Raw genomic sequence first — 72,089 nt, forward strand, 5'->3', positions numbered from 1 at the left:
AAAAGAGGGACCCTTGGAGCTTAAGAGAGAGAAGGGTAAAGGTAATGTGCCTGGAGGGGGGGGGAGAAGGGGGAGGGTAAGGTGTAGGAGCGCTCCCAGGAGGGGGAGTGTCCTGGGTCTTCCATCCTAAGAGCTTTCAAGGGTGGAGATTTTAGGGGAGGTCCCAAGGGAGAACCTCAATAGAATATTCATCAGCTTTTCAGATGTATCCTTTCAGGGTCATGGTCTCTACGGCTTGGTCCACTCCAGGACAGGGGATCACGAGTCAATGCAGCTGGTCCTGATTTCAGCAATGACATCACTTGTCTGGTTTTGCTACTTTCCAGGGCCTGGAGCGAAAACACAAGAGAAGCCTAGATGTATTTGGCCCAGATCAGAACCTCATTGTCCCAGTGGTTTAATGCTTAAGTGCTATTCTTCAGTCCCCTTTTTCATTCCCCTTTAAGTGGACCTAACCCGCATGACTAGCAACATGTCAGGGGAGCAAAGTTTACCCTGAGGGAAGGTCCTTCTTTTCTCCGTTTTTTCCCATTGCTAGGCACCTGAGGCTTTCTGTCCTGATGACATTCTGTACCTTGCCCACCATCCTTGCCCTGAGCTTGTTTGTCTAACTGCCTACCATGGTAACAGTAAATTCTCCCTGAAAGAGCAGATAGACATAGACTGTCTCTGGGGACTACTTAGGGAACCTCAGAGTCAGAGGGGAGGTGAAAACAAGGGACTAGAGAATCTGAGCCCTCAGGCACATTTAGCTGTAGCTGTCCTTAACCAGATGACCATAAATCTTCCAACTAAAAGCCTATTGACTTCAGTACCTGTTGCCCACTAAGTGTTCTACTTTCAACAAAAAATTACAAAGCATACTAAAAGACAAAAAAAAAAAATACAGTGTGAAGAAATGAAGCCAGCATCAGTTTCAGACAGATGTGACGCAGATGTTGGAATGATCAGCTAGGGAATTTAAAATAACAATGATTACTGTGTTAAGGGCTCTAACAGGAAAAGGGGAGAGCATACAAGAACACACAGGTAATGTAAGCTTAGAAGCTCTAAGAATCATGAAGAAACTAGAAATCAAAATCTCAGTAACAGACATACAGAATGCTTTCAAAAGGGTCATCAATGGACAGGACACAGCTGACGAAAGAACCAGAAGGCTGGAATACACAAACAAGAACTTCCCAAACTGAAATGCGCAGAGAGAAAAAAAATAACAACAGAACACTGAAGAACAGTGGAATAATTCTAAAACATGTAACATATGAGTAATTGGAATATCAAGAGAATAAATTTAAATTCAACCTCTAGTATGTCTGATCCGAGTCTTTCCCATATGGTTTTATATGAGTCATCTGTAAAATAAGAAGCTAACAGATCCCTGTTCTTTGTTTTAAGTTTTCCTTAACTGGCAATCTGATCAGGAATGTTTCAGGATTTTGTGCCTCTACTCTCCTTCTATAAGTAAGAATAACAACAGAATTAATATATAACAAACATTTTTGTTCTAACAAATGTGTAAAAGGGAGATTTGCTAAGGAGCATGCAAACAATAAATTAATTTGTAGTTTGACTGTAAGAGTGCTGCTTTTTAAACCATCGTTTGAGTCTAGGACCTGGGAGAAAGGTCAGTACACCAATAACAATGTTCCCTCTTTAGGGAAAAAAATTACTGAGATAATATCTAAGAATTTAGTTTTCTAAATGTCTTGGCATTTGGGTTCAAGTTTTAACCTTGCATGAACCGTTAGTATTACAATTGAATACACATTTGTTCCATTGAGCATCGTATTTGATGCTAAAAGAAAAATGATTAGCAAATAAATTGTAATATTACAAATCCTTACATTATATCTTGGATAATATAAAATGTTATCTCTTCTTCCATCCAACAAAGCAAAATAAAAAAAGAATTACCCTCAATCATTTTTAAATTATGCTTTTCTTCTTAATTTATATCTTAACATTATAGTTTTCTCTTTTTGTTTATATCAACAGTCATAGTTTTCCTTTAGGATGCCTTTCTGAGCCATGGGAAAATGATATGTTATAAGATTACTCTAATGTTGAGAATTCAAAGGAAAACAGTAGCAGACAAATGACATAATTTAGCTAGCTAATTCTTCATATTTTGAGAAATTACAAGTATCATAATTACCTGCCTAGGTACATCTTATTTTCTAAAATTTGAATTATACCTTCAAACAAAATTAAAATATTCTATTTACATGTGTATTCTACACCTCAGTTGTCAAAGGCAGTCTACAGATCAGCATCACATGAGGCTTGTGAATGTGGAGTCTTAATCTTCACCTGAGGTTTACTGAATCAGAATCTACATTTAATAAGATTCCCAGGTGATATGCATGCACATTAGAGTTCTATATAACTACCAATGCTAAAAACAATATTTTCACCAGAACGTGCTATGTAAAATTCAAGTTAAAGTTTATTTTTAATTTGTTGCTTTTGCTGTTCATTTATCTCATGTCTTCCATTCAACATAAGGATGTAATAAGTGCTTACCAGCTAAAGGCAACTGAGTCCTCCAAGGTGAGAGTTTATTCTTGCTTTTCACCTCCAAATACAGTTGCTTCAAATGAAGTAACACCCCCTCCATGACATCCTAATGGTAGGATCTACTTCCCCTTCTAGCATTTCAAAGGTCAGGGCCTACTAACTGAGGTGTCAAGAGGAGGTTTGGTCTTTCCCTAAAGAGGGAACATTGTTATTGGTGTACTGACCTTTCTCCCAGGTCCTAGACTCAAAGGATGGTTTAAAAAGCAGCACTCTTACAGTCAAACTACAAATTAATTTGTTTGCATGCTCCTTAGCAAATCTCCCTTTTACACATTTGTTACACTGCACCTAAGTGATTCTATACTCCACATGATGCAGGTTGATTCTTCTGGATGAAGTTACTCTTTTGCTGTGGTAACAAATAACCCTCAATCTGAAAGGCTTAAAATACCAAGATTATCCCTCACATCCTCTGTGTGTGTGTGTGTGTGTGTGTGTGTGTGTGTGTGTGTGTGTGTGTATGAGAGAGAGAGAGAGAGAGAGAGAGAGAGAGAGGGAGAGGATGGGAGGGAAAGAAAGAGAGACAGGAGAGGAGGGAAAGAGAGAGGGAGAAAGAGAGAACAATTTTTTCTTTAATGGATCATGCTTTTTGGTGCTATCTGCAAAAATTTATCACCAAATAAAAAATCAAGTAGGTTTTCTCCAAATTTATTACCTTAAAGTTGTGGAAGTCAAAAGTAAAAAAGAGGTCCCCCTGAGCTAAAATCAGGTTCGCTGAGTTCCTGCTGGGAGATTTAGGAAGAATCTATGTCCCTCTGCCTTTTCCAACTTCTAGAAACCACCTGTATTCCTTGGTTTATAGACCCTTCCCCCACCTTCAAAGCCAGCAGCCAAGCATTTTCAAATTTGTTTCTGACCTTGCCCCTTTCTTTGTCTCTCTTCTAATTTAAAGGACCCTTGTAATTATGTTGACCTCACTTGATAAGCTAGGAGAATCTCCTTCTTTTAAGATAAACTGATTAGCAGTCTTACTTTCATAGGCAAACTTAATTACCCCTCGCCATGTGACATAACATATTAGCAGGGTCTGTGGATTTAAATGTGGATATCTGGTGAACAGTGGTGCATTATTCTGCCTACTACATCCACATTACGTAAAAAAAAAAAAAAAAAAAAAAAGCATTGTGCTAACAATGGAGAGTCAACTGAAACCGCATCAGTATATTACAAAAGAAAGTCCTCAATAATCTCAGGAATAAATTTTTCTATCATGATTTCCAACATATATGAAAAATATGTTTGCTTCAAGCTGTTTTGGGACATAGAAATCAACTAGTATATAAATATTTAGACCAAAATTTCTTTAACTCAGTCATTAAAAATATCTGAGGTGCTTGTGAAAAATAGATTCTGAGGTGCCTGTGAAAAAGAGATTCTGAGGTGCCACATGTTAGACCTTCAGGTGAGATATTTAGGAACCCCTACATTTAACCAGGGACCCAGGAAATTCTGCTGATAAGGCAAGTTGGAAAGACAGGACTCTGTGAGAGACAGGAAAGTCATCAAGATACAACAATGACAATTTAAAAGGAAGTATTGTACATATAGGTCAAATTCTGCATCCTGATAGCAAGTAAAACATCAGTTAGTTAAACATGGCTGTTTTTAGGGACTACAAATACTTATCTACCATTCAAAAGCTGATTTTAGCAAATATAACAATTGGCTTTAAAACACTTTGGTGTAGTCCCAGAGCAGTATAATTTCATGACCAAAAGGAGCTTTAAAATAACAGTAAACACTCCTTGAGCACCTAGTTTAGTCACTCTTCTGATGACTTATGTATATTAACCCCGCTACTCTCCATGAGAACTAAATAAGGCAAGCACTATTATTATCTTAAATTTACATATGATAATACTGAGGGTTGTAGAATTTAAGTTACTTCCCCAAAGTCACACAGCCTCTAAGGCACAGAGACAGGATTCCAGCCTAGGAAACTAACTAGAGCCCCTAACCACAAACCCATCCGTGTGTACTGCCTCAGCAAAGACCAGAGAATGTTCCACTATTTCAAACTAAACCAAACATTTGATATAAAACTTTAGTCAAAAGTTTATTTATTTTAAATCATTATGTAGAACCAGACTTATTTAGGATGACCCAAATATCATCTAGACTAATATCAGGAAATAGTTAAAATATCAAAAACTTAAAAATTCAATCATCATAAAACTGAATTGAATCTTCAAGTAAGCCTAGTCATCAAATATCAATTGCAGTTCTGTAGGGAAGTGTTATGAAAAATATAAGGCATTAAGCTTATGTAAATCAAGATATGAGCTTGCAAATACTATATTTGTTATTAAAAAAACAACAATTTTGAAATTATTGCCCATTTCTCATATTAAGCATATGTTCAAATGAAATTTTGTGGGTTTTTTTTTAATTTATAAATATACTAGAAGACTGAAATGAAGAAAATTGGTCTAAGAACAGTTTAGAATCTGTTTTTAGTTGACCAGGATGTGCAGACAGTATTATGGCTATGAGAATCATTAGAACAGTGCCAGGCTATCCTGCCCACGTAGGCTCATAGTTTGGATGGGTGTGCCAGGAAACTAGGAAGGCTGAATTGCATTGCACATAATGTTTTTGCTAGCACTTAACGCTCCCTTGCAGACCCTAGAAGACAAGATGGAAGTCAGGAAAGTAAGGAAGATGTTGCATTGGGGAAAGAAATGCTTCGTGTAAATTTCAGTTAAAATATGCCCTTTTGAACTGGGCATAAACCACCCAGATCCCAGTTTCCTTGGTTCTTTGTTTTTCTTTTTTTATTGACTTTATTGGGGTGACACTGGTTAACAAAATTATACAGGCTTCAGGTGCACAATTCTACAACACAATCTGTACACTGCATTGTGTGTTCACCAATCCAAGTCAAGTCTCTGTCCACCTTCCTCCATCTCCCCACACCCACCTCCCCAGCAATCCCCATACTGCTGTCTGTGTCCATGACTTTTTTTTATCTTTTTTCTTTTTTGCTCAATCCCTCCACACCATCCCCAGCTCCTCACTCCTGACCACTGTCAGCCTGCTCTCTATCTATGCATCTGTCTCCATTTTGCTTGTTTGTTCATTAGATTCCACATATGAGTGAAATTATATGGTGTTTGTCTTTCTCTGACTGGCTTATTTCACTTAGCATAATGTTCTCCAGGTCCATTTATGCTGTCACAAAGGGTAAGCTTTTCTTCTTTTTTAGTTTTAGGATCAAGTAGTATTCCATTGTATAAATGTACCACAGCTTTTTTATCCACTTATCCACTGATGGACACTTACTTGGGCTACTTCCAAATCTTAACTATTAAAATAACACTGCAATGAACATAGTCATGCATATGTTGTTTTCAAATTAGTGTTTTGAAATTCTTTGGATAAATTCTCAGAAGTGGAATCACTGAGTCATATGGAAGTTCTATTTTTAAATTTTTGAGGAATCTCCATACTGTTTTCCACAGTGGCTGCACCAATCTGCATTCCCACCAACAGTGCAGGAGCGTTCCCTTTTCTCCACATCTTCGCCAGCACTTATTGTTTGTTGATTTATTGATGACAGCCATTCTGACAGGTATGAAGTAATATCTCATTGTGGCTTTAATTTCTCTAATGATTAGTAACATTGCAAAGTGTTTTTCAACCAGCAGTTTGCAGACTGGTGGTTGTTCACCAGAAATTTTGTGCAGGTCTACAAAAGAGTCAACCACCCTGATGTTGTATGCAGAGTATAGAGTTTATGATCATTGGGTCTATGATTTTGACACATCAGGGTGGTTAACTCTTTCATGGATGGGCACAAATTTCTGGTGGAATGCCATCAGTCCACAGACCAGCAGCTGAAAAACACTGATTTGAGCATCTCTTCATATGTTTATGGGCCATCTGTATGTCTTCCTTGGAGAACTGGCTATTCAGGTCTTTTGCCCATTTTTTTGATTGGGTTTTTTATGTCGAGCTTTATAAGTTCTTTATAAATTTGTGATATTAACCCCTTATTGCATCTTTCATTGGCCATTGTTGAACATGTTCTCCCATTCAGTGGGTTGTCTTAATTTTGTTGATAGTTACCTTTGCCGTGTCAAAATTTTCAGGCATCTGATCACTTATAAAATATTCCAAAACTATGTGATTTTGACTAGGCCTTTGCCTTTTATTTTTTACTTAATCACCCCCAAATTACCACAGATATTATATAAGCTAGATATCAGTCATTTTTTTCCCTTCTTCCTTTCTTTTTTTTTTTTTCATTCTTTTTTCCCTTTCCATTTTAGTTCGGAAGTTTCAGCTGACATATCTTCAAGCTTAGTGATTCTTTTCCCTGTCAATAAAATAGAGTTTCCATCTCACCACTTACATTACTTGTCTCTTCTTGCATGTAGTTTACTTTTCTATTAGAGCCCCTAATATGTTAATCATAGTTATTGTAAATAATTCAAAACTCCCAGTCATATCTAATTATGTTTCTGATGCTTGTTTTGTTTTTCCAGACTGTACATCTTTTTGCCTTTTAGCATGTCTTGTGGTTTCTTATTAAAAGCCAGATATGACATGTTGGGAAATCAGAACTAAAGTAAATAGACTTTTCATGTGAGGGTTAGGTTATGTTTAATGTTTGTTGTATCTGTACATGCCAAGGGCTTCAAATTTCTCTGGTTCCAATGTTATTGTCTCCCTTGATTTCTTTGGGGATTCCCTAAGAATTCCTCCTTAGATGGAGTCTGCATGTCACAGCTCTCTCAGTTACAATCTACTGTTATTATACTGGGGCCCCGCTGGTGTGGTGGTGGGCGTGGGAAGTGCTCTATTATCTTATGATTAACTTTCAGTGTCTTAGCAGGCCTGTGTCCCTGCGCTGGGACCCTCACATATGCTACTTAGCTCAGGAATTTTAGGAGGGGCTAGCATCAGGTTTTTCCTTGGCTGTGATGAAGACCTGACAAAATCTTCTCCACACAGAGTAGGATTTTGTTGTGAAGAAGATTTGGTTGTGTTTCCTTCTCCCCTGCCAGAGTCACAGGTGGATCCTCCTTGGCTTTCCACAAAGTTCCCGGATATAAAACCTCTGTTCTGTGGTCCCCAACTTCTCCCTCTCATGCAGACCCATACTCTGCCTCCAGCAGCTCATTGGAATTACCATTTAAGTGTTTCTACCAGTTTACTGCCCCAGTGACTTCTATTCCAGGTTAGCAGATCTTGGCTGTGACTCCTAAGGTTCTCCTTTCAGTTTGTCCAGTTTTTGTCTTGTGAGGACAGTAATGACAACTTTCAAGCTCTTCCTATGTCAGAGTTGAAGCTGTAAATCTCTACCCATTTTCTGGCATGTCTTTCTACCATCTTCCTATTTTGAGATGTCTTTCCTCCTCTCCAACACCAGTAGGACTCTGTCTATGTAATTAGCCTCTGACTTCTCTAAGTTACACCACCACCACAAGAAGCCACTGTTCTTGAGGAAAGGTAGAAGGTGGAGATTTATACCACTGATATTGTTATTATGTAAGCAAACACTCAAAAAAATTATTTTTATGTAATTTTTTAAAAAAATTATCCAACAGTAATAGTAAAATGTCCAAAACAAATAGAATTGAAAACATTTTAAGATTTCAAAAACAGTTATTTTATAGGTAAGGAAAAGGTATTCAAGTGTATAGAGAATTTGAAATGAAATGATCCAGATGTTCTTAAAGATTAAAAGTTTCTGAAATACAAAGCAAAATAATTCGTATTTTGACATTGAACTACAATAAAGAAGATTATGTATATATATTCATGTGTGTTTTAGAAAGCCTTATTAAGATTTTAATTTGCTGTCAAGGGCAACTTGTCAAATGAAGAGGAAACTATTTTATGATTTGTTTGCAAAGTGTGACTGTGACAGCTGAGATTAATTTAATCTGGGACTTTATGCATTAGAATTAAAAAAGAAGCTAATGCAGAGAAAAGAACTTGGTTTAGTTTTATTTTTATAATGAAGGAAATGTTTTCTTTGTTCTCTGTTTTGATGATTATAATAAGCTAGTGGGTTAAATGGTTTTATAGTTAAACACAAATATGGATTAGGAATAAAAGCAATTTCCAAGATGTATTTCTGCCCTTAAACAAGTGCTTGAATAACACATGGTTGTAAAAAGCAGAGGCTGTAACATTTACCCTAGGAAATAAATGTTTACCTCAAGCGGCAATTGACATTTCTAGCTGATTGCATGAATGTCAAGCACTATTTCAAATTACTTTCCAATATTAGTCCTGGTATGTTGGCCTTGGGCCTCAGGCCAATATCAGATCAGTAAACCTTGATTGGTGGTTTACTTATACTTCCTAGAAATTCATATTCATGTTAATAGCAAGATCACCAGATTCATAATGAGCCAGACATTTTCAAAACTTAACACTAGCCTGCAGGAACCATGGAACCACAGGGAGAGCTGCAGGGGCAGCGGGCACTGTTCTGTGAGCTTTATCCCATCCCATTGAAATCATGAGGCCTGCAGAGCCACAGCCAGGTGAAGTCACCACCTTCAACACTAACCTCTGACCCCTGAGTGAGTCTGTTATCACCACTGTGCACCAGGATTACTGTTGCTGCTCTCCTTCAAGGTTTGTCCCTCCACTTCAGCTCTGGGTGTGATAGAAGATGCCCCCACTCTGCCCGCACGTTCACAAAGCTCCTTTAGCTGACTTAGCTCAGCTCCCTGCACTGGGCTTTCATGGTTCATGGAAAACATAATGAAAAATGCTCTGTGCTGGGAGAAGTAATTTCTATGCCAAAGAAAACTGATTTTTAATTCTGTGTCATCATCTAAGTCTATTAAGTTAGACAATTTAAATGGCTTTTGATGTTCTCATTTTCTCATTTATGAAATGAGGGGTTGAACTATATGGTTTTAGAGGGCCCTAATAGTGTTTAGTTCTCAGATAAAATTGCCAAGGCTTTCTTGCATATAGTTAGAAATATATGATGCTACTGCATGGTTTGAATATCTTGTGCAAACTGTAAATACAATCTCATGAATCAATTATATTAGCAAATATTTCAATGTAACAAAAATGTAACCTGTGGCCTTGGCCAGTTGGCTCAGTGATAGAGCATTGGCCAGGCGTGTGGATGTTCTGGATTTGATTTCCAGTAAGGGCACACAAGAGAAGTGACCATTCACCACGCCCCCCCAGCCCCTCCTTTCCCTCGTTCTCTTTCCCTCTTGCAGCCATGGCTCGATTGGTTCAAGCACATTGGTCTTGGACACTGATGATGGCTCCATGGAGCATCCGCCTTAGGCACTAAAAATAGCTCAGTTGCAGCATAGCCCCCGATGAGCAGAGCACTGGCCCCAGATGAGAGTGGCCAGGTGGATCCCAGTCAGGCAATAGTCTGTCTTCTATCTCTCCACCTTTCACTTGGAAATGAAGAAAAAAAAAGTGTAACCTGTAAGCTGCAAACTGAATTGGCTAAAGCTGTAATGGAAATGGAAAGTAATAGAAACATAACTGAAAGGTCTGAGGAGATTCAGGCTTGGCTTCCAAACAGTTTCATGAGAGCCCTGTTATTTTCCCCTTGTTTTGTTGGATCTGACATTGTTTGCATCTGGGCTTCAAACTCAGACTGACTTTCAGTCTGCTTGCTGGCACTCCGAGCCTGCTGCCAAGTTTCCTCTTTATTTTTTATTTTTTTTTATTTTATTTTTTAAGTTTTTAAAATTTTTTTATTAATTTTTAATTTATTGTGTTTACATGGATTCAAGTGTCCCACTGAATATAACTCCCTCATCCCCACCCCTGCGTCCCTTTTTATACCCCCTTTATCCTCCTCCCCTTAACTCCCTCCCCAATTCCCTCTAGGATTTGCTGTCCTGTTATCTGTATCTCTGTGTAATGTATATATAGTCTCACTAATTCCTTTACCTTCTCTGATCCCATCCTCTCATCCGCCTTCCCTCTGACTGCTGTCCCTCTGGTCCCTGTGAACCTGCCTCTGCCTCTATTCTGTTCCTCGGTTCACTTTGTTCATTACATTCCACATACATGTGAGATCATATGATATTTTTCTTTGTCTGCCTGGCTTATTTCACTTAGCATAATAATCTCTAGGTCCATTTATGCTGCACAAAAGGTAAGATTTCCTTCTTTTTCACAGCCATGTAGTATTCCATTGTGTATATGTACCAAGTTTCTTCCTTTTGAATATTGTCTTTAAATAAAGTCCTGAGTATCATTCTGATGGGGCCAAATAAGAGTAATTTCCAAGATTCCTAAAATAATTTGTTTGGGGGAGTTGGAATCAGGGTGGGAATGCACTGAGGAGCTCAGACCTGAGCCCAGGGTTATAGGATAGTCTAGAGACTCCTGGACCAAACTGATTTTGGGGGTTGAAGAAATTCTGGAACAAAAATCTAGGTGCATTTGTAAAGAAAGGGTGAAGTAGGGAATAAGTAGATCCAAACAACACAACTGTCTCAGTAGGTAAGCCTCGGAAGCCTATTCCTTTAAAAGTAGAGGAATAATAATTGTGCACTAAGGGCACTCAAAACTACACCTTAATTTATAACATCTATTTCAAATGCACACACAGATCTAAAACTGGGTAGTTTTTCATGTGGCTGTCCCATCATTTCTTCAACTCAACTGATGTTCAGGAGAACACACAAACCTTCTCCTATACACACTAGCCTACAGAACACTATTTCTTTGTTTGGATTGGAAGAGGGTTGGGGTGAGCAAGAATGGCCTCTAAAATAAGAACTTACATAACGACTCAGTAAACTAAAGCTCAAGGTAAACAGAAAAGAAGATAAAGTGAGTGATGTAGACATGATAACAATTAAAGATTTTCTAGTTGAGCAAATGCATTTAGGTCAGATTTTGAAAAAACTGAAGTCAACCCAAATGTATTCTCTTTATACAATATGATAAATGATATGGGTGAAAAAAAGATACACAAATGCATAGTTGACTAATACACAGAAGAAGAATGAGCAAATACATATAGATGTATTCAAGGTACAAATTCTGGAGCTATACATTTGTCACCAAAGTATATAGTGAGAGAGTGCCTGGTGTATCAAGTGTCCTATAGCCAGAAGCTCTGAGCCTCTGAATTTACTAAGTCTCACATGATCTCAGAGACAGTACAGTGTGTTATTGTTTTTTAATACTTAATAAAATGTTTACACCAGGCAAAAATACATGAAATATGTTCACATGTTATCAGTGGGCCGTCAAACAACTACAAGAGTGTCTGTAAGGTTGGTTTAATATTTATTTCCATTTATAGATAATGAAATGAGGTTCAAACAAAGACATATGATGTGGCCATAATCAATAGAGTTAAGATATTTTGTAGCCTTATTTCCAGCAGTTTTTGACACTAAATGTTGTGAGTTTGTCATAGTATAAGTAAAAACATGTCGCCACACAATTAAGCCATGTTTTCTGATAAATTCTGCAGTAATGAATATTTTAATGTTCATTTGCCTGATTTGTCTTTCATTTAATCCCAAATGCAGAAGAGGAATGGAAGAAACATGTAGAATACTTACACACAGAACAAGCAGGAGGTTGGCTATTTGAACACAGGAATTCTAAGAGAAGAGTTAATATCTTAGGTATTACATAAATATTGATCACCAAGTTGTTCAGAAACCCTTTAGACTCATTATTTTTTAAATTTATATCAATATTTATTTCTAATGGTATTTTAGATGTGGCACAATTTGAGGAGATACTTTTATAGCTTCTACATATTTTATCGCTTTATTAAAATTTTATAACATCCTTTCAATGTTGGTAAGGCAGGTGAGGGAGTGAAGTTGTTCTTGTGAAGCTAAATGATGTGACATAACCGACACGATTGCTTCTATTGAATTGCTATTTGAAGAATCTGTAGGAAAAAGTTCATGTCTGCTTGGTCTGTTCAAATCTCAAATATTTTGCTCCTACTGCAGAAGTGTGAATGGGCATGCACACTCAACAATGAGTAGAGAACTCATAGACATGACTTTTTCACTTTTATTTCCCTTCCCTTCTTGCTCTTACTCTCTGAGTCAGGGTCTCAGCTCTCTCTGTTTAGAGTGCTTAGAATTTTCCCTGCATGTCTCTCTTGCATGACACTCTCCAAATAAACATTCCATTGCTAGGATCAAAGAATAGGTGATCTATTGCCTTTCGATGAGTGCAATGGCTGAGAACACAAAGCCTTCTCCTTTGTGGATTTAATTCATCTTCTCCATTCTTACATTCCATTTCTGTGCAAAATACAAGTTTCATTTTTATGGCATTGGGTCTCATTTGTATCTTCCATAAATCTTCCTTGACTGGTCAGACATGAGTTACCTCTTCTTCCTCTTCATGCCAACAACAATTGTTTCTCATAAATCCTGTCTTTGTGGTGCCAGTTACTTTGATATCATCTTGGCTTATTATACATAGTTTTGGTTTTATTAAAAAATTCATATTTCTATCTTGATTTCATATATATACATAGATAATCTCTGAGTGCAAGAACCCTATGTCACACTGCTTTGCTGTCCCAAAATACCCAGCATCAGGTATTGGCAACTAGATGACAATCAATGCAGCTTTCATTTGATTCCACAAGGTCAATGTAATAAAATGGCAAAATAAAGTAACAGGCATTAAGTTCTTTTAAGATATCAGAAGATTTGATTTTTGGTGACTGCCATAATAAAGGAAAATTTAATAGAGAAAATGTAGAATTCTCATCATTTCTGAAAAAATGTAATAAGGTAATTAGGCCAAGAGGGAATAATGAACCCAACATAAAAGAAAAATTTGAAGCAAAGCTCAACTCCCAATGTCCACAAATACCATGTAAGAGAGTGAGAAAAACAGGCTGGCTGGATTGGAGTGGAGTGGTTAGGTTTTGGAGATGATCATATTGAAAACAAAGGCTCTGTAACTTGTTTTTTTTTTTTTTTTTTCATTACATAATAGGAAACTAACAGTTCTTACAAGAGTCTGGCGGTGAGTCAACATGTGAAATAACATGTAGAATTAATAGGGGAAATATCGTGGTGTCTTCTACAGACTACCTCACAGATTCTGGAGTCAGACTATCTAAGGTCCAATCCCATCTCTACCATTCACAGGTTCTGTGAATGTGAGTAATTAGCCTAGCCTCTCTATGCCTCAAGTTTGTGAGCCCGCAAAAGGTTATAATCCTATCTCAAATAATTTTTCTATAAATTATGGTTATTTTATGGGTATTTGAAGAGAAGGGGAGACTACGGAGGGAGGACCAGATAGGTTTAGGAGAAGGAGCACCAGAAAAGGAAGAAGGAAGTAATGGTGGTAGTAGCTATGAGAGTTAGTCACCACCTAATGCTGTGGGGAAGTGTTTGTAGCTCAGGGAATTTCCTTTATGTCCATCTTATAGCATCTTTTAATTACAGAGTGGTTGTATATTAGCTGAATTTTAACAGCCATAATAAAACTAAGCCTCTTTGGTTCATCCACCAGAATGGGGGCATTGCTCTTCTAAGGGCTCATTTTTAATTCATATTCATTGAAATGGTGCTTGTAATTTAAAGAGTGATATTTAAAATTTTAGTGCTGCTTCTAAAATATCATCTAGGACAACTTGGAAAGTAATTAATAAGGTGACCAATTGTCCTCCTTTAGGGAGGACAGTCCTTCTTTTGTAAGTTCTATCCTCCCTCAAAAAGTATCCTCCTACATGTCCTCTTTTTTGATATTGGAAGACTAATCTGTAAATATCCATATTCGATTGATGCAGAGTTGATCCACTGCATGTGATGTGATGTATTTGTATTTGACATGATGATTCGTCAAGGATCAGTACAGTGCGCAGCCAGATGCAATTAGGAGATGCATGCGCTCCACACGGGAGACCTTGAGAGAGTGCATGATACACCGAGTACACAAATGGCTTTGTGTACTTCTTACTGAAACAAAACACGGCAAATACGACATTGTAGACTCACAATTATTTCTTTCTCAGTGAATATTCAATCATAGACAGGTAAGCACAATTCACATTTTATTAATTCATTATCTATTTAATAATTTCCAAATACATATAATTTTATTTACAATTATTTTCCAGAAATTCAAGTTTTAAAATGGAAATCTAACCTCAAATCATGTCTATTAATAATGCATTTTTATTAAATAGTTGCATAAAACAGACGTTTTTAATTAGAAAATGATAAATACACCCAAATATCACTCCAAGTTAGTGGTTTTGTTTGATATTTACTTTTACTAAATGAGTTTTTTCTTACAATTATTATTAAAAATTAATAGGCATGTAAGCATAATTATAATATAAAATATTACAAATGTTTTTATTATGCATTTATCATACTATAGTGTGTTATTGTTGCAATGAATAAAATGCTTCTTTTATTTATGATACTGTTTCCTTCCATTTATTTTTGTCCTCCTTTTCATTGTAAAAAAGTTGGTCACCTTATAATTAAGAAAGAAAAAACCCAGCATTACCAGTAAATATAACAAAAAAGTCACAGCTCTCTGTTGCTCGAGACTCTGTGCTGGATTTAGAAATGTGTCTTCACTTAGTGTGACACTATTCAGGCTCACCCATGTCGTCACATACGTGAGGTTTTCTAGCTAACAATTTTTTTTATTATTTTTCTTACATTGTTGTTTTTAATGAGATATAGAAAGAAATACAAACGTAAGAGAATCAGTTGACATTTGACTTCAAAAGAATATAGACATAATTACCTATGTCAGTGTGTCTCTAAGGAACCCTTAGAGATGCTGCTCATTTCATGCTTTGGAAAGACACAGTCATCTTCAGGTGGAGTTCTCACCACTCAGGAAAGGACAAGCTTACTTTAAAAATTATGATGTCCTAAGAAAATAATTTAATATAGTATTTGCTTTTCACAGTTGTTTGCCTAAGTTCTGACATGACCATGAGTTGCCTGCCCACATTTCTGAATCATTCTGACTGAAGATAAAAAAGTCTTTATAGAGGGATAATCCAGGAAAATGAGATTGAAAATTTGATATGTTGCATAGTCAGAAAGACTTGTTCTGCTTAGGCAGTGTTTTCTGTGACAGACACAGATGTGCTTTTCAAAGCCTTGGAATTTCCTCTTTTGAAAATATGTTGAGCCAACTGAATTTTTAAAGGAAATAATTTAGTATATCCCAAATTTAACTCTGCTGAAAAGCATGCAAGAATTGCAATCATGCTCTTTATAAATGATTTTTAAATTTTCCTGGAGTTTATCATATGAGGATGGACTGAAGTGACTATGTCCTAGAATTAATGTAGACTTTGATTTTTAAAAGAATGAGAAAGTGCATCAAGGTAAAAAGAAAAATTGTGCCAACATGTACATTATCATTAATCCTTAGAGTTTGAAAAGCTCGATTTGTAATATATAAAATCATTATTGGTCCTTATCTGCAACGTGTTTACCATTAAAAGATTTCTTGCAAAATAAAGATTGAGAATGGGTAAACGTGTTACAAAAGTAACAATGTCCCTTTATGTGTTGATAGTTTGGGGGGTGGGGTACACAAAGATAGCCACTATTTTTTTTCCAAAGTAGCTACACTATTTGCATTTCTACCACCAATGGGTAAGAGTTCTATGTGCTCATCATTTTTGCCAACACTTTATGTAGCTTTTTTGTTGTTGTTCATCCTAATACATAGGTAGGGGTATCTCATTGTGGCTTATTTTTAATTTCTCTAATGATTTAAGTTGTTGAGCATCTTTTTACGGACTTATTTGCTTTTTATACATCCTATTTGGTGAAGTGTGTGTTCAAATCTCTTGGCCAGTGTTTCTGTTGCTTCTGCTTTTTCACCATTGGAGTTTGAGTTTCTTTTATTTTTTGAATGCTAATTATTTATTCACTATAAGTTTTGCTGATGTTTTCTTTTAGCTTATGGCTTGTTTTTTCATTTTAATAGTGTCTTTCAAAACTCAGAAGTTCTTAATTTCAATTAATTTTCTTTTATTTAAGAGTAGTGCTTTTGGCGTTATGCTTATGACATCTTTTCTAATTCTAGGTCATAACGTTTTTCTATTATGTTCACTTCTAGAAATTTGCTGCATTTTAACATTTAGGTCCATAATCCATTTTGAGTTCACTTAAAAAAAAAGACTTTATTCATTTTAGTGAGAGAGTAGAGAGAAAGAGAGAGAGAGAAGGTGGGAGGAGCAGGAAGCGTCAACTCCCATATGTGCCTCAACCAGGCAAGCCCGGGGTTTTAAACCGGCAACCTCAGCGTTCCAGGTTGACAACACTTTATCAACCACAGGTCAGGCTTGAGTTCACTTTTGTCCACATTGCAATGTATGGGCCAAAGTTCAACATTTTATAATATGCATGCCCCCTGCATTATTTGTTGAAAAGACTATTCTTCCTGAACTGAGTTACCTTTGCAACTTTGTAGAAAATCAATCAACAATATTTAGCATGTTTATCTCTGGAATTTCCTCTCTCAGTTCCTTTTGCTAATATTACACTGACATGTCTACCTGGGCGTTATCATAAGCTTTGAAGGCAGGTAGTGGAGCCAAACAATTTTGTTCTCCCTTTTTCAAAATGGTTGGGCTATTCTGTTCCTTTGAATTGCCATTAAAAATAGTTCATCTATTCTTATTTAAAATCCAGTGTGATTTTGACTCAAATTATATTTAAAAATCTATACATGCATTTTTGGACAATTGACATTATCACTTTATTGAGCTTTCAGTTCACGAACAGAGCACACTACTATGTTTATTAATGGCTGTTTAATCAGTGCTTCTCTCCTAAGTGTTTTTGCAGTTTCAGCATACAGATCATGCACATACTCTGTTGATACATAATTATTTTAAGTGTTTTGATGCTACTGAAAATGGTCTGTTTTAAAATTTCAATTTCCAATTGTTTACTGCTAGCATACAGACATGCACTTGATTTTAAAATATTGATTTGCTAATCTCACTTATCTGTTTTAGTAGTTTTTTTATATATGTCTTTAGATTTTTCTACTTAGACAATTAAATTGCGTGTTACTAGAGCCAGTTTAATTTTATATTTTCAAGCTGTATGCCTTCTTAAATTTTTTCCCCCATTATTGCACTACTTAGGATGATTAATAGAAGTATAAGGGGCATCACTGTCATGTTCCTGATTTTAGCAAGAATGCACTCCCTCTTTCACCAATAAATACATTAAGTATTTTGTATATTTATTTTATCAGGTTGAGGAAGACATCTTTTATCACATGAATTAGTATTGAATCATGTAAAAAATTTGTTTTCTACATCTAGTGAAATGATCATATACTTTCCCTAGATAGAGTTTATTATATTGCTGACTGATGAACCAGTTTTCTTTTTCCAGAATAAACCTACTTTTCCATTTTTACATATTGCTGTGAATATTACATATTTTGTAAATATATTTTTAAGATATTTGTGTTTATATTCATGAAGGATATTAGTTCATAGTTTTATTTTCCTATGATGTATTTGATTTGAGCTGGGAAGTGTCCCCAAAACTTCTTCCTCATAGAAGAAATTCTGTAAAATATTTATTATATCTTTCTTAAATATTTGTTAAAATTCACCAGTGAAACTTTCCAGGTTTCGACTTTTCTTTGTTTGAAGAATTTTAACTATAAATGTCATTACTTGAAGTATGTATTTCTTCTTAAGTGAACTGGTGATTTACCATTTTTTCTTTTTCAAGTTTTTCTCAAACCCTATCAGTTAAATTCATGTGTTTCTTCCACCAGTGGTAACAAAGACCAAGAATTTAACACCTGTGCACAAGGGGCTATAATAGCCACAGGAGGTCATGTCTCCCTTGCTACTAAAAAGTGGCAGGAGAAACTAGCCTATGAATGGCTGGAGCAGACTGGCCCTAGGCCAGTGGCACTCTCTCCCTCTCATACAGAGTCAGGGATTTTGCTTTTGCCCTCACCATCTTTGGCCACCCCTACACCCAACACTGTTCTTCCCACAGGACAAAGCAGGGTGGTGATTTGGGCATCAGTACCCAACAGAACAATAAAGTTTGAGTTCCTCCTAGAGTGAGCTGCTTATACCTATATTCCAAGACTTACCTGAGTTTTCCACCTGAAGTCCAGGATCCAAGGAACCACCTCAATCCCAGAAAATTGGTCACCTTCATCTCTATCCCACTGAACTGGCCCAATGAGCTTTCTTCTAAAGCAGCTGAGGCAGGAGTTAAGGGGAAGGAGCATTAGGGGCCTGCAGAGAAGAGCGAGGCTTCATAACATGAAGCAAGTCTGCCAGTTCCTCTCAATAAACTTTTCCTCCAAAGCCCCCTTGTGCATAGCAACAAATTCAGTACTGGAGATTCTGTGACTCAGCAGTCACAGCCATATTACTTTTCACCTAGGGTCCAAGTGAACCAGGAACAGAAGGTAGTTTTTGCATGGATGAAGACACTTGAGTGAAGGTTAAGAATAGATCCAGAGGGTTCCTCTTTCAACTTTTAGTTGAAATAGTTAAGATACTGTAAATGAACTTAGAGTTGCTTAATTTGACTGTCTCCCTCTCTGGTTGTCAGTCATACATGCTCCAGAATATTGTCATGCAAAGTTTAGAGGTCCTCCACAGGTATCCATCACTAATTGGTGTTGATTAGGGTGAAGAATTAATAGGGGCAAAGCCCTAATTCTCTGAGGATTCTCTGTTGAGAAGTATTTAAGAGTTGTTACATGACAATGCTATGAATAAAGATGATACAAATGTGTAGATTGATGAGTAGGCTGTCCTTCCACCTCTCCTTTTGGAGACAATCCTTCCTAATTTCCTGTTCCACTGATTACATCCCTGTCCAGTATTCTCTTAGTGAATCTTTTCCCTTAGCATATATACATACTCAAAAATCTTAACATGCAACAAAATCAATCAAAATAACAAAAAATAATCTGAACTCCAAAACAAAATATCTCAATTATAACCTTCCTATAGCTTTCACCCAGTATCTTCTAATTTGCAAACAAAATTCTGTAAGGAATAACATGAAATCTCAACATCCACATCCTAGCTTCTCACTTTCCATTCTAAATCTACTGCACTTGATTTTGCATTAATAGAATTACACTGAAACAGCTCATGCAAAAGTCATTAAGTTTTCACGAGCTATTTTATCCTCCTCTAATTAATTTTTCAGTTGGGTGTCCATATCATTCTGTAAAATTTGGGATACCTCTGGCTTTCAATTTCAGAAACCTCATGTAAATATGGAGTAATCTGTGAGGCAATTGTATCTCTCATAACAGCCACACCTCTTAATGAGAAGCCCCAATACATGGCATCTTCATGGCTACTGATCATAAATGAAGGGCATTGTTGCTTTCTATTCTCAATTTTACCGTGGTCAGGCTTGTTGCACATCGTTTGTGAGTGTATAACTGTGTGTGTGTATTTGGGAAGAGCAAAATCACACATGCCAATATCCATTCCAAGTAGAGAGACTGTTCCTCCCCCATAAATCTTTAAGAGCTTAAGAATGTTTTCCAGAAATCTTTTAGTGGCCCCTAATAACACAGATCACATATTCACCTATAAATGAGTCAAATCCAAGGGAGAAAAGACACCCATCTTCTTAAAGGTTTCTAAATAGAGAGGGTTTAATAGGCAGTAAGCCCCATGCCTTATAAGTGAATCAATCTCACTGGGAAATAAACCATCATGTGGACCAGGCTAATCAGCATTTACCTGGCTCATGTAGAAAAGGGATGGCCAGAATTCTGCCAGCAAGGAGGAAGGGGGCAGTGTTTACTAAGTGGACAACCAATACTACCACCTATCCTTTTTACTGGATTTTCTGCCTCTAGTAAAATTGTTTAAGCCTCCCATCTTCTGCTTATCCCTTAAATGTTCATATTAATAGAGTTGTTTAGGGACCCTCTCCAGTCATTTTCTTCCTCTCAATTCTTCACTGACACTTTGGGTGTCTATCAATTTTGTGCTCTTGACACAGAAATCTCTTTTTCTGCAAAAAATAGTTTACGTTTGTTTGAACTGTTATCTGTTTAAATAGATGAGAGTAAATTTAATTATCCTTCTACAAACACACACACACATTCTCTCTCACACATGCAGACACACAGTCACAGGCATACACACTGACACAAAAATGCACACAATGACAAGAGATAAACAGATATATGGGCTCATTCCAACTCTTTACTTTTTTTGTAGCATCTATCGAATTTATTCAGCATAACCATAAAGGTTGTCTTCATGCTGTCACACACAGACACAAATACAGACATAGCACAACGTCCACATAGAGCCCAAGCATTTTCCTTCTGAGGTTCATTTATACGTCTTCATATGCCACAGCCCATCATTCAAATAATGGATATTTTCAATGCCAATCCCTTTGTTGACTTTCTCAATATCTTCTGCAGACATCTTCATAACGCCAACACACAGAGCATGCTGTTTTCCTTCTGCCATGATTGCAACAATCGTATCCGCTGCAGCAGGGTAAAGCTTGGCTCCGGGAGAGGTTAAGCCTGGACACATGATATTTGCTCCACTGAGTACAAATTTGATGGCTCCTTTATCAACCTGCTGACGCGGCAGGATAAAAGGGTATTTGTGTAGTAATCTTAGAGTTGGATAAAAAGGCCCTTCTCGTTGTCTAAAAAACAGTAACTCTCCGTTTACTGTAAGGATCTCTATATGTTCGTGGCATCGCACTATTTTGACCGGATCTTTCTTAGGCATTATTTGATTTAGCCATGGTTCAATGCCTGGAAACTGCTCAATCAACTGGTTCTTAATACCCTTAATAACTGACGTTTTCAACTGGATGCAGTTGGACACATTTTCTTTCTCATCAAATTTCTTGAACATGATGCAAGGTGACCGGGGCGACAGCAGGGAAGGGCCCAAAATAAGGTAAGAATTGAATAAGCGAGAGCGGCACACGCGCTTACCCGAGGAAGGCCGGCAGAGACGGTCGGAGCTGCTGTCGTGAACCGGAAAAGGACGTGCTTTACGGCTCTCCGTAAAACTACTTTCGTTACTCGGCGGCACTTTCGCCGATTATTTTCGTCTGCGAATTTCCCTCTACCTCGGGTAGGTAATAGGGTGGGGGTTGAGAAAGAAGAAGTATTAGAGCAATCCTTATTGTTTCAAAAAAATAAAAGTGGAGGGTACCTGTATTTTATTTTTATTATTGAAAACACGAATCATCATCCAGGTACCCAAACCAGAAACCAAGAGACGGCCGTAGCTGATACGCCTCTCCGCTCCTCACGTCACTGCCAGGGTTCGTCCTGTTCATTGGCCCTCTTCCCCGTCTCTCACAATCTTCCCCTCCCCTCACGCAGTCTGACATTGTTGCGCTGAGGGCCGTAAGACTGAAAGCCGCCGCTGCCTGTCACCGCAGAGTGCGAGCCTGTCCTTCTGAGCTCGCACCACCTGCACCCAGAGAGGAGGGGTTTGCGGCCAGAAGGGAAGCAAATGTTGTTGGATTTCAATCGTTTTAAACGTATGCAAATTCATTGTACGGCCCAGAATTCAGTCCGTTTTGGTGAGTGTTCCAGGTGCTCCAGAAAAAGAATGTGCATTCTGCTTTGTTTAGGTTCAGTGCTCGGCACATCCTGTGATGCCCTTTGGTGGGAGAAGTTGTTCCCCTTCTTTGCTAATTTCCTGTCTGCTTGTTAATATGAATTACTGATCAGCATATTGAAATCTCAGCATATTGAAATTCTGTGGATCTCTTTCTCTTTTCAGTCCTGTCAGCTTTGGATTCATATATTACTAGGCTCCATTTATTGGATCCATACCCACTTAAGACTACTATGGAAGCCATCCTGTTAATTAGGATTTTATTCATACAGATTTTACTTGCCATCCTAAGAAGTGTGTGGTCTGTGAGAGCAGGAATTGTGTATTTACCTCTGTCTTCGCCTAGCACAGGATATGTTTCATTATTCATACACACCAAGTGCCTGATAAATAAAAGACTGCTTCCTCATTCCCTGAATCTGGTCCTTTCTTTTCCTACCAGTTTCATGGGAAAAGAATAAGAGCAAGTTCTTGATATCAGTACATTTCTCCTCACCAGTAAACACGTGCTTAATTTGGGAAGTGTGCACTGCAGCAGAAATCAGAACAGGTGCTAGCTGTACAGTGGGAAAATAACGTACATTTCCCATTGTTGAGAACTTACCTCACATGAGCGTGTCATGTGTAATCTCCCTATTCTCAAGAAAAAAATCTGTATTAGTAGTAGGAGAACCCAGACTATCTATGTGTGTGTGTGTCTGTGCGTGTACTTTAATTATAAGAAATTGGCTCACATGATTATGGAGGCTGATAAGTCCCAACATCCACAGTCAAACTTGGAGACTCAGGAGAGCCAATGGTGTCATTCAGTCTGAGTCCAAAGTGCTGAGAACCAGGAGAGCTAATGGTGTAAATTCTAGTTTGAGTCAGAAGACCAATGTTGGCCTTGGCTGGTGGCTCGCTGGATAGAGCATGGGCCCAGCTATGCACGTTCCCCGTCTGGCACACATGAGAAGCTACCATCTGCTTCTCCCTCTCCTCCCCTTTGTCTCCCTCTTTCCATCCCATAGTCAGTGGCTTGATTGGTTCAAGGGTGGCCCCAGAGCAGGTGGCCCGTCAGGGCGCATGTGGGAGTCCACCTCACTATCTCCCCTCCTCTCATCTAAAGAAGAAAAAGAAGACCAATGACCCACCTCAGAAGCCATCAAGCGGGAAGAATTCCTTCTTAATCAGTGGAGAGTCAGCATTTTTATTTTATTCAGGCCTCCAACAGTTTATTGTCTACCATGAAAGGGACACTGAGCTCTAGTTTCTGCACCTAAAATTCTTCAAAAAATGGAAAAAAGAAAGTGTTACACTTTCTAAAACCTCACCTCTAAAATGGAGCCTGGTTCTTAAACTTTATAGAAGAAACTTAAGTCTTTGAGGCTGGCATATGTTAACATGAAAAAATGTGATATATAAATGTTGCTTAAACTATATGGGTTTTTTTGTTTTGTTTTGTTTTGTTTTTTGGTCTTTTTCTGAAGCTGGAAACGGGGAGAGATAGTCAGATAGACTCCCGCATGCGCCCGACCAGGATCCACCCAGCACGCCCACCAGGGGCGACGCTTTGCCCACCAGGGGGCGATGCTCTGCCCCTCCGGGGTGTCACTCTGTCGCGACCAGAGCCACTCCAGCGCCTGGGGCAGAGGCCAAGGAGCCTTCCCCAGCTCCCGGGCCATCTTTGCTCCAATGGAGCCTCGCTGCGGGAGGGGAAGAGAGAGACAGAAAGGAAGGAGGAGGGGAGGGGTGGAGAAGCAGATGGGTGCTTCTCCTGTGTGCCCTGGCCGGGAATCGAACCCGGGACTTCTGCACGCCAGGCCGACGCTCTACCACTGAGCCAACCGGCCAGGGCCTTAAACTATATGTTAAAACATTAAAATACAATACCAAATTGTCCTGGTTAAGTAAATTAAAGTCAATTTCAACTTAATTATATAGATTTTTTTAAAGAAAAAGGAAAGTTAAGGCACACAAACTCAGTGTTTTAAGCCTGGGGTGTACCACTGCCTAAGTTTTATTAGCCTCCCTTAGTATTACTTTATTTCATGAAATCTGAGTACAGTATATGCTTCACAATGTGTATGGGGTTGTTATAAGAAATAAAATATAGTATATAAAGGACTTAGTAGTAGGAAACAGTACATTTTTAAGTGTTTTATTCACTTATTTATTTTCAAACACCCTTTGTGCAGTAGTTATAAGGTGTAATTTTATACTATCTGTAAAAACTTTACAGAAAATTACTGTAGATTTTACTGAGTCCAACAGTCAAGAAATGTGAGAATTCAATTTTTGTCTAATCTCAAGAGAATATGTAATTGAGATACAGTGATTATGTTGCAAAATTAAAATGAAGAAACTGAGTGATAAAATGTCTCAGGTTTCTCAGATCTCCAAAATTGGAAGTGTAATTCACAAACCAGTTTTAATAGTTTCAGACATTTCACCTCAATACAGCTTTGTCTGCATTTTGAGAAATGACCATTAGAGGGCAGGAAAATCAAATGGAAGTCCCCGTGGGGTTCCCAAGTTGGCAGTAATGCACTGTATATTAGAATGAATATTCTCAACTAATAGGTAACTGTTGTTTATCATACAATTATTTTTCCTTAGTTGTATATCCTAAATAAATAAATCCATCTCTACAGAGGCACACAGTATTTCCCAAGCTTAGGTGAAGCACATTCTAAACAGTAAAGTATTAATTTACTTTGCCCATTTTCTCTGTCTGTACATAATCAACAATAAAATAATTATTTTTAAAATGATGTATACAAAAACACATATTATCCCTACTTTTTTGGCCTGCTTAAAGAAATATAAGAATATTTTTCTCACAATGCTTCAATTTATGAACTATTTTTGAAAATTCAAATAATTATTTATATATTGTAAAAATAACCTCACAACACCCAACATATTTTTATGACTTCTACCTGCTGCTCCACTGCACAGGTAACACTGCCAAGTTTCTCCTCTACTGCAAAAATGTCTCTGCAGACTGAACATATACATGGTGGGAAGGGAGGGGTGTATGTGTGCCAGTGGCCCATGCACCTTTGTGTGGAGGTGCCCAGAAGAAACAACCCCACATGGGAAGAGTGGGAAGGGGACCCCAGGATTTTAGAGGCTCTCGTTCCCAAAGCAAACCCCCAGGAGGCTTTAGTCCTGGACCAGGAAGCGAGAATCCTGCCCATCGGGACAGCCACCTCCCGCCCTAGGCCAGTCCCTACCTCTCCTGGCTGCAGTTTTCTAATTGTTTCATGAGAGTTGGACATGGAATCGTATGAGCCCAGCTCAGTGTGGACTCGGCTCGGAAGTGGGGGTGGCCGGGCACACTGAGAGGTGCATAGCCTCTCTCCACATGGGGACTCCCAAGCAGAGCAGCTGGCCCCGTGTCCATGGCAGGGCACAGACAGGGCCACAGACAGTGTATGTGAGATGCCATTTCATGACATGCACACTGTACCAACAGGTCCCAGCCTGGCCAGCACGGCTCGACCCCAGCAGCCTGGCTCTGAGACCCATGACCCCTGGAACCACTGCACCACCTCACTCTTGCTAGGTGGGCCAGAGACCTGGGGACGTGAGTCATGGACGACACCTCCACATCACTGCGCTTATGCCCAGACTGTACCCTCGATGCCAGCTCCGTGCGTGGCTCGGTCTGTGGGTTCTGGGGGTGGCAGTGGACACTGAGTTCAGGCAGGAAGAAACTCAGGCCGCCCCTTCTCCCTCCTCTCTGCCTCCCTCCCTGATTTCTCTGGCAGGACTCCAGGACATGAGTTCCAGCCTGTCCCTGGCTGGTGTAATGGGACAGGAGGGATCCCTGGAGGGAGGTGGCCCTACAGGACAGCAGAGTGAGTGTTGGGGTACTTACTGTTATTAGGGAGTCCCCCATCTCACTGAGTTCACCCCATTTTATAGATGTGAAGTACCACCGAAGCTCAAGGTCCCTTAGCTGCAAATGACCAAGGCCAGCTGGACTAGGGTTCTGCAGAGTCAGGATATGAACTTGTCTGTCACGGGCTGTGACACAGCCACAGGTCAATCTGACCCCAAAGGCTGTACTGTTAACAGAAGCCCAAGGAAATGGCCCCTGAACCCAGCCTTGGAGGAAAGTCCATCCTGCATGAGGGCAGTGGGAGAGGCCCTGCAGGCAGGGAGCTGAAGCCGACCAGGGCTTGTAGGTCTGCAGGTGAGGAAGGCTCTCAGGAGGTTGGACTGGGGGTGAGGGGTGCACACTGGGGGTGTGTGAAAGGATCAGGCCACATGGCTCGGAATGCGAGACAAGGACTCAAGCATGTGGGGGGTGGGCAGGAACCACAATCCAGGTAGTCTTTTCAGCATCCTAGAGCTGAAGAGAGCTGAGTGGAGCACATTATCCACCCCCACCAATGCATGGATCTCCTAAGTGCTCCCCAGGGAGGAGGACAGGAGAGCTCCCCCAGTGTTCTCATGTGTGCAGTGGTGGGCTGTGGTAGTTGTCTGCCTCCTGGGACTAGATATGCTGCCTGCAAGGGTCTGAACTGGCTGCTCGTTCAGGAGCGCTCTATTCCCAGAGGGGTCCAAGCAGAGGACCTCCTGGCTCATGGAGATCACCCGGATGCTCTTGTCTGTGTTGCTGTTGTCCTCCGGGCTGACAGGGATGAAGCAGCACCATCCACCTGCTGGATATGAAACAACAGTGAGGAGCTCTGGTTGCAGACCTTGGGGGCATCATGCTGGGTCTGTGTGTGTCAGTCAAGGGCATAGTGGAAGCTGACCAGGAGATGATGTTAGAAGTTGAACTGTAATCGTGGTTCTGAGGAAACTAGGAGGAAATTGACTCCCAGAACAATGGAGGATGGTAATGTCTGCAGCAGTCCTGGACTGTGGAGGGCACCTCATGCCAGGGTGCAACTTCTGGGCCTTCTAGCAACTGGGGTTTCTTGGCTCCTTTTGTGGGTGCAGATTGGAGAACACAAACTGAGAAGGGAGGTGCTGTGGCAGTGCTGACAGGGAGAAGGGGAAGGCACTCACCTTTTCTTGGCCTTCAGGAAACTCCAGGAAAAAGCTCATGTTGACCATCACTTCAGAGCTGGAGGAGCCAGCTGAGTGCTCACTGAACACACCAGCAGGTCCTCTCTGTGAGGGAGGACTGTGCTTGTAATGGACTTGGAGCTGCTGCTGGTCCTGGGCTCTCCTCTAGGTTCTTGTGGCTGAATGGAAGGGCTGGCTGTGCAGTGTTCACACCCACTGGGTGAGTGGTTACCTCAGGGTGCCTTGGACACAGGTGGCAGTTACCCACCTTCAGTAAGACACTGGGGAAGTACTCAGTGCCAATGATATGTGGTGGGCCGGGCTCCATGCCCATGCAGCATTCCTTGGCACAAGTAGGATAGTCTTTTGGATCCCAGAGGGCAGAAGGCACCCAAGGCTCTGAGTGGTCTCTGGAAGGTCAGTTCAGCTGTTGACAAGTTGGTTTCTTGTTTATGACACCATGTATATTTTCAACAGCAAGAGAATTTCAGGACAAAGATGGATTCTAAGGTTGGCCTGGGCAGGCAGCCGAGGCAGAATATGCTCTGGTAACCCGGTCTACTCCAGTCTGCAAGGTCTTATTGTATGACAGCCAAGATTCTGGAGGGTATACCTCTGTGCCAGGGCTTGTTAGAAGATGCACCTGGTGAACTAGGAAAAAAAAAAAAAGGAAAGAGGAAAGTAAACCTGAACTTAGCAGAAGGAAGGAGAGAATCCTAATTAGAGCATTCAAGAAAAGCAATGCAAACAGAAGTTCCTTCTTAGAAAGATGTACAAAATTGACAAATATTTATTTAGATTAAGACAAAACCAAGAAGATGCAAATTATTAAACTCAGAAATGACAGACATTAATGACTCTACATAAAGAAAATGATTATTAAGAGAATACTAAACCCTGGCCAGGTAGCTCATTTGGTTAAAGCATCACCCCAATATGTCAAGGTTGTGGGTTCGATCCATGGTCAGGGCACATAAAAGAATCAACCAATGAATGCATTAATAAGTGAAACAACAAATTGATCTCTCTCTTTCTCTCTCTCACACCCACACACACACAAATCAATCAATTCATGATTATTTTAAAAGAGTACTAAAAACCATTGTATGCCCCCAAATCGGTTAAGATAGATGAAGTGGAAAAATTCCTAGAAACTCACAAACTACCAAAACTGACTCAAGAATAAGTGGAAAATCTCAATAGGACTATAATAGTAAAAATATTGAATAAGTTATCAGAAACTTTCCAACAAAGAAAAGCAGAGAATCAGAAAACTTCCCTGGTAAATTCTCCCAAATATTTAAGAAGATATGACACCAGTTATTCTCAAATACCTACAAAACAATGCAAAAGGAAGACATATTTTTAACTCATTCTATGATGCCAGCATTCTACCATGATACCAGAGATAGACAAAGACCTTACAAGAAAAAGAAACTACAGGCCAGGAATTCATTTTGAGAAAAGATGGAACAATCCTCAACAAAAAACTAGCAAACAGAATTAAACACATATTAACAGGGATATTTATCAAGTGCTATTTGTTCAAAGAATGCAAGGGGGTTGTTCAAGTAGGTAAATCAACCAATGAAATATAGCATATCAATAAGATGAAGGAGTAAAGCCACATGATCATCTCAATTGAAATGAAAAAAAAAATGTGACAAAGTACAAAACCATGAAAAGAGAGTTCAATAAAATGGAAGTAGAAGATAACTTTATCAACATAAATAATATTTATAAAAATCTCAAACCTACCATCATACTCATTAGTGAAAGACTGAAAGCTTTCTCTGTAACATCAGGAACAAGACAAGGATGCCTGCTCCCCCTACTTTATTTCAACATGATAATGGAAGTTAAGCCACAGCAATTAGTCAAGACAAAGAAATAAGACACCAAAGTTGGAAAGGAAGGTGAAAGCATCTCTATTTAGAAATGGCTTGAACTTCTACACAGAAATCTTAAAAGAAAAAAATGTCAGAGCAAATAAACATCTTCAGCAAAGTTTCAACAAAGATGATCAGCACATGCAGGTCAATGGAATACAATTGATAGGAAATAAATCCATACACGTCTGGTCAATTGATTTTCAAGATTGGTAGCAGGATCATTATATGCATTATATGAGACAGAAGCAGTTTTTTCAACAAATGATACCATGAAAACTGGATATCCACATGTAAAAGAGCAAAAGAGCATGTTGTGTTATACACCACTTGTATAAATATCCTGAACGGGTCAAGGAATAGACATAGGCTTGGTTGCCAGGGAGCAGGGGGAGTGGGAAAGAGGAGTTATGGATTAGGTACAGGGTTTCTGCTTAGGTTGATGGAAATGTTTTGGAACTAGACAGCAATGATGGTGCATTGCATAGTGAATGTACTTAATGCTATTGAATTGTACAATTTAAAATGTTTTAAAAGGCAGACTTTATTTAGCATGAATTTTATATAACTTTCTATAAAATATATGAAAACAACAAAACAAAAATAGGTATAAATGAAAAAAAAAAGAATGCCCCCCACAGACTAGGGACAGGAAGACTGTTTTTGGAACTGCTTCTGGCTGAATCTCATCAGCTGGCACTGAAAGTGACACCAAACCTAGTTCTAGTTCTAGAATTGGTGTTGGATCTGCAGTTTTAGTTGGCTCTTTCTGTGGAGTCTACATTAGTCCTAGTTCTGGAGTAGGTAGTAGAGCTGGCCCTAGATAAGGTGGTGGTGCTAGATCTGGTTCTGGATCTGGTTCTAGCTTGGAAACTCACAGTGGCTCTATTGCTGTTCATTGGTGTTGGGGCCAGTTATAAGTGTACACCTGGTGCTAGCAGCTCTCAAATTGATGACAGAGTTGCTTCTGTCTCTGGGTAGCTGGTAGTGGTGGTGCTTGAGCTATTTCTAGTTTTGTTGTTACAGCTAGAGCTTTTGTTGCAACTGGTGTGAGCTCTGGAGCTGGTAGGGGCTCTAGCTTAGAACTGATGCCAGGACTAGTTCTGGACCTGACTCCTTCTGAAACTGGTATGGGTCCCCATTTCCGACCTGGCACTACTCTAAGTCTGGACTCTGTTCAGGAAAGGTTCTAGCTCTGGAGGTGGTGATACAACTGTTGTTGAGTTCGGCACGAGAAACTATGTATGATAAAGTGGACTCCGACTCGGGAGTTTGTATTGAAGCTCTTGCTGGAGCCAGTGCTACTTCTGGTGGTGGTGCTAGAGATGAGCTGGAACTGTTTCTAGTTTGAGAGCTGGTGCCAGAGCTGGCTGTAGCTATGAAGCTGGTGCAGGTGGTGGTGCTGACACAGGCTCTAACTTTGTAACCAGTGCTACAGTTAGTACTGAAATTGGCTCTTCCTTGAGCTTTAGGATGGTATGAGTTCTGTTTCTGGCCCTCGTTCTAACTCTATAATTGGTTTTGGAGCTGGCTCTAGGTCTAGATGAGGCCTGCCTCCTTGACCTCCTGGGTAGATTGGGGAACTCTGGTGGCCATCTTCCCCCTCTCAAGGATGGCATGATGCATAGAAAGCCAAGAGCTTGCTACTTTTCAAAGTAGCCATTCAGGAGAGGTCTGTACTCAGACAGGTCTGAGTGAGGGGACTGAGGGGACACCAGACCTCCCCAGCTCACCAGCATGCTCTTGCACGTGTTGCTATTGTTCACATCCAGGCTGATGAAGTGGCCACAGGTGTGGTGGAAGCTGAAGAGGAAGAGGGGCTGCTGGTCACTGACCTGGATGATCCAGGCATTATGGGAATGTTGACTCCCAGAACTGAGGGGACAGCAAGAACTGCAGATGCCAGACTCCTCCAGGCACACCAGGCCTGCTTCTAGGAAGGGAGAGGCTGAGACTTTGTCAGGGAAATGGGCAAAGCAAGAACTTTGTGTCCTGGCTAATGGGAGCCTCAGGAGTGCTCACCTTATTCTTTTCCCCATAGAGTGGAAGAGCTGACCGAGTGCATGCTGAGCACATCCACATATCCCTGTTGCTAAGGGAGAGGACACATTTGAGTTGGTCCAAGAACTAGGAATGGAAGCTGTGCTGGCCCTTGTGTCTAGATTGTGAGATATGCCATGGACACTGGTGGCCATGACCTGCACTTAAGAGACATGAGGGAAGTGTACTGAGGGCAGTGCCCTGAGGCGGGGAAGGATGCTAATTATTATCTGTCTTATCTTTCTTGCTTTTACTGGTGTGGAGATTCCTACATTCTCCTGGACAGTTTCAATTTTGTAAATTGGTAGCCCTCCTCTGGCTTCAAGGCACTCTGTCTGGCTTCTCCCCTGAAGAAATTATTCTCTTCTTTTGGCTCCTACCTCTTGTCTTGTGTAATCATTGACACCTCTATAGTCAAACATCCTTTATTCTGAGTACTAATTATTATCTGTCTTATCTTTCTTGCTTTTACTGGTATGGAGATTCCTGCATTCTCCCGGACAGTTTCAATTTTGTAAATCGGTGGCCCTAGCTATTAAATATGGGAGGAGGGCCCAGTACACAAAAGATCCCCTTAGGTGGTCTCCTAAAGCACTTTCAAGAAGCTTAGGAAGACAACCGTGGGTTCAGAATTAAATGGTCAAAAAGAACACTTCGCACTCTCTGTGAATCAGAATGGCCCACCTTCGAGGTTGGATGGCCATTGGCTGGGACTTTTTTTTTTATTATTATTTTTATTTTATTTATTCATTTCAGAGAAGAGAGGGGATGGGTGGGGAGGAGCAGGAAGCATCAACTCCCATATGTGCCCTGACCAGGCAAGCCCAGGGTTTCAAACCAGCAACCTCAGCATTTCAGGTCAAGGCTTTATCCACTGCACCACCACAGGTCAGACTCGGCTGGGACTTTTAATCCCTGCCTAGTAAGGGCAGTTTGGAACATCGTAACTGAGGATCCAGGCCACCCTGATTAGTTCCCCTACATTGATCAATGACTAAATTTAACAATCCACCACAGTGGCTAAAAGCATGCTCCATATAGAATGGGTGCTACATCGTCCTAGTCCGGCCAGATTTACATCTAGGACAAGAAGAGGATTCGAGAGAAAAAATTAAGACCCCGCTAGAAAAGAATCAGTGCGCATAATGCAATAAAGAAAAGTTTGGGGAATACGAACCGGGAAGTTTTCTACAGCCTCTGGGGGAAAAGGGCAGCAAGTGAGCAATTTAGGTGACAGGAGAGTAAGAAGCTGGACCCAGACGCATAGTGTGGGGAACGATGGAGTGGGGCCCCTGCCGGGAAGAGGCGAGCTCAGGTCAGCACTCCCCCACCCGCCCGCCGTGCTTCTGGCTCAGCCGCTGCAGGCACACCCAGCTGGGAGGTGGACAAAGAGCAGCCTGCCGAGCCCCGAGATCCGAGATCCGAGCCCCGCGCCCCGCCCCCCGGAACTCGGCCAGGCCAGGGTTCAGCCTGCCTCCGGTTGTGCAAGAAGGGCTAGGTAGAAATGTTTAAAAGTTACATTAAATGTTTAATATAAAACCACAGGTGTGGACCTTATTGATTGTCAGTTTCTTAAGGTGAATTGTGGCTCCACGAAGGAAAATAAATAATAGAATTATAGGAAATAAAATTGTCAGGGGCAGGCCTTCTGGTAGCCCCTCCCCCTCCCCTAAGAACCCTAGTTGGCAAGCTGCAACTGGCAGACCACATGCGCCTTTTTGGCCCCTTGAGTATGGCTCTCCCCAGAGTGCTATGTGCGGGCGCTCAGTGGGACATGTGCCTACCTATATAGTTTAAGTTTGAAAATTTGGCTCTCAAAAGAAATTTCAATTATCGTATTGTTAATATTTGGTTCTGTTAACTGATGAGTTTGCAATCCACTGGGTTAGGAATAGTAACTTATTGTCCTCCACTGATGTATGAAAAGTTATGAAAAAATATTTTCTGTTAAAAATGTATGTGTTATTTCAAAGGTCTTTTGTTAATTCTTTTTATTTGCTATTTCATAGCCCTATAATGTTGAAATCTTAGTTTAAATATTAGAGAATATATAATAATTATTAATAATGTATTTTTATATAATATTTAGTTTATTATCATTTTTGAAGCAATATTGTTCAATGTTAAGTCACCAAACCCAGAGTGACAAATATGTATTTCTATTGATTGGCTTAACAATAAAATTCTCAACATAAATAGGTATATTTTCTTTAAAAAAATTATAATTAAGTAAAATATAAAATTTATTGGTCATTTTAATTTATAATTGTAACTAAGTCATTAAAATATAAGACATAATTGTAATAGGAAATAGTTTAAATCCTTTTTCCCAAATGACCTATAGAATTAGAAAACTCAAAATTCCCTTTATCAGGAAAGCCTCAAGCCCTAGCAGGACTATTAGAATCTGTAAAACAATCAAAATCACCTCAAGAAAATGTTTCTAATTGCCTAGCTTAAGTAGAATTCTATCAATCAAGCACGTGAGGAAGGTTTGGACACTTTCCATCAGTTTCTGTTAGCCAGAATCAGAAAAAATACTGAGGCAGTCAACTTAGCCTTTACATAGCAATCAGCTCTAAAAATTTAAAAAATATATTATAAATTTTAAAAGGGTGGCATCATCAGCTGCTAAAAATAAGTAAATGAATAAAACTAAGCATTTCAGAAAGGACATTGCTCCTCCCTCAATCACATAACTCTGCCTGGCTCCTAAGATGACTGGTTAGTCAACGATGGGTACTATTCCTGAAAGAAGGAACGACCTAAGACAGGCACAGTTGAAAAGGGGCCGTAAAGAGAAGGCTTATAAACTAACAAGGTGAGGCTCAAACCCTCACCCCACAATGCAGGAGCCTGCTCCCCTGAAATAGTGGCTTTCATCCACTGACCAGGACACCAAAAGGAAGGGAGACTCTAAAAACTCAAGAAAAACCAAACAGCTGAAGATGCTACCTAAAACCAGTGTGGTTTTTAGGAAATTTTAATAACTTTACTAAAACCTGTTGCTAAAGGTTTATTCACAACCAATTAGAAAAAAATTTTACTAGCAAGAAAAGAATAATTAAAAAAGTCAGACTTAGAATCTATTACAGAAGACATAATGTCCGAGTGTCTAGTCTGTGCCCAAATAAATACTAAGCAAAGTAAAAAATATATATAAAAAAAGAAAACAGGGAGGAGCTTTCCCAATTAAATATTTGGTATAAATTTTACTAAAATAATTGACAAGTAGGTAGAAGTTTTTCTTACTAAAATGACACCACAATAACAGTTATTAAGAAATTAGTATATGAAATTCTTTCCAAATTTAGCTTGCCCATTCTAATGATTGGCCTGCATTTGTATCCAAAATCTCACAGCTAGTAGAAAAGGAACTCAATATTCATTAAAAACTAATTCGAAATTACATTGTGTCTATAGGCCCCAAAGGTTCAGGACAGATAGAACACATGAATCAAATCATAAAGGAAACTTGAACCAAATTTGTTTTTGAAACCGGTGAGAAGTATCCCTCCTTAGAATGAGGTGCACCCCCTCTCACCCTTCCTTAGACCTACAGCACTGCTTTCTCTTCAATCCTGTCTTTCCTTCAATCAGCATGGAAGCAGGGCCTCAGCTGGACACAGCAGCTGCGATGACTGGGACCCGGTTGTACAGAGCTTGGCCCTCTTTTGTTTACTCAGTATAGGGCAAGGTGAAGCTTTTGCAGAAGTGTGGTTGCAGGAGCTCGACCTGCTGAGTGGTGACCAAGAACGGGCTTGTCAACCACAGATGCCTCTGTCACAACACACCCCAGCCTCAAGTCCAGCGTGAGGCAGCAGGCCTCCCTCAGCATTTGCACTGGGGAGTAAAGATCCCTCTTCCCCACCTGTGACTATGACCTGACCCAAGCTTGCCACGTCCTGCAAACCTCGGCCTCCGTGTATGTCTATGCTGTCACCCTGGCATTTGGCATGTAGCTGCTGGCACTGCTACTGCTGCTGCTCGTGATACTGGCTATCCAGCTGGTCCACGGGGACACAAAAGCCTCTGCCTGCTGGCCGGGAGCCAAAACACCTAACGTGCCTGCCTGACACTGCTCTTTAGGACCAGCATTGTAGAACCTGGCATAGTCATCGGACTGCTCTGCGCGCATCTAACCTGGGCTCACTGACTGTCACAGCAGGCCTCCTTCTCACAGACACAGCCAGCGGCGACCCAACCCCAGAGTGCTGCATCTCATCCTGGACATTGTGCTACTCTTCTGGGCATGCTTCATGCCCTTCTGGATATAGCAGCTGCTGGTCTAGTACTTCAGTGTCCAGCCACTCACACCCCGCGGCAGAAGCACCAGTGGGCGCGTGGGCACCTAAGACTTCTGGCAGTGCCACCCCCACTCCCAGCATGCCTTTAGCAGCTTGCTGTTCTCTAGCAGCCAGCTTAGTTGTCACTAAAAGTTAAACTTTTTAAAATTAAAAATTCTGACTAAAAATAAATTGTTATAAAAGCCAGTTAATTTTATATAAGTTATAAGAAATTTGTACCATTTACAAAAATTTAATCAGTAATATTTGTTTCTTCAATAGACTATTACTATTAATGAAAACATTAAGTTTGTCTATTAAATATCTGTTACATGTTATAGGCTAATATTCCTACTCAACAGCCTCATGTACCTCATTAAATTATGTCAATGATTTGACTCAGAATATAAAGCCAGTGGAGAATGTGGCAAGGTACCAAAAAATTGAAAAATTAATATTAATATTTTAGGAGAAAGAGTCAAGCTTTTTGCTCTCTCTCTGTGAGAGTGAGGAAGTTTTTCTGGCTTGCAGAGACACACTGTGTAGAAAACCCCCTCTACTAGGAAGCTTAAAGGGCATTTTATAATTTGGGCTAAGCATACAGAGAGATTTTGTAAATATGATTTCTATAGTTGTGTGTGATTTAAACCAGCTCAGGATGGATGGCAGCATTGTGTTGTAAAAAAGAAATTCTGTGCTAGGTTTTGAGTGGAAGTGGAAAAGGAACTTGGATTCCCTCCCTTCCCCCACACCTGTGAGGAAAAGAATAAACACCCAGCCTGGTGCGGGAGAGGGAGGAAACATCAAGGGAGCCCTTTTCCTTTCTCTCTCTCTCTTTCTTTCTTTCTTTCTTTCTTTCTTTCTTTCTTTCTTTCTTTCTTTCTTTCTTTCCTCTCTCTCTCTCTCTCTCTTTCTCTTTCTCTCTCTTTCTCTCTCTCTCTTTCTTTCTTTCTTTCTTTCTTTCTTTCTTTCTTTCTTTCTTTCTTTCTTTCTTTCTTTTTCTTTCTTTCCTTTCATGGCCATCACAAACACTTATCCCCTGGCGCCATGCAGGCTCCCCCTCCCTCTCTCGAAGGCATATAATTAATGTATTATATACACCTCTAGACAAAGGAATAGCAAATAAGCACTGAAAGATTTCAAAATGTCTTTTAATATAAAAAACATTTTTCACTACTGTGTTACCTTATAAGTTTTAATATGTAAAAATGATTTTTAAAAATCCTATAGATGAATGTTATAAGCTTAATAATGATTATGTCATGCCCCCCCTCCTTTTCCCACCAACCTGTGTGATCAAAAGTATATAAACTAGCCCTGGCCGGTTGGCTCAGCGGTAGAGCGTCGGCCTAGCGTGCGGAGGACCCGGGTTCGATTCCCGGCCAGGGCACATAGGAGAAGCGCCCATTTGCTTCTCCACCCCTCCGCCGTGCTTTCCTCTCTGTCTCTCTCTTCCCCTCCCGCAGCCAAGGCTCCATTGGAGCAAAGATGGCCCGGGCGCTGGACATGGCTCTGTGGCCTCTGCCTCAGGCGCTAGAGTGGCTCTGGTCGCAATATGGTGACGCCCAGGATGGGCAGAGCATCGCCCCCTGGGGGGCAGAGCACCGCCCCTGGTAGGCGTGCCGGGTGGATCCCGGTTGGGCGCATGCGGGAGTCTGTCTGACTGTCTCTCCCAGTTTCCAGCTTCAAAAAAATGGAAAGAAAAAAAAAAAAGTATATAAACTGCCTCAGGGCTATATGTTGGACTGCACGATTTGGGTCAGCAATGCCTTGTGTTGGTCATATGCGGCCAGCATATTAATAAATCTCCTCCTTTTAATAAAACTTTCCTTAAAAATTTATTTGGACTTGGTGTCTTTACGTAAACCTGGTAGAACGGTACTTTATAACAGTTAAGCTTACAATAATTCATGTTATTTTTTAAAATATATTTTGGGCCCCCATCACATCCTTCCTTCTGTACCATAGACCCTATGCTGAGATATCCTTGGGTAAACAGCTGCTTTGCTTTTTCCAGAATTCCATCCTCAGGGGACAGGAGACAAGCACTTTGACAACTCTTGTTACACATGAGGTATAGCTTCAGCAGTACACAGTAGACCTATGATCTGAGAAAGTGCCTTTCACTGAGGCCACATTTTTCAAGTAGGCCTCTTTGGAAGGTCCTTGTCACATGAGCTCTCATACGTGCAGGGCATTCCAAGTATAAGCTGACTGAACTTGTGTTCATAATTTCGTGGGAGGCTGCTGCCCTATTTCACAAAAAAGGAAACGAGGATCGAATAGTAATAGTTTTCCAAGGTCACTGAATCTCTCGGTGTCCCCAACCCCACGCTGAATGTGCTGCATATGTGGACTGTGGACGGGCAGAGGGGGTGGGGAGGAGTCACCCCAGGGGAGTGTCAGAGGTAGTCTCAGCACTCTCCTATCTCCAAACCCCCAGTCTAATGCTCTGCCTTTCCAACAGCTTCCCAACACCCTGTGCTTTGTAAAGCCTTCTGCTCACACAGGCTCAAGTGACTTCTGCTGTTGTAACTGAGAGCTTACCTGGGTGGAGCATGTTCAAGGCTGTCCTAGGAGCTGCCCTAGATGTGCTTTCCTGGCTGAGAGGAAGGGGTTTGTGCCAAGCGGGAGAGGGCAGGCAGGCAGCCAGGCCATTTCTCTTCTGTCCTGATGGCCGCCTGGCTGCTCTGTGGAGAAGCTAGGTTATGGGGCGGGAGGGACAGGGGCCTGGATGGGGCCAGGACTACGGCAATAGCCCTGCAGTGAATAGTAATGGAATGGAATGTGTCATCTTATAAATGTAGCTTGGAAAAATTGTGCAAGGATTTCTTTTGGATACACTCCTAGGCTCAGCAGTGTGAGATAAGATATGTATCTGTGGAACTTATGGGTCTTGTGAGCTATTCTCCCAGAGACCAGTGTCCTTTCCGTCCAGGGATCTGGTGGATCCGCTTCTTCCTCACATTGTCCCCAGGGCTGGTTGTCAACAGACACAAAAGCTGCTACTGGTGGTGACACATTCTGTCCCCATACTGTGTCTTTAGCAGGGAGGTGACAGCATCTCTGCAGACCGCCAGATGGTCATGTGAACTGCTGCTTGTTTGTACTGCAAGTGTCTTTTTCTTGTCCCTTTTTAAAACAGTGAGTTTTAACCACCAGGATGTTAAACCTTTTTCTGGCCTCAGGTTCTGAGGAACGTTGTTCTGGTTCCCATGTGTCTTTTCACTAAGGACATTTTCTTTATTTTCAGCTGACCACAAAGGAGCCATCTGACCTGTTTCTTTATGGCTTCTGGCTCTCAGTGACAAAACAGCGGTTCCCACCCCAAGATTTTGTATATATTTATTGTAAGGCCTTCTGTTTCACATGTAATCTTTTTTGTACCTGGGATTTCTCTTTTAAATAAAAAAGTGCTATTTTAATTATTTTTAAAAAGCAAAAATTAGTCCCTTTAAATACATGTGGGCAGACATAAAAAGCCACATATTATGATTCCATTTTCTGAGTAATCCAGACTAGGTAAAGAAACAGACATAACAGGTTAGCTATTGCTGGGGGCTTCGGGAAGGGAGTGACGCTGGGTATGGGCTGTCCTTTCAGGGAGATGAAAATAGTCTGCAGTTAGGTAGTAGGGCTGCTTATGCCTCTGAATTGCAGAGTTTAAAATGATAAATTATATGAATGATTACATTATATTGAATTTAAATTTTAACACATAAAATGTTCTAAAATTTTTAAATATGAAGAGAAAAGAAATTTAAGTGCTCCCACCAGAAGGGAGAAGAGGTCAGCTCTGGCGCTGGGTATAGCTCAGGAGCTGGTGCAGAGGGAGGAGCCAGGTGCAGCTCCTGATCTGCTGGCACTATGACAAGGCAGAGCTAAAGCTCCTTCTGTAGTGGGACTCTAGCTCTGGAGCTGCTGCTAGAACCGGTGTGGATTTGGCTCTGGCTCTGGACCAGTAGCTGGAGCTGGCATCAAATCTAATGACGAAAATGCCTCAAGCTCTAAACAGGCTTGCGATCTCTATTTACACAGCTGGGTCTAGCTCTTGGATGGCACAGGAGCTGGTGCTGGAGCCAGCTTCACTCTGGAGACCGCACTGGAACTGCACGAGAAGGAGAGGTCACCTACATGCCTGCCTTCCCCTGGGCCTCTGCAGAGACAGACCATATCCCAGAGCTCTCTAGAGAAGGATGTTTTCCTAGCCTGAGTCCACCTACTGAGTGGTCTGAGGGCAGTCTGATCCTGTCCCTACACCAAATTCTGGCAGCTCCTCCTTGAATGGCTCCAGCACTGACCCCTCCCCATAAGCTCACATGCACCCTCCACTGCCGCCTAGGGCTCTGCCTCAGAAGGCTGTTAGTCCTCCAGCTGGGTCAAAACAAGGTTGGCACTGTGCTCCAGGTCTGGGCCAGGAGGGCCGAGCTGCCTGTAAGCCATAAACGCTTTAGGATGATAACGTCCACATCCTCCAAATACTGACCCCCACTGGTCTCAGTCCCAAATACCCCCGACAGAAGCCTTTCTCTTGACTCAGAGCCCACGCACTCCTTTAGTTGTTCCTGGCATCTGTCGTCCTTCTGACAATGAGGGCAGAGGAAGCCGTATCTAGAGGAGGCCAGGAAGCTGTCACATCAAACGTCCTGTGTCCTCTACCTGCTATGATGTCTAGTGGATGTGGCCGATGTGCCAGCTGGCATGAAGCTGGGAAGGTAGAAATTTTAGTCTGCTCCATTCATTAAACTATGTGAAGAGTCTAGGAAAGATCCGCATGCAGTAGGCCAGGGATTGGGAAACTTTTTGGCTGAGAGAGCCATGAACGCCACATATTTTAAAATGTAATTCTGTGAGAGCCATACAATGACCCATGTACGTTACACATTATCCAATAAAAATTTGGTGTTTTCCCAAAGGACAGCTGTGATTGGCTCCAGCCACCCACAACCATGAACACGAGCGGTAGGAAATGAATGGATTGTAATACATGAGAATGTTTTATATATATATGTATATATATTTTTTATATATATTTTTCTGAAGCTGGAAACGGGGAGAGACAGTCAGACAGACTCCTGCATGCGCCCGACCGGGATCCACCCGGCATGCCCACCAGGGGCTACAGGGGGCGATGCTCTGCCCCTCCGGGGCGTCACTCTGCTGCGACCAGAGCCACTCCAGCGCCTGGGGCAGAGGCCAAGGAGCCATCCCCAGCGCCCGGGCCATCTTTTGCTCCAATGGAGCCTTGGCTGTGGGAGGGAAAGAGAGAGACAGAGAGGAAGGAGGCGGGGGGTGGAGAAGCAAATGGGCGCTTCTCCTATGTGCCCTGACCGGGAATCGAACCCGGGTCCCCCGCACGCCAGGCCGACGCTCTACCGCTGAGCCATCCAGCCAGGGCCAATGTTTTATATTTTTAACATTACTATTTTTTTTTATTAAAGATTTGTCTGCGAGCCAGATGCAGCCATCAAAAGAACCACATCTGGCTCGCGAACCAGTTTCCCGACCCCTGCAGTAGGCACTGACTATATCTATTTTTGACAGATTGAATCTTCTCAGGTATCTGAGTGTACCTCAGCAAGCCCCCAAGGGTCCCTGCTCTGGCTATGCCCAGGACAGGGGACTGCCCAGATAGAATGTGGAACCTCCTTTACAAATGGGAAACAGCTTTTCCTAAGGCCACAGAATACCTGAGGCTGGAGGCAGAGAGCTTCTTCATAAGGAAGAGAAAATTATAAATAAAAAACCACAGCCCTCAGCAACCCTTTCCACAGAGGCAAGCTCAGAGTCAGCACTCTCCATGGCTTATTCCATTTAGTCCTGACAATAACTCTGTGAGCTTGGTCCTCATAGCACCCCGGTTTTCACATGGACAAACTGAGGCTCAGAGAGGTGGAGTGACAATCCCACAACACACAGCTAGGAGGTGTGCTGTGAAGGGGAGAAGCACCCACCTTTTCCGCAGCAGGTCTGTGACCGGTAGGTGCTGGAGAAGTTTCAGTGGATAGACAGGGAGGCGGGGACACAGTAGTCTGCTCTGGAGGGCAGACACCAGGTACTCTACCAGCTTCTCCAGCAAACCTGCCTTCACAGTTCCCATCCTGCAAGTCTCATTCAGGTTCTGGGACGGCTTATTTTCACACTGGTGTAAGACAAAACAGGGACAAGTCAAACAGTATAAACAGTAGCAAATACAAAAATACTTGTGGCCATAATGTGAAGCAAATGCGGTATATCAAGAATTTTTTGATATTCCCACAAATAAAAAGTAATTTTGCTTTTTCACAGTAGCTGAATGAATGAATGAGAGGATTTCACAGCCCCCTCCCACTTCTGAGAGAACCACATCATCATGGAGATCGAGCTAATAATAATAATAATAATAATAATAATAATAATAGGTACAAGTTGGTTCAGAGGCAGGGGCTCCACCAGAATGACTGACCCCTTTCCTGCTCCAGTTGCTCAATCTAGCACAATGGGCACAGCCCACGCCTTGGTGGTCATTCTCAGCACTGCAGCAGGAAACAGGAAAACTAAACCCCAGAGGTCACCAAACTACTGCCTGCCAGCTGGACACATGCACCCCCCTGAGGCCATTTATCCGGCCCCCACCGTACTTCCGGAAGGGGCACCTCTTTCATTGGTGGTCAGTGAGAGGAGCACATTGACCATCTCATTAGCCAAAAGCAAACCCGTAGTTCCCATTGAAATACTGGTCAGTTTGTTGATTTAAATTTACTTGTTCTTTATTTTAAATATTGTATTTGTTCCCGTTTTGTTTTTTTACTTTAAAATAAGATATATGCAGTGTGCATAGGGATTTGTTCATAGTTTTTTTTTATAGTCCGGCCCTCCAATGGTCTGAGGGACAGTGAACTGGCCCCCTGTGTAAAAAGTTTGGGGACCCCTGCTAAACACCATTGTTTGGAGTCATCTAGGTAGTGGGGCACCCAGGCCCCAGGGGGCAAAGAAGCAGGACCTGTGAGCTCCAGGGGGTATAAGAGGAGCCTGGTATCCTCTCTGTTCCCCAGTTTCTGCCTATTGTCCTGAGGTGCCCAGTTCCCCTGGAAGCGTCCTCGCCCCAGCGAGGACAATGACTCCGCCCAGTTCCACCTGAAGAACTGAGGTCCCAGCAAGGGTGGTCCGGCCCCTGGTCCCGGGGGAGCAGTCCAATGCCCAGCACCTGCCCCCGGGCCGCCCCCAGCTCCAAGGACTTCGGGAGATAGAAAGCATTTACTGGACTCAGCGCAACAGGTCATCCATGGAAAACAAAGCACAAAATACACTCGTACAAACCAGTGGGACCCTCGGGGTCCCCGCCCCCAGTACACTCAGTTGCAAGAGAAGAATGAGGCCTCCTCTCTTTATCCTAGAGGTCCCTCCTTATAGAGTGGAGGTCGCGGACTAACCCTGGTCCCAGATTCCCAGAGCGGTGGACACAGCGTCCCAGACCCTGTCCTGTCCAGACTGCCCTGGGGGTGGCCCTGCGGACCCTGGGACCCTCTGCATCTCAGCCCATCAGCCTGGCTTCACTCCCTTCCTGGTGTGGTGCACTTCTGATGCTACGCGTTGCTAGGAGACGGGACCCGCCGAGACCTCAAAGCCTAAGGCTTGAGCACCTTGCTTCCCAACAGCCCACTTTCCTAGGAGATGTGGGAATGCCCACTGGTCCCCCGGCGCTGCCAGATAACCTGTCGCCTCGGAGCGACTAGCCAATCCAGAGTCCGCCTCGGTGGCTTCTGAGTCTTGTCAAAGCCACAGAAGACCTTCCAAAGCATGGAGACGATACCTGTTCTGGGCCTGGACACTTGGTAAGTGAGGCGTACCTGTGATGGGGGAGGGGCGGCACTGTTCCTTAAAGCAGCTTGCCCTGATTTGAAGGGGACACCCGCTGGAACACCCCGGGGACAACTGTCCGAATGCCGAGGGCAAACGCGAGCACACCTACAGCATCTGCCAGCCCAGCTAGTAGCCTGTACCTCCCTGGGAGGCTCCTGTGTTTGAAAGAATTTTTAGATCGCAGGCTTTCTAAAAATGGAGGGTGTCCCCAAGGTACTTCATATTAACACCAAATTGTAGTTATCCAGAAGTAATGTCTGTGAAAGCCCAGAAGAAAAGGTTGGCAGGCTTGGGCACAAGCAGAAAGAGTGGCAGTCACCCAACTAGATCAAACAGCAGACAGTTCTTACTGGGACACTTCCCTGTATCAAAATATAAAGAAACTGCCATTGCTAATTTGGTTTTAAACAGAAACTTTGATCCTTTGTGTCCCCTGTATTAAAACCTGGTAGCAGAAGTACTTTGAACTTCAGAACTTTCTCTACTTTGGACTTCTGATCCCTGTCAGTACCTTGAGACTTTGCACTAACTTTCAAACTTTTTTTTCTCTTTGTTTTTTAACTTATTCTTTGATAAAAAGATTTTTCTTTAAGAAGTCACATATAAAGTTATTGGAGGAGTATGAATTAGAATGATCAATGCTCACTCATCTAAACATTATTTAAATTATTTCTTCTGTCAACTTAAGCCTTAGAGGCCAAGGATATGATTTCACTCGTGGTTCTCGGCATCCAGTCAAGGCCATGCATTTGGCAGGTGTTCAATAAGTGCTCAATGGATTTAACTGCCTTGACTCTCTTGTCTGACTTTAAGTCTTTTATGCACGTTGTCTTCACACACTGGGAGTAGGAGCCTACACGTTCTTGCACAGAAGGTGAGGGGAAGCTGTGAAAACTGTGCTTAGGAGGCCAAGCATTCCTATTTGTTGTTGTTGGGTTTCAGAGGCATAGAATTGGATTAATCCTAGTCACCCTTTCCTGATCCAGGCAAAGGCTTCTTTTTATGTTACATTACAAATCTGCCATTTGCAATTTATTACCCCAAAAGTGCTGCATAACAATGAAACAAAAAAAGCCTGGTGGCTTACAAGCACGTGGTTTATTTCTGCTGCAAGTGGTCAGCAGGGCAGCTCCATGGATCTTGTTCATTTTGCAAGCAGCTCCAGGGGAAGTGACCGAGGCAATGAAAGTGGCAATAGATGTGCGATATCAGCACTTTGACTGTGCATACCTGTACCACAATGTGAGTGGGATCCAGTGCAAGATCAAGAAAGGCGTGGTACAGCGGGAGGACCTGTTCATCGTCAGTAAGGTAGGACCTCCCCTGCAGGAGAGCAAGTGCAGGCCGCTCAGGGCTTGGCTGATGAGACAGCTGACAAAGCGCCCGGGCACTTTTCCAGGCTCCCATAGCACTGGTGACTTACATTCATCCTTGAACCAGCCCTGATAACGATTTCTGCAGCGTCGTGTATGTACTGGGAGTGGTGCAGGTGAAGGCGTTGAGGACAGTGTGACAAGCAGAGAGGTCAATTCAAGCAAAGGCACAAGGCATGGGACAGCGCATGGGGTACATGGACTTGTAAGAAGCTTGAAGTTCCTGGACTGAGCAATGTTTGCAGCAGAAGGAAGGAACAGTGAGGCTGGAGCTATGGAAGGGCCTGATCTTGAAGGACCTGCACAGCATTTAAGGACTTCTCTTTCCCCACAGACAAAGGAGCACCACTGAAGGTTTTCTACTCCATAAGAGTGAGGGTTGTGCTGTATATAGGAGACAGTGGAGGTGAAAGCAGTGTGCATTTGAACAGGAGTCAAAATGCAGGAGCCTTCTGCATGGAAATATCTAACTAAGTATAGAAGTATAAGGCACTATGTATTCACTTATCTAGTTTAACCTGCAGGCTATGAGGCATCGGTAACAGAGGCCTTTAACATGGAGTCTGTTCAAGTGGCAGACTCAATATAGAAATTCTTATGTTTTACTACATATCTTTTCTGCCTGTGAGTAATTTATTTTTGTCGCAGTGGATCCAGATAATTAGCCACCTCTCCTTACCATCAAATAATTTCAGTGTCCTCAATTTCACATTAGTAGAAATTGGGCCAGCTTTGGAGACCCCTCCCTGTGGGAGTCCTGGACCATCAAAGGGTAATGTCACTGCCCTGCTGTATTTATAGCCACCTGGTCTTGGATGTTCATCTTCCAGATAATGGGTTTGTGAGACCCAGAGGCAGATGTCTCCAGCCTGGCTCTGTGGCCGGTTGTCAGCACTTCTCTCCCTTGTATCTGGTGAACCTATCATAAGAAGTCCTTGGTGAGAACAGCCTGCTCCAAGACCCTGAAGGCCTTGAAGTTGGAGTGCTTGGACCTCTACCTCATACACTGGCCCATGGGTTTGAATGTACTGCCCAGGCCTGGTGAGATCCCCAACTGGCAGCCTCCCTTCCTGGTCCTGCCCCAGTGGGTGGTGGAAACAGCCAGCCATCCTCCAGAGCACATGGGTTCCAGGGCTGTGTCAGCCACGCGCACACGTTGTGATCTCCAGGCCTCAGCTCAGGCAAGGCTTGGACTCAAATACTTCCAACTTGCTGGTTTGAATGCAATGTTGCTGGCTTGAGCAAGAGGTTACTAGCTTGGCTTGAGCTCTCCACCCCCGTCAAGGCACATATGAGAAGCCATCAATAAGGTGATGCCTCTCACCTCTCAACTCTCCTCTCTGTCCCTTTCTCTCTCTCTAAAAAAAAGCTGTTAGTTTCATAGTTCCAACTTTCCAAATTTACTGACCTTTTATGAGATAAGGAAAGTCAGTAATCTACTAGCTTCAAATTTGTAGAAACAATAGTCATAATACCTTAGTAGATTATATTCTATTCTGACCCTTAGATTTTTTTTAGTAAAGTGATATGGCCTAGAGAACTTCCTTCAATAAAGTGAAATATATTCAGTTCTCTTGAAGCAGCTGATGTCTCAAAGCACAATATATACTGCTCACTGAAATTAGGGAATATTTTGAAATGAATATAAAGCAATACAATATCCCTAATTTTTGTGAGCAGTATATGAGATGTAGTGCCATTGGTGACTTGTGGAAATGAGAGAAAATTAAGCTGAAGAGGAGGGAGAAGAAATCAGAGGTGTATTGATGGGGCTCACCTGGTTGCAGACAGGCTTGTCCTTTAGTCCTGGTTTGTTCAAGATTATCACCAGCTGCTTGATGTTAAAGTTGAACACACCAATGGACTTGGCCAATCCTGCCTCCTTACAGTTCTCCAGGGCCTGGAGCGGAAGGAGTTGTGAGAGGTCAGCTGTGTACCTGGCTGACAAGATGTCATAATGGGAGCACACTCAGGGCGTAGGCCGGGGATAGGAGTGAATATGAGCCAGAGCTAAAGAGAGAAGTCTGAAAGGTTCAGGTGTCAATAAACAAAACAGGAATTGGCCAAATGAGAAGAATAAAAAATAATAGAGAAAGTGTGCAAGAAGATAAGAGCAAGAAAAAATGCAGGGAAAAGAACAAAGCTAAAGGAGCCAGCACAATCTGTAACTGAACACCTAGAAAAATGTGATTGAGTGACCACAAGACAAGCACCAGGAGGGCAGGACTGGGGCAGCTGCAGCACGGGAAGTAGGGTGGCGGCCCTTGTTTTCTCTCTGACCTTGTTTCCCATCACTGGCCACCAAAGTCCCTCTGTTCTAAGCACACATACCCTTTAGCTGTTTCTTGAATGTGGTAGTTTCTAGAAATCACATTGACCGTCTTTCAGCTTCTATTGCTCTTTGTCCAGATATGCAGCTAATCCATTTCCTCATTCTCTGCAAGACTTTGTTCATATGTCATCTTCTCAAGGAGGCCCACCCTGCCCATTCTGTTTTTAATTACCAATCTGTGTTCCAAGCCACTGACACACACACACATACACACACACACACCCTCAGTTCCCATGGGACCAAAGACCTAGGTTTTATTTACTAATGTCACCTAAGTACTTAGAAGTACTAAGTACTGAGTACATCATAGTCACTCAGTAAGTATGTATTGAATTATTAAATGGATAAATTTTGAAAACTGAGGCAAAAGTGCATTCTGGGATTTGCCTGAATCTACACAGGTGGCAGAACAAGACCCACGTGGTACAGAAAGGCACTGTGTCAAAAATGAATTTTTCATGTGCGTCTTTTGGTACAATCTCCTCCCCAGGCTGGAACACAGGAAAGAAGAGGTTGTATTAAGCTATGTCTGGTTCCAGTCAAGTGTTTGGCTTGAGGCTAATGGCACAACCAATCCTTATTTTTAACAGCATTTCAAGATTAGAATAAAGAAAAAGAAAGTACATTTAGGGCACACATCTCCTAGAAATGTTTTTCACTGCTAAAGGTTTAGTAAATGTTATTTATGTCAAAGACAACTTGAGACACCCAGGACCCCATTCTAGAGAGAGCCTAGAGCAGAGTCATGACTCAGTAAGCCTCTCAGCTCAGTCCTGGCCCTTCTCCCATTCCACTTTCTACCTGGAGGTGGTCATATGAGAGAGTAACCAGTCAGCATCTCAAAGGCTGAGTCCCATCTTCTTTGAATTTCCTGGACCTCCACTGACCCCCACATTGGGACACTTTTCTGATAGAGTGGGCATGGGGTTCAGATGAAGGAGCACAGGGCTTCCACAAGATTGACACAAAGCCATTGAAACAAGTGAACTATTGTCATTCTGGGGCTGAAGTGAACTGAGACGGAGATAGTTGAAGTAAAAAAAAAAGGAATATTAATGTATTTTGTACATTTCTTCTCACTTTTACAAGCTATTTCTTCCCTTGCATTCAGCTACAATTTTTATATTGATAAACAAAGTAAAATTACTAACCTTCAAAGCTACCGGGGAATGAATAAGGAAAAGATCCATGTAGCTCTGCTGAAGTTTCTTCAGTGACAAGTCCAGGCCAGTTTGGACCAATTTAGGATGGAAAAAGGTGCCCTACAATTGCAATGGTTAAAAGAGAAGGAGTGTGGGATGATTTATTTAAGACTCTTTAGGAGAGATTCATAAAATAGCAAAAATAAAAAAATCAACAACCATAATCCACTTATAGTAGACAGTAATGACGATTCACTCAGTGACTCTCTTAATTCTTGATCATGATAATTTATTTCATACAGAATTAAGGCAATAATGCAGCAAACTGAAAATATGGTCTTCCAAAGATGTTCTCAAATTTTATAATATAAAAGCATTATTTGGCTAGCTCATTAAAATCATATTCCTGAGTGCTACCTTAAAACATCATAAATTATGGTATCTGCAGACTGGGCTGGGAAATTGCATTTTAAATATGAACTTTATTTTGGGGATACTTTACTCACCTCATTTTAAGAAGTAATATCCTAAGGAAAAAATAATTAAAATTATTAATAATAAGGAAACACACAGATTCTATGAAAGAAAGATTAGGCGGTCAGAGTAAGAAGGCTCGTACTGTTGTGAGACCACATCTAAACAGAGTCACGGGGAGAGATTCAAATTTCAGGGCTTGAAGATATATCCAGTCACAGACCTGCATAGGATTCACTTGCATGGACAGCAACTCTCTTCAGAGCTACTTCCCCTCAAATATAAATGTCTTTCCTCTAGCAGCAGTCAGATCAATGAACACAATGGGTAAAGTTCCTCTTGGGTTTCCTGTTCATTCTGGAATAAATACCTAAATTCTTTCATTTTTGCTTCAGATATGATGTCAATGGATATAGAGAATAGTTAGGAGAAAATGGCTCAAGATTTTTGGGTTTTTTTTAAGTACTTAAATACTTTCATAAACATTAATTTTAGGTCACAGTGATGGCGCGGTAGGAAGCGATACCGAAAATCTCCCCATAAACTCAACAAGTTCTTCAACCAGAAACAGAAAAACCTATCCTTGGAGTCTTCAGATGCTTCACAACACACCCGAAGGTAGGATCGGGCGAAAGATTGGCTAAATATATGGTCAAACCCCGGGGGAAATAAGGAGTAAGAAATGCTCCGCCTTCCTCTCTAATCCAAACAGGATGGCTTTCACTGAGAACTGAGAATAGAGAAACTAAGGCGGGCATAGGGAGTAAATAGGTCCAGACTGCAGTACAAACAGCCAAACCAGGCTGTGGCACGGAGATCCAAGCCGTGGAAAAACCAGGGCAATTCAAGCTAACACGCGCGCCAAACCCAGACAAAGAAAGACAAGTGGGACAGCCATTTTCCACATCTCCTGGCTGGCGCACACGGGGTTAGTGGGCAAGAGATTCCCACGAACACTTCAGGGGTGGGCGCAGCCCGTGCTAACCCACAGAGAAGCAGAGTCAGAGGCCTCTGTGAGGGCAAAAAGCAGCATCTCCTAGGAGCCCCAGCGCCCTGAGGGGACCGGGCACGGGGAGGGAGCTGGAGCCAACTCCAAAGGCGAAACTTTTCTGTGAGGGAGGAGGGATTTCTCCGTCCCGCCTGAGACTCAGAATCGGGTCAGCGCCCACGCACGGAGAGTGTGCAGGAGATTCCTCCGAACTCCTCAGGGGTGGGCGCCCGTGTTTTCCCTCAGAGGAGCAGAGTCAGAGGCCAGTAAGCGGGCCAGGAGCTGAAGCCCCAGCGCCTTGGGAAAGCCGCACGGGGACAGAGCGAAAGCCAATTCCAACCCAGTAACTTTTCTGTGTGGGAGGAGGGCTTTCTCGGAGTGAAAGACGTCCCGGCTGAGACTCAGAATCGGGTCAACGCCCACGCACGGAGAGTGTGCAGGAGATTACTCCAAACTCCTCAGGGGTGGGAGCCCGTGTTTTCCCTCAGAGGAGCAGAATCAGAGGTCTGCGAGTGGGCCAGGAGCGGAAGCCCCAGCGCCTTGGGAAAGCCGCACGGGGACAGAGCGAAAGCCAATTCCAAACCAGTAACTTTTCTGTGTGGGAGGAGGGCTTTCTCAGAGTGAAAGACGTCCCGTCTGAGACTCAGAATCAGGGTCAGCGCCCACGCACGGAGAGTGTGCAGGAGATTCCTCCGAACTCCTCAGGGGTGGGCGCCCGTGTTTTCCCTCAGAGGAGCAGAGTCAGAGGTCTGTGAGTGGGCCAGGAACGGAATCTCAGGCAGCCCTAGCCCCCTGGGAAAGCTGCACGGGGATAGAGCGAAAGCCAATTCCAAAGCTCGATCTTTTCTGTGTGGGTAGGGATTTCACTCGAAGTATGACCTGTATGGTCTGACATCCTGGTGGGTGCGCACGGAGAGTGGGCAAGAGATTCCACCGAACGCCTCAGGAGTGGGCACTCGAGTTATCCCACAGAGGGGCAGAACCAGAGGTCTTTGAGTGGAAGGAAGCCACGCCTGATTATGCTAGCAGCTCTGACTGACTGAGCCTTACTCAGAGCCCTGTGCTGAGTGGGAATAGAGTGGGGAGTTGCCCGCTCTTTGAGACTCTTACTATCCAGGCAGAAGCAGCAGCAACCCCATAGCTGGATTACCAGGCTTCTAATTGTGGAAGGAAAAGACTAGAAGAGAGGCTCCAGGAACACTCTCACAGTGAGAGATCCTCTCACTGTTGGAGCCTATAAACACTAATAAGCCTCGACTGCCAACGAGACTGAAGCCCAATACATGACATCACCATAGAGAATTACCAACTGCAAACCTCTTCCAGAGCGTGCCACAGGGGCAGAACCCGGGGTACAAAGTCACCGACCAGAAAGACAGAAAAGAAAAAGCAAGACGACAACCTCTCAAAATCAAGAATAATCTGCAGACTTTATAACCTATCCCATTTTATTATATTTGTTCGTCTGTGTCTCTTTTCTTTATACTTGATTTCTTTTTTTTATTCCAATTTGGTCATTTAATTCTCTTTCAGTCTTACTCTCGCCTCTCTTTGAACTACACTACCCATAAGTGTTACATCTCCCATTATCTTTTCTTTCCTTCTCCTTCCTCTCTATGAGGGTTGCAATCCAAAACCCCTAACTCTCTCTCTTTCTCTCTCCTCCTTTTTCTTTTTTCTTCTTTAAGTGGTTCCATCTTTTCTCTCTCTCTCTCTCTCTCTCTTTTCTCCCTCTATATTAGCCTCTTCCTCTCTCCTTTACATCTTCTCTCATTCAAACCTCAATAACGAACAAATTATCTTATCTGGGACTCAAACTTAAGTTTGTGACATTTTGGATGGTTTTTACTTCACCTTTTTAACACATTAGAAGTGCTCCCATCCCTGGCTCTCCATTTTATCTAGTTCTTGTTCCACTAAATACAATAGTAATTTTTTAATTTTCCACCCCTTTTTCCTGTTTCCCTCTTATTCCTCTCATCATAACTCTGAGTCAGCCAACACCTAAAAGCAAAGCATTTTATTCTTGACCCAAATTTTTTCCTAATTTGCGTTTTGTGGGTCTATACTGCTCCCCCCCTTTTTTTATATATAAATATTTTTTTCTTTTATTTTATTTTTTTTCTTTTTTGTCTTTTTCCTTTACCCCTATATTACTTCTCCCCAATTCAGGCCCTCCGCCACAGGTATTGTTTGTTCTATCTAGTACAATATAATTCACAGTTCATCACAAGATTTTCTCAAAAAAGAGGGGAGAGGAGAGGAGAGGAAAAAAAGGAGGGGAAGGAATTATTCCTTTTTTTTCCTCAAATTTTTATCTTATTTTATTTTTCTTTATTTAATGATTAATTTAAAAAAAAAACACACAATTTTTTATTTTTATTTTTATTTTTTTATCCTTTTATTCCTTTTAAAATCTCATTAATACTATCAAGAAAACCACCCTCAGATGCCATTAAAGAAGAGAAAATCGATTATCATGGATACAAAAGAAAGAGAGGTAACACAGAGAGATGAGGAAAAATCTATGGAGAAAAAATTTAAGATATTGGAAACCTTGGAGTTAAACGACAGAGAATTTAAAATAGAAATCCTAAAAATACTCAGAGATATACAAGAAAACACAGAAAGGCAATTTAGGGAGCTCAGAAAACAACTCGATGAACACAAAGAGTATATCTCCAAGGAAATTGAAACTATAAAAACAAATCAATCAGAGATGAAAAACTCAATTCATGAGCTGAAAAATGAGGTAACAAGCTTAGCTAATAGAACAGGCCAGATAGAAGAGAGGATTAGTGAAATAGAAGACAAGCAACTTGAGGCTCAACAAAGAGAAGAAGAAAGAGATTTAAAAATTAAAAAAAATGAGATAGCCCTACAGGAATTATCTGACTCCATCAAAAAGAATAACATAAGAATAATAGGTATATCAGAGGGAGAAGAGAGAGAAAATGGAATGGAGAACATACTCAAACAAATAATAGATGAGAACTTCCCAAGCCTGTGGAAAGAACTAAAACCTCAAATTCTAGAAGCAAACAGAACTCCAAGTTTTCTTAACCCCAACAAACCTACTTCAAGGCACATCATAATAAAATTGGCACAAACCAACTGCAAAGAAAAAATTCTCAAGGCAGCCAGGGAAAAGAAGAATACAACATATAAAGGAAGGCCCATTAGATTATCATCAGATTTCTCAACAGAAACTCTACAAGCTAGAAGAGAGTGGAACCCAATATTTAAAGTCTTGAAAGAGCGGAACTTTCAGCCACGAATACTATACCCATCAAAGTTATCCTTCAAATATGAAGGAGAAATAAAAACATTCACAGATATAGAAAAGATGAGAGAATTTATCACCAGAAAACCCCCACTCTAGGAAATACTAAAGGGGGTTCTCCAATCAGATACAAAGAATAAAAAAACAACAACAACAAAGCCACAAGTAAAAGCTCCAAGAAGAACATAACAAAACCAACTTTAAACTGTGACAACAATAAGAAAGGGGGGAGAGGATGAAGATTAACAGTAGCAAAGGGCGATGGAGCGCAAAAGTACTCACAAAATAGTGCACTACAATGAACAGGGTAGGAACCCTTTTCAGTACTTAATGGTAACCATCATTGAAAAAACCACCACAGAAGCACATGATTTAAAAAAGATAGCAACAGAGGAAAGATGTATGGAACACAACCAAATAAAAACAAAAGATAAAAAAACGAAAGAGAAGAATCAAACAAGGCACAAAACTAACAGAAAGCAATCTATAAAATGGCAATGAGGAACTCACAAGTGTCAATAATTACACTAAATGTAAACGGATTAAACTCACCAATAAAAAGGCACAGAGTAGCCGAATGGATCAAAAAAGAAAATCCAACTGTATGCTGCCTACAAGAAACTCATCTAAGTAACAAGGATAAAAACAAATTCAAAGTGAAAGGCTGGAAAACAATACTCCAAGCAAATAACATCCACAAAAAAGCAGGCGTAGCAATACTCATATCTGATAAAGCTGACTACAAGACAGCAAAAGTACTCAGAGACAAAAATGGCCATTTCATAATGGCTAAGGGGACACTGAATCAAGAAGACATAACAATTCTTAATATATATGCACCAAACCAAGGAGCACCAAAATATATAAGACAGCTACTTATTGACCTTAAAACAAAAACTGACAAAAATACAATCATACTTGGAGACCTCAATACACCGCTGACGGCTCTAGATCGGTCATCCAAACAGAGAATCAACAAAGACATAGTGGCCTTAAACAAAACACTAGAGCACCTGGATATGATAGACATCTACAGGACATTTCATCCCAAAGTGACTGAGTATACATTTTTCTCCAGTGTACATGGATCATTCTCAAGAATTGACCATATGTTGGGCCACAAAAACAACATCAGCAAATTCAGAAAAATTGAAGTTGTACCAAGCATATTTTCTGATCATAAAGCCTTGAAACTAGAATTCAACAGCAAAAAAGAGGGAAAAAATCCCACAAAAATGTGGAAACTAAACAACATACTTTTAAAGAATGAATGGGTCAAAGAAGAAATTAGTGCAGAGATCAAAAGATATATACAGACAAATGAAAATGATAATACGACATATCAGAATCTCTGGGACGCAGCAAAAGCTGTGATAAGAGGGAAGTTCATATCACTTCAGGCATATATGAACAAACAAGAGAGAGCCGAAGTAAACCACTTAACTTCACACCTTAAGGAACTAGAAAATGAAGAACAAAGACAACCCAAAACCAGCCGAAGAAAAGAGATAATAAAAATCAGAGCAGAAATAAATGAAATAGAGAACAGGAAAACTATTGAAAAAATTAATAGAACAAGGAGCTGGTTCTTTGAAAAAATCAACAAAATTGACAAACCCTTGGCAAGACTTACCAAGGAAAAAAGAGAAAGAACTCATATAAACAAAATCCAAAATGAAAGAGGAGAAATCACCACAGACATCGTAGATATACAAAGAATTATTGTAGAATACTATGAAAAACTTTATGCCACCAAATTCAACAACCTAGAAGAAATGGATAAATTCCTAGAACAATACAACCTTCCTAGACTGAGTCATGAAGAAGCAGAAAGCCTAAACAGACCTATTAGTAGAGAAGAAATAGAAAAAACCATTAAAAACCTCCCCAAAAATAAAAGTCCAGGCCCAGACGGCTATACCAGCGAATTTTATCAAACCTTCAAAGAAGAATTGGTTCCTATTCTACAGAAAGTCTTCCAAAAAATTGAAGAAGAAGCAATACTTCCAAACACATTTTATGAGGCAAACATAACCCTTATACCAAAACCAGGCAAGGATGGCACAAAAAAAGAAAACTACAGACCAATATCTCTAATGAATACAGATGCTAAAATACTAAACAAAATACTAGCAAATCGAATACAACAACATATTAAAAAAATAATACATCATGATCAAGTGGGATTCATCCCAGAATCTCAAGGATGGTTCAACATACGTAAAACGGTCAACATAATACACCATATCAACAAAACAAAGAACAAGAATCACATGATATTATCAATAGATGCAGAAAAGGCTTTTGATAAAATACAACACAATTTTATGTTTAAGACTCTCAACAAAATGGGTATAGAAGGAAAATATCTCAACATGATAAAGGCCATATATGATAAACCATCAGCTAACATCATACTAAATGGCACAAAACTGAAGGCTTTCCCCCTTAAATCAGGAACAAGACAGGGTTGTCCACTCTCTCCACTCTTATTTAATGTGGTACTAGAGGTTCTTGCCACAGCAATCAGACAAGACAAAGAAATAAAAGGCATCCATATCGGAAAAGAAGAAGTAAAGTTATCACTTTTTGCAGATGATATGATCCTATACATCGAAAACCCCAAAGAATCCACAAAAATACTTCTAGAAAAAATAAGCCAATACAGTAAGGTCGCAGGATACAAAATCAACATACAGAAGTCAACAGCCTTTCTATATGCCAACAATGAAACATTTGAGAATGAACTCAAAAGAATAATCCCCTTCACGATTGCAACAAAAAAAATAAAATACCTAGGAATAAACATAACAAAGAATGTAAAAGACTTATACAATGAAAACTATAAACCATTGTTAAGGGAAATCGAAAAAGACATTATGAGATGGAAGAATATTCCTTGTTCTTGGTTAGGTAGAATAAATATAATTAAGATGGCCATATTACCCAAAGCTATATACAAATTTAATGCAATTCCCATCAAAATTCCAATGACATTTTTTAAAGAAATGGAGCAAAAAATTATCAGATTTATATGGAACTATAAAAAGCCCCGAATAGCCAAAGCAATCCTAAAGAAAAAGAACGAAGCTGGGGGCATTACAATACCTGACTTCAAACTCTATTATAGGGCCACGACAATCAAAACAGCATGGTATTGGCATAAAAATAGACACTCGGACCAATGGAACAGAATAGAAAACCCAGAAATAAAATCACATATATATAGTCAAATAATTTTTGACAAAGGGGCCAACAACACACAATGGAGAAAAGAAAGCCTCTTCAACAAATGGTGCTGGGAAAACTGGAAAGCCACATGCAAAAGAATGAAGCTGGACTACAGTTTGTCCCCCTGTACTAAAATTAACTCAAAATGGATCAAAGATCTAAACATAAGACCTGAAACAATAAAGTACATAGAAGAAGACATAGGTACCAAACTCATGGACCTGGGCTTTAAAGAGCATTTTATGAATTTGACTCCACAGGCAAGAGAAGTGAAAGCAAAAATTAATGAATGGGACTACATCAGACTAAGAAGTTTTTGTTCAGCAAGAGAAATTGATAACAAGATAAACAGACAGCCAACTAATTGGGAAATGATATTTTTAAGCACCTGCTCAGATAAGGGCCTAATATCCAAAATATACAAAGAACTCATAAAACTCAACGACAAACAAACAAACAATCCAATAAAAAAATGGGAAGAGGATATGAACAGACACTTCTCCCAGGAAGAAATACAGATGGCCAACAGATATATGAAAAGATGCTCATCTTCTTTAGTTATTAGAGAAATGCAAATCAAAACTGCAATGAGATACCACCTCACACCTGTTAGATTAGCTATTATTAACAAGACAGGTAATAGCAAATGTTGGAGAGGTTGTGGAGAAAAAGGAACCCTCATCCACTCTTGGTGGGAATGTAAAGTAGTACAACCATTATGGAAGAAAGTATGGTGGTTCCTCAAAAAACTGAAAATAGAACTACCTTATGACCCAGCAATCCCTCTACTGGGTATATACCCCAAAAACTCAGAAACATTGACTTGTAAAGACACATGCAGCCCCATGTTCATTGCAGCATTGTTCACAGTGGCCAGGACATGGAAACAACCAAAAAGCCCATCAATTGATGACTGGATAAAGAAGATGTGGCACATATACACCATGGAATACTACTCAGCCATAAGAAATGATGACATCGGATCATTTATAGCAAAATGGTGGGACCTTGACAACATTATACGGAGTGAAATAAGTAAATCAGAAAAAACCAGGAACTGCATTTTTCCATACATAGATGGGACATAAAAGTGAAACCAAGAGACATTGATAAGAGTGTGGTGGTTACGGGGGGGAGGGAGGAGAGGGAGAGGGAAGGGGGAGGGGGAGGGGCACAGAGAGAACTAGATAGAGGGTGACAGGTCAATCTGACTTTGGGTGATGGGTATGCAACATAATTGAACTTTAAGATAACCTGGACATGTTGTCTTTGAATATATGTATCTTGATTTACTGATGTCACCCCATTAAAAAATAAATAAAGATAATATAAATAAAAAAAAACACATTAATTTTATCGTATCAATTTTCAGAGATTATTTCTATTTCATGGGAAAGAGAAATAAATGTTTGTTGACCCTGTAACAAGTTGAGACATGATGGCTAAGACTCAGAAAGGTTAAAAAACTCTTTTTTTGGTTAAAATATTTCACAGTAAAAACTACAGAATGTTAAAGAACTAAAACTTGTTATTAGTTTCCAAAAACCTCTACTTTCTGACTAAATTGCATCATCTCATATTATAGCTAAGGAAGACTAAGTTGCTTTGTCAAAATTTGAGTATATCTGAGTTGGAAAAGCCAAATCTATGCCTAAATTTACCATATATATATATATATATATATATATATATATATATATATATGCTTAAACATTATTTTTAGCATTTAAAATATCATAAAAGCTTTTCTAAAAGCTTTATATGTACTTTTTATGTAGCATTCATTAAAATCTTGTTAAGTAAATAATATACACTTTATTTTACAGCTTAGGGAACTGAGGCAAAGAGTTTAAGTAAGTTTATGTCCAAGGTTACACATTTAGTAAGAATCAAATATAGAAAGTCTAACTAGAACCCACATTCCCAACTAGCATGTTTCTATGCACTCTTCTACAGATGTAGGTTTGAGAGCAAATCAAAATTAAACCAAGGAGAGGAGAAATTTGCCAAGAAACAATTAAACTCCACAGGTACATATGCAACTCTATAGAGCACATTTGAAGTGTAGAATATGTGTTCTCTCTTCACACTGCCATTGGAAATCTTTTCCTAGATGGCCCTCCCAATCTCTTCTTCATTTAGGTAGACATAGGCTGAATCAATATGGCGATAGCCTACATCTATTGCTGACTTTATGGCCTCTTCTACCTTACTCTTAGCTACATACAAATGCATAAAAAATAAAAAGCCACTTGATCCAGGAACACATGACTAATTCCATAAGCAGAGCTGGTTGACCGAACTTATTGCTTTGCTAAGGGTTAGGAGCCAGAGGTGACAAATGTTTAACAACTGACTCTGAAGAAAAGACCCAATCTATAGTATTTACCAGTTTGTATGGTGGAAATACTTTCCTCATGGCTAATTTCAAGCTACCAACTTGGGGAATAGATGCTCACAATTGAGTCTTGTGAGGCCACAAACTGGCCCACAGTACATTGTTGGGTGTAACCTTCTGACTCTGGATTTTTATTCTCTCTGAGATCTAAAGGTTAACACAAACTTTAGATCTACATTTCTAAAATTAGTTCAATTTATAAGAGATTATTCAGCTGGTTTTAACCAGAAATCCAATGCTAAAAATTATCTATTTATGCAATGAATATGGAGCTTTAGATGGAATGCATTAGTCATTAACCTATGTACACATAGATAAACACTTCTAAATAAACTAGTTTTTCACTCAAAAATAACTCATAATCATTTTTTGGTTATTAAGTTGGTCATTGGGTGATCAGTTCTGCTTTACAGCTTAGTTATTTTTCTCAGCTGCATATTTTTTTCTGGCCTACCAGACAGAGCTTTTTAAATTTAGACATAATTATTTCCTCCAATAACCCCTTCTACCTCACTCTGTAATTGAACGGTCTCAAATACAGTTTTAGATTTTCAACTCTGGATAAGTTCACTAATGCCATAGAGATTCATGGTCCACCGATTGAAGAGCTAAATGAAAGGAAAAGCTAAACTTTGTGCCAATGTCCTTGCTATGGTCCTCAACATTCACACAACGTGACTCTCAAACTAGAGAACCAATCCTACAGCTTCCATTCAAGAACCATAAATGCCACTGAAAGAACACTGTGCTCTTGGAAGGTTACAGTGCTTGAACCAGAAACGTGCCTGGAGTTCAGTCTTCCAGAAAGAGAGAATTTCCAAGTGTCACTTGGCCCCCTTTTTGGCACAGTGCTGGCTACCTGGCCTCCGAGAGACAATTTCTACCTCAGACCGCCAAAACTCTACCATTATTCTGTCTCTCTCCAGGTCCTTTCGCCACAGAGATTTCTCTCGATATTCTGAGTAGGGACAGACTGAGACAATTTGGACATTAGACATTACAGAGAAACTTCATCATAAGTACGCTTGCTGCAAAGTGCCTTGTCTGTGGTTACATGATAACAGGGTTCCATTTATCCTAATATACTGTGAAATGGCTACAACTGGACAGCAGGTGAGAATAACAGAAATCCAATTACCCACCCCTTCCATCTCCCTTGATACAGTGCTACTCCAGGTGTGATCCTTGGACAAGCAGCACAAGGATCACCTGGTAGCTCATTAGAAATGTGGACTTCTGAGCCTTCTCCCAAATCTAGTGAATCAGAAACTTTGGGGTTTGAACTCTTAGATCTGTATTTCTAACAAGGTCCTCCTGTATTTTATGCCTATTAAAATTTTAAAAACATTGGCTTTCTGCACAAAACAACCTAACCTGGAGGGAAAGCATCCTAGCAATGAAGAAACAGAGGCCCATCTAAATTTCCCAAATTCACACAGTGACTAGTTCTGATCAGGACCCTATCTGCTACCCCTCCCTCTCCAATCCCACAATAGTTACCTTACTAGGAGCCCAGGTGCCAAATCCCAGTCTAGGCATGAAGTGTCCATTGTTCAACTTCACTGAAAAGCAACTCATTGCACTCATCTCCCTTCACTCTTTTAATTAAGCAAACTGATTTTCTTTATTAAAAGAAATTTGCAGTGGGAAGAAAGCAATATAATTGTTATTTTTAATGGCTCTCATGAAGTATAAGTCTCATATCATAAGATCACTCCTTTTAAATTATACAATTCAGCAACATTCAGTACATTCATAGAATTGTTACTACCTATACAACTTTAGAGCATTTTCATCTTTCCCTAAAAAACCTTATACTCCTTAGAAACAACTCCTCATTCCTCCCTCCCTCCTGCCCCTGGCAACTACTTCCTGTCTCCTTTTATTTGTCTATTCTCGAAATTTTATGTAAATGAATTCATACATTATGTGGCATTTTGTAACTGCCTTCTTTTACTTAGCATGATGCTTTTAAGGTCCATCCTTGGTGCAGCATCTATCACTGCTTCATCCCTTTCTGTGGCTAAACATCATTCCTGTGTATGGATATACTACCTTTTATTTATCCATTCATCAGTTGATGAACATTTGGCTTTTCCCCCCTTTTTTCTTATTATTATAAATAATGCATCTATAAACACTCATGTGCAAGTTTTTGTGTGGACATACATTTCCAGTTCTTTCAAGATATGAACATAAAATAGCTTTCCATCTACTGTGTCTTCAATTTTTAATCATTTTGTAGTTTTTAGTATATAAAATTTTCCCCTGCTTAGTTGAGTTTATTCCTAAGCAGTTTTTTCTTTTTGGTGCTATTACAAATAAGATTATTTTCCTAATTTCTCTTTCAGACAGTTTGTTGCTAGTGTATAAAAACACAAATGATTTTTTTAATATTATTTTCAATGCTTTTTTTTTTCTTGCCTAACTTCTCTGGCTAAGACTTTCATTACTATGTCAAATAGATTAGGAATGCATGAGATGACATGAGAAGCTGACTCATCCAGTGCTAGAGGAGGCTACAGTTGGAAAAGGGGTTGATCTTTCCACACAATATAAGACTAAATTAGTTCACGGTGACCCATCTCCAGACATCTCTCCAGCTTCATCAGTGAAACAAGACACAGCTAAAAGAAGAAGTGGGGAGGAGGGGCAGTAACTTGGGTCTCCCTGGAGATCTGAGATACACCTCCCTCTACTGAAGATGAGAAAACACCCAGCCCCAGAGAGAGTAACTGGCAGGTCAGGCCTTCAGAGTCTCAGGTTATACCCACTGCATTCCTGAATAGAGTTTTAAATAAGCCCCTGCTGAGATCAGAAAAGAAGGCTACCACCATTTTAAGAAAACTGAGAAGAAAACAAACAATACAAGACTTCAAAGTGGTTCTACTAAAAAAGCCAAATCCAACAGTGGATTACAAATAACAGCTGATGCCAACCCAAGAATCCCTAGAAATAACACAACTGAAAATTGGAGGCAGACAACACCAAGCCTAGACTCAACCAGCTATATAACCAATATATCCAAACACACAGACATAATGAGAAGACAGAGAAGTGTAATCCAAATGAAACCACAAGAGAAACCTCCAGGAAATGAACTGAGTGATATGGAAATAACCAAACTTCTGGATGCAGAGTTTAAAATAATGATTATTATGATGCTTAGCAATCTCAGAACAATAATGGATGGTCATTATGAACACCTAAAAAAAGAAATAGCAAATATAAAAAAGGACATTGAAATATTAAAAAAGAATTAGTCAGAGATGAAAAATACAATATCAGAAATGAAGAACACAATGTAAGGAATTAAAAACAGGTTGAATGAATCTGAGGATTGAATGAGTGAGTTAGAGGACAAGTTGAATGAAGGCATGGAAGCAGAGAAGAAAATAGAAAAGAGACTCAAAAAGTCTGAGGGAACTCTAACAGAGCTCTGTGACAACATGAAGGGAAATAAATCTGCATCATAAGGGTTCCTGAAGAAGAAAAGAAAGAACAAAGGATACAGACTTTGTTCAATCATATCATAGCTGAAAACTTCCCTAAATTAATGCAGGAAAGACTCTAACAATTTTAAGAAGCACAGAGAACTCCATTAAAGAGAAACTCAAAGAAATCTACACCAAAACACATCATAATTAAAATACCAAAGCTAAGTGATAAAGAAAAAATATTAAAAGCTGTTAGAGAAAAAAAGACTATAACCGACAAAGGATCCCCCATAAGAATGATATCGGACTTCTCAACAGAAACACTTAAGGCCAGAAGGGGATGGCAAGAAATATTCAAAGTAATGAAGGACAAGAGCCTAAAACCAAGAGTACTTTAACCAGCCAGGCTATCATTTAAAATTAAAGGAGAGTCCTGGGCCGGTTGGCTCAGTGGTAGAGCGTAGGCCTGGTGTGCAGGAGTCCCGGGTTTGATTCCCAGCCAGAGCACACAGGAGAAGTGCCCATCTGCTTCTCCACCCCTCCCCCTCTCCTTCCTCTCTGTCTCTCTTCCCCTCCCACAGCCAAGGCTTCATTGGAGCAAAGTTTGCCCGGGTGCTGAGGATGGCTCTGTGGCCTCTGCCTCAGGTGCTAGAATGGCTCTGATTGCAGAAGAGTGACACCCCAAATGGGCAGAGCATTGCCCCCTGGTTGGCGTGCAGGGTGGATCCCAGTCAGGCGCATGCGGGAGTTTGTCTGACTGCCTCCCCGTTTCCAACTTCAGAAAAATACACACACACACAAAAAAAATGATAGGAGAAATAAAAAAGCTTCCCAGACCAAAAAAAAAAAAAAAAATCAAGGAATTCATTACAACAAACCAATGCTGAAGGAAATGTTAAGGGGCCTGTTGTAAACAGATCAAAGTGGGAAAAGAATATAGAAAAACAGGAATACAGCTTTAAAGAATAAAATGGCAATAAACAACTACATATCAATAATAATCTTAAATGTAAATGGATTAAGTGCTCCAATGAAAAGACATAGGGTAGCTGCATGGATAAGAAAACAGGACCGGTACATATGCTGTCTACAAGAGACAAACCTTCAAACAAAGGATAGACTGAAGGTTAAAGGATGGAAAAAATGATTTCATACTAATGAAAGTGTAAAAAAAGCTGGGGTAGCAATACTTATATCAAACAAAATGGCCTTTAAAACAAAGACTATAGTAAGAGATAAAGAAAGTCACTACATAGTGATAAAGAAAGCAATCCAGCAGAAAAACATAACAATCATAAATATCTACGCACCTCATATAGGAGCACCAAAATATATAAAGTATGGATTTAAAGGGTGTGATCAACAGCATTAGTATAATAGTAAGAGATTTCAATACCCCACTAACATCACTAGATAGCTCCTTAAGAAAGAAAATTAACAAAGAAACAGCAGACTTAAAGAACACACTAGATCAACTGGATTTAATAGATATTTTCAGAACCTTTCACCCTAAAGCAGCAGAATATACATTCTTTTCAAGTGCTCATGGTACATTCTCTAGAATAGACCACATGTTAGGGCACAAAAGTGGTCTCAACAAATTTAAGAATATTGAAATCCTTACAAACATTTTCTCTGACCATAATGACATGAAACTAAAAATCAACCACAACAGAAAAACTCAAAAATTCTCACACACATGTAAACTAAATAGCAGGTTGTTAAATAATGAATGGATTAACAATAAAATCAGAGAAGAAATAAAATAATTCTTAGAAATGAATGAAAATGAGCATATAAAAACTTAAAATTAATGGGGCACAGCAAAAGCAGTACTGAGAGGGAAGTTCATAGCACTACAGGCATACACTAAGATGCTAGAAAAAGCTCAAATAAAGAACTTAACCATGAATCTGAAAGAACTAAAATAAGAACAGCAAGTAAAGCCCAGAGGTAGTAGAAAGAAAAAATAATATAGACCAGAGTGGGAATAAATGACATAGATGCTAAAGAAACAATACAGAAAATTAATGAAACCGGGAGCTAGTTCTTTGAAAAAGTAAACAAGATCAATAAAACTTTAACTAGACTCACCAAGAAAAAAGAGAAAGGACTCAAATAAATAAAATTAAAAATGAGAGTGGAGAAATAACAACTGACACAACAGAAATACAAAATATTGTAAGAAAATACTATGAAGAACTCTATGCGAAAAAACTAGACAACCTAGAAGAAATGGACAAATTCCTTAAAACAAACAATCTTTCAATAATCAACCTGGAAGAATCAGAAAACCTAAACATATTGATTACATCAATGAGATCAAAACAGTTATCAAAAAATCCTAACAAAAAAAGTCCTGGGCCTGATGGTTTCAAAAGTGATTCTACCAAATATTCAAAAAAGAAATAAACCCTATACTTCCCAAGCTATTTCAAAAAATTCAAGAGGAAGAAAGACTTCCAAGACACTATTATGAGTCAAGCATAATTCTGATTCCAAAACCAGGCAAAGACAACACAAAGAAAAAAATTTATAGGCCAATATTCTTGATGAATTTAGATGCTAACATTCTCAACAAAATATTAGCAAACCAGATCCAGCAATATACAAAAAGAATCATACAGCATGATCAAGTGGGATTTATTCCGGGGATGCAAGAATGGTACAATATTTGCAAATCAATCAATATGATTCATCACATAAACAAAAGGAAGGAGAAAAACCACATGATAATTTTAATAAATGCTGAAAAAGCATTTGATAAAATCCAGCAACCATTCATGATCAAAACTCTCAGCACAGTGGTAATACAGGGGACATACCTCAACATGATAAAGGCCATCTATTACAAACACACAGCCAACATCATACTCAATGGAAAAAATTAAAAGTAATCTTCTTAAGATAAGGAACACAGCAAGGATGCCCCCTTTCACCACTCTTATTTAACATAGTCCTGGAAGTTCTAGCCACAGCAATCAGACAGGAAGAAAAAATAAAAGGCATCCAAATTGGAAAAGACGATGTAAAACTGTCATTATTCGAAGATATATGATATTGTATATAGAAAACCCTAAAGTCCCAGTCAAAAAACTACTGGACCTGATAAGTGACCTCAGCAAGGTGATAGGATATAAAGTTAATACTCAGAAATCGGAGGCATTTTTATACACCAACAATGAACTGTCAGAAAGAGAAATTAAGGAAACAATCCGCTTCACTATTGCAACCAAAAAAAAAAAAAATAATGTACCCAGGAGTAAATATAACCAAGGTGATTAAAGACTTGTACTCAGAAAATTATAAAACATTGATAAAAGAAATCAAGAAAGATACAGACAAGTGGAAGCATATACTGTGCTCATGGTTAGGAAGAATAAACATCATTAAAATGTATATATTACCTAAAGCAATTTATAAATTAAATGCAATACCAATTAAAATACCAGTGACATACTTCAAAGATATAGAACACATATTCCAAAAATATATATAGAACCAAAAAAAGAACATGAATAACCTCAGCAATCTTTAAAAGGAAAAATAAAGCAAGAGGTACCACACTTCCTGATATCAAGTTATTCTTCAAGGCCATTGTACTCAAAACAGCCTGGTACTGGCATAAAAACAGGCAGATAGTTCAATGGAACAGAACAGATAACCCAGAAAAAACCCCACAGCTTATGGACAACTGATATTTGACAAAGGAGGTAAGAGCATACAATGGAGTAAAGACAGCCTCTTCAACAAATGGTGTTGGGAAAATTGGACATCTACCTGCAAAAAAAATCACTAGACCACCAACTTACACCATTCACAAAAATAAACTCAAAATGGATAAAAGACTTAAATGTAAGCCAAAAAACCATAAGCATCTTAGAAGAAAACATAGGCGGTAAGCTCTCCGACATCTCTCACTATAATATATTTGCTGATTTATCTCCATGGGCAAGGGAAATAAAAGATAGGATAAACAAATGGACTATATCAAACTAAAAAGATTTGCACAGCTAAAGACAATAAGAACAGAATAAAAAGACAAACTACACAATTGGAGAACATATTTGACAATATGTCTGACAAGGGGTTAATAACCAAAATTTATAAAGAACTTGTAAAACTCAACACAAGAAAGACAAACAATCCAAACAAAAAACGGGCAAAAGAAATTAATAGACACTTCTACAAAGAGGACATACAGATAGCCAATAGGCATATGAAAAAATGCTCAACATCACTAATCAGTAGAGAAATGGAAATTACAACCACAATGAGATATCACCTCACATCAGTCAGAATGGTGCTCATCAAAAAAACTACACAAAATAAGTGCTGGCGAGGATGTGGAAAAAAGGGAACCCTCCTGTACTGCTTGTGGGAATGCAGATTGGTGCAACCACTGTGGAACACAGTATGGAGATTCCTCAAAAAATTAAAAATCCAACTGCCTTTTGACCCAGCTATCCCACTTTTAGGATTATACCCCAAGAACACCATAGCACTGTTTCAAAAGAAGAAATGCACCCCCATGTTTATGGCAGCATTGTTCACAATAGAGAAGATCTGGAAACAGCCCAAATGTTCATCAGTGGACGAGTGGATTAAAAAGTTTTGGTACATATACTATGAAATACTACTTAGCCAAAAGAAATGATGACATCGAATCATTTACAACAACATGGATGGACCTTGATATCAGTATACTGAGCGAAATAAGTAAATCAGAAAAAACTAAGAACTATATGATTCCATACATAGGTGGGACAAAAATGAGAATCAGAGACATGGACAAGAGTGTGGGGTTTATGGGGTGGGGGAGGAGAGGGAGAGGGTGGGGTAGGCGAGGGGCACAAAGAAAACCAGATAGAAGGTGACGGAAGAAAATTTGATTTTGGGTGATGGGAATGCAGCATAATCAACTGTCAAAATAACCTAGAGATGTTTTCTCTGAACATATGTACCCTGATTTATCAATGTCATCCCATTAAAATTAATTAAAAATAATTTTTGACACCAGACAGGGAAGGCCTCAGAAATTCCCTATGTACATGCATTCTTTCTCTGATCTATACCCTCCCTTTGTTCCTCTTGTTCGACCTACCAAATACTTTAGCAAGAACTTCTTCTCCCTTGCCTTCCTCCAACTCTCCTCTAAGCTCTGATGTTTTTGACCCCTCTGACCATGTGGCACCATCATCAGCACCTCAACCTCCTCCTCCTCCTCCTGCAGATTTTGGCCCTCCTTCTTTCAATTTAGCTGATCACACTGTCCGTCAATCTGCTTCATCTCTTTCTCCCCCCTATGCTGCCAACTTCCTGCCATCTCAAGATTATACAAGCTGAGAGTCAGACACTGATGATCCCTCAAATCCCCTACCCCCTCCAGGAGGTAGCAGATGCTGAGGAATTTGTGAGAATCCAAGTTCCATTCTCCCTCTCAGACCTGTCCCAAATAGAAAAGAGACTAGGCTTCTTCTCCCCAGACCCAGAACCTACGTGAAGGAATTTAAATACCTAACCCAGTCTTATGATCTGACCTAGCATGACTTCTATCTATATCATCCTCAGCTCCATTTTACTACTCAAGGAAAAGAGTTTAGTTGGCCAAACAGGCACATGCTGATGACCTCCATAGGACAATCAGAAACTGGTAAGAGTGGCAGCTGTTGCCAGGGATGACCCTAATTTGGACTATCAAATTGGCAAACCTGGTAGAGATCTTCATAGCTGTATGGTTGCCTGCTTAATATAAGACTCGAAAAGACCTCTCACAAAGCAGTTAATTATGAAAAACTCTGAGAAATTTAACAATGAGCAGATGAAAATTTGGCCCAATTCCTGATCTGCCTACCAGAGGCACTCCAAAAATATACTAAAATCAACCCCACAATTCGTTCGAGGGGACCATAATTCTTAACACTCATTTCATTTTCCAATTAGCCTTCGATATATGGAAAAAGCTTAAAAAGGCAAAGAAAGGCCCTCAAACCCCTCAACAAGATCTCCTGAGCATGGCTTTTAAGGTCTATAATGACCAAGAGGAACAGAAAAGGCAGACAGAGCTCAAAGAGATCAGGGAAAATGCCAGCTCTTGACGGCTGCCCTTAAATGCTCCATTGCCCTTAAGGGGCCTCATTAGACTACACTGGGGCCCTGCTTCAAGAGTGGTAAAGAAGGTCATTGAGCAAAAAAGCCTTTCTGGCTCCTTGGCCTCTGCCAGGGCCTTGCCCTGGTTGTGGGAAAAAGGGACACTGGAAGGTAAACAGTCCCCTCCCTCCTCCAAAGGAGGGTTCAGTCTCTTCCACTTTTACCAGCCACTTCCAACTTAACCTTGCCCAGTCTACTGGAACTTGCCACTAAAGACTGAAGGTGCCCAGGGCCACTGACCCTATCTCATGTCACCATGGATGACCCTATCTCATGTCACCATGAATGATCCTAGGGTAACCATCCTTAGTGGCAGGTAAGCTGATCTAGTAAACAAAGAGGCACTTACTCTACTTTGTCCAAATGCTCGGGTCCTGCTTATTCCTTGAAGATCTCTGTTGTGGGTGTTGATGGTCTTAATTCCTCCCTGTTGGCCACAATTCCACTGCCTTGTCTAATACATGGTATCTCCTTTGCACATTCTATTCTCCTCCTGCCTTGATGCCCTATGCCTATTTTAGGCCGGGACCTACTCTCCAAATTCACAGCCTGTCTCTTCTTTTACCTCCCATCCTCGGAGTCAGCCCTATTACTGCTTCTTGGCCAGCCAGATTTTACCAATTCTGCTATAAATTTACTTCTACCACCCAGCACTTAGGGATTAATTATGCAAAAAATGTACAGCTTCTACAAAAAAAAAAAACACCCAAAACTATGAAAATATCATTAAAGGCATAAGATAATATTTAAATCAGAAAAAATGTACATTAAATTTTTGGACAGAAAGAGGGTTCATTACAATTTAAATATTTTAAAAATAATATACAAGCATTGTTATTTAAAATTCCTCCAAGATGTTTAAAATTAGATACAATTTTTTCAAGTTTATATTAAAAAATTAAATGCCAGAGAGAAAATTTATGAAAAGAAAATAGTGAAGGAGATTTTCTTGACTGAGCATCAGAATTATTACAAAGCCAAATTAATCTAAACAAATGTACTAGTATACCCTGGCCAGGCGGTGGTGCAGTGGATAGAGCATAAGACTGGGATGCCGAGGAACCAGGTTCGAGACCCCAAAGTCACCAGCTTGAGAGAGGCCTCATCTGGCTTGAGCAAAAGAAGCTCACCAGCTTGGACCCAAGGACGCAGGCTGAAGCAAGAGGTTGCTTGGTCTGTTGAAGGCCAGCGGGCAAGGCACATATGAGAAAGCAATAAATGAACAACTAAGGTGTCGTAACAAAAAACTAATGATTGATGCATCTCATCTCTCTCTGTTCCTGTCTGTCTGTCCGTATCTATTCCTCTCTCTCTGTCCTTGTTAAAAAAAAAAAAAGTATTACTATAAGGTTACACAGAAATGTCAGTAGAACAAAATAGAAAATTCAGGATTAGTTTTTACTACATGGGAACTTAAGATAGGATTAAAATAGTAATGTAATTCAGAGAAAAATAATGAATTATACATGATACTGAAACAAATGACTATTAGCCTCAATAGAATTGTATTTCTCCTCTTATACCATATATGTAAATAAATTTCAGATACATAAATGATATAAAGTGTAAAAAGGGAAGAAGAAAATACAAGATATAACAACACAGAACTTTGTGTGAGAAAAGACCTTGATGAATAGACCAGAAAATCAAATGTTATGAAAGAATAAATATGTAGGAATCACCCACTTCACCTTGAACCCTCTATGCCACGGGTCCCCAAACTATGGCCTGTGGGTCACAGGTGGCCCCCTGAGGCCATTTATTCAGCCCCTGCCGCACTTTTGGAAGGGGCACCTCTTTCATTGGTGGTCAGTGAGAGGAGCATATTTCCCATTGAAATACTGGTCAGTTTGTTGATTTAAATTTACTTGTTCTTTATTTTAAATATTGTATTTGTTCCTGTTTTGCTTTTTTAGTTTAAAATAAGATATTTGCAGTGTGCATAGGGATTTGTTTATAGTTTTTTTTTTATAATCTGGCCCTCCAACAGTCTGAGGGACAGTAAACTGGCCCCCTGTGAAAAAAGTTTGGGGACCCCTGCTCTATGCCTTGGATTGGGTAACTTTAGTTAAAAGCTCTGAGCATATATCTCTTGGATACAATCACCAAGTAGCTGTGTGAATGAGTGACCTTCATGCAGACACAAAGGAATGCATGTGAACAGGCTTTATAAAATTAGTCTATAGGTTCTGGATTACCCCTTCCTTTGTGCTTGTTAATAAAACAAAAAAAATATTCTGACCAAGTTAGCCCTTTCTCCATGTCAGCAAAATGTCCATTAGTCATTTTTTCCTTTTGTCACCTGGACTCCCTCCCTTATAATCCTGTTATCTCTGTTCTGCTTCTGTTCAATAAAATATGAGGGAGAAGGAAATTCAGGAGGTATTCTTTTCCTCCCTTGTCAAGCCACCCCTCTTCCTCTTGACATAAGTTTGTGTCTTGAGTAGATTTTTTCAACATGACACCAGAAGTTCTCTGTGGGATGGAGTACTACATAAATAAATGTATTTGACTATATCAATGTTTACATGGGAAAAAGTAGGAAAATGATAAATTTAGAAAAAATTTATAAATTGGATGAAAAGGAGCTGATACTATCACCTAAGAGAGTTCGTAAAAATTTGTCAATAAAATCACAAGTAAGTTATGGGAATTTGACTACAATTATGAGGAGACATTACACAAAGCAATTTCAATGGCCACAAGCATAATAAAGGGCACAGAGATTCACTCATTATTAGGGAGAAACAAATGAAAGTAACAGGGATTTTTGTTTATAGCCACCTGATGGCAAAACTTAAGTCAAATTATCTCTTGTGCATCACAGTGTGGGTAAGAAAATAATATATTACAGCTAAATGTGTGAAACTGAATTTGAAAAACAGTCTGACAACAACTATTGAAAATAAGAGCTCACATACTCTTTAACTCATAAATCTTGATCCCACAGAAATAAACATTCTTGTGTAACAATATATAAATATATATAAATGGCTATTTTATAAGCATGTTTAGTGTCAGCCTTGGAAACCAAGTGAACAGTCACCCATAGAAAAATCACTGAATAATTGCAGTGCATTCACTCCATGTAGTATTTTCTACACTAGTGCACTTGGAGGAATGTCCATGTGCTGAACATAAGAAAGTGTGTATAGTCATCCCCCTTTATTTATGGGACATCTGTTCAAAGGCTCACAGTGTATGCCTGTAACTGTGGTTAGTGCCAAACATTATTTATACTATATTCTTTCCTATACACACCTTCTCATGATAAAGTTTACTTTATAAATTAGGCACAGTAAAAAATTAATAACAAGATTGACAATAACAATTTATTATAAGAATTATAACACTGTCATAAAAGTTATGTGAATGTGGCCTCTCTCATCCATTTCAAAATATCATATTGCACTGTACTCATGTTTCTTGTGATGATGTGAGTTGACAAAGTGCCTCTATGATTAGATGAAGTGAGTTGGGACACTGGATGATTTGCATCCTGGACAGGATGGAGCAGGACAGTACAAGAGTTCATCGCAATACTCAGAATGGTGTGCAATTAAAAACTTATGGATTGTTGAATTTTAAGAACCATCATCTGTAAAAACCAACTTTGGACTAAATTAAGAGGACTCTTCAACCAAGGAACACTGAAGAAGCCACACTGAGACTGGTAGGAAAAGCAGAAATGCAGAGAAGGCTGCCCAGCTCCCCAGAGCAGAGCAAATGGCAGCTGGGAGAGACTCATGTGGTGGAAAGTGAGTTTAGCAGAGAGGGGAGGATCCTGAGTCCCAGGAACAAAGCCCCAAACCTGAAGCACCAGAACCTAGAAGAGGCATACGGACAGTATTTAGCTGGAAACTATTCAGGATACTATTTGTGAGAAAGAGACTGATTTCTCAGACCCAGTATTCTTCTTAAAGGGATGGCGCAGAAAACGTCTCTCACAAGCACTCACCCAGGGCTCCAGGGAGATGGAGAGAGAAAAGAGGACTGAAGCAGCAAGAAGAGAATGTAATCTAGGAGGCACAGGGAGAAACATTTTGATAAACAGCCACCCTAACCCCTGG

At 40.3% G+C, this 72,089-nt stretch overlaps 1 protein-coding gene and 2 long non-coding RNA genes across 5 annotated transcripts; 1 reads left to right on the forward strand and 2 right to left on the reverse strand.

Moving 5' to 3' along the window:
- Positions 1 to 20,880: 20,880 nt before the first annotated feature.
- LOC136405386 (malignant T-cell-amplified sequence 1-like) lies at positions 20,881 to 21,542 on the reverse strand. The gene has a single exon (XM_066384745.1). The coding sequence runs from the start codon at positions 21,425 to 21,427 to the stop codon at positions 20,882 to 20,884; it is 546 nt and encodes a 181-aa protein (XP_066240842.1). The 5' UTR covers positions 21,428 to 21,542; the 3' UTR covers position 20,881.
- A 325-nt stretch (positions 21,543 to 21,867) lies between these two features.
- On the forward strand, positions 21,868 to 41,743 carry LOC136405696 (uncharacterized). Of its 2 annotated transcripts, XR_010751554.1 has the most exons (4): positions 21,868 to 22,109; positions 25,903 to 25,992; positions 38,623 to 38,706; positions 41,658 to 41,743. It is a non-coding gene; the product is annotated as an uncharacterized lncRNA (long non-coding RNA). The 2 variants fall into 2 exon arrangements; XR_010751555.1 differs by lacking the exons at positions 38,623 to 38,706; positions 41,658 to 41,743 and adding an exon at positions 31,085 to 32,267.
- On the reverse strand, positions 26,142 to 37,992 carry LOC136405699 (uncharacterized). Of its 2 annotated transcripts, none has more exons than XR_010751559.1 (3): positions 37,917 to 37,992; positions 27,155 to 27,805; positions 26,142 to 26,802 (listed from the first exon to the last, which is right to left on the reverse strand). It is a non-coding gene; the product is annotated as an uncharacterized lncRNA (long non-coding RNA). The 2 variants fall into 2 exon arrangements; XR_010751558.1 differs by lacking the exon at positions 37,917 to 37,992 and adding an exon at positions 32,261 to 32,374.
- Positions 41,744 to 72,089: the final 30,346 nt, after the last annotated feature.

The sequence above is a fragment of the Saccopteryx leptura genome, chromosome 5 (genome assembly GCF_036850995.1).
Source record: "Saccopteryx leptura isolate mSacLep1 chromosome 5, mSacLep1_pri_phased_curated, whole genome shotgun sequence".
Taxonomy (NCBI): Eukaryota; Metazoa; Chordata; class Mammalia; order Chiroptera; family Emballonuridae; genus Saccopteryx; species Saccopteryx leptura.

Excerpts from the sequence above, each read along its gene's own strand:
- LOC136405386 (XM_066384745.1), bottom strand. The coding sequence starts at position 21,427 with ATGTTCAAGAAATTTGATGAGAAAGAAAATGTGTCCAACTGCATCCAG.